The sequence below is a fragment of the Pecten maximus genome, chromosome 6 (assembly GCF_902652985.1).
Source record: "Pecten maximus chromosome 6, xPecMax1.1, whole genome shotgun sequence".
NCBI lineage: Eukaryota > Metazoa > Mollusca > Bivalvia > Pectinida > Pectinidae > Pecten > Pecten maximus.
The window spans coordinates 4,908,572-4,969,519 of NC_047020.1; the positions used below are offsets into that span (position 1 = coordinate 4,908,572).

Here is a 60,948-nt window from a genome sequence, read left to right on the forward strand (position 1 = left end):
CAAAATACCAGAGGAAGAGTATAAAATATGTACCAAGGTATTAACGTAGCATTTCTTGATGACAAGACAGTATTTAAACAATACTAGACCCCTTTTCAATTATCGAGATATACCTCCCGAAACGCTTATACCCTACTCCTACACCTGTAATGATCATAGCCGTACTCTTGGTAGGGATACGGACACGGATATATACAATTCATTACAATAAATACATTTATGTTATAGAAAGAAATATTTGTTTTGTGTATAAATCAAATGTGCTTAGACATGTGGAGCCAAAAGTAACAGAGTCACGCGGTAGAAGGTGAACCAAGTACACCCGGAAAATCCGAACAAGGCTAACAGCCATTCAGATGGTCGGATTCATATCACGTGTCAAAACAGAAAAAAATACAAGGTGGAAATCTGGTGATCGGAATTTCGTTGTACCACCATCCCACATTTTAATTTATTTCAATTTATTTCTGTGGTTTTGTGCTGGCGTATTTTTGTGCTCCACCTTTTTGGCTATATATATAATCAAAATATTGTTTATGTTGTAAATATGTTTATGCAACATGGCTGACATTATGGTTGCCATGTCCGCTATGTTATTCGTCATTTAATAAAATAACATTTACTGGATTAAATTCTTCTTGGTTGTTCTTGAAATATATATATGTAATAAAAAAAACAGCTTATGTCGCGATCTGTTTGTCGTCATGGAGATGTATAACAAAGATACATATATACACCCCGCCAGAAATATTCAATACAGATGTAGTTAATATACATATATCACTGAATGTCGGCTATATCATACCACAATATAATAATTCTGCTAATAGCTTTCTGAGGCGAAATGAGTTCAAATTCTTATATAGTACAATGGGCTCTAGACATTCAAAATTTACATTGAACACGATGTTGACCTGGAGCCTATAATTGTTTATGTTCTGTCTAAATCCGGAATAATATAAATTAAACAGAAACTAAACGGTGTAGAGACTGTTAACAGATGTACCTCTATACTTTACATACCCTGGAAGTCAAGTACAGTATAGCAAGTCTTCAGAGAGGGATTCTTTTTGTGGCCAGACTGGAATCAGGATAAACATCCTCATTAGCTGTAGGTGAGTAAGGTTTGGATAAATCGTATGGAATCAGGATAAATATCCTCACTATCTGTAGATGAGTAAGGTTTGGATAACTCGTATGGAATCAGGAAAGAATATCTGTAGATGTTTAAGGTTTTAAGGTTATATTACTCGTATGGAAATGTTAATTGGCAGCATTTAGTTCTCTGAAGTCATTACATCGAGCAGCGAGGCAAGTCGAAGGTGAGTTGACATGCGTCACATCGCCATTGGTAATCAATTATATTCTTATTTTAGCTGAAGAGCAAAACTTTCCACATCACCATGGTAACAACGAAATTAAGAACCCAGATTGAGGAATAATATCAAAGCTTCAATACTATATGCAAATAGCATTGCAGAATGTATTGATTTAATAAGAAAGATGATACTTTGCTGTTATGTAAGTGTATTGCACAATAGTTTGCAGTTGTGCGAGTCGTGACATTTTCCAGTAGCATAACTATATATTGTCTTTCATTGAATTAACATGGTCATTTGTCAAACATTCATGACGGCGTTCTTTGCTTTGACATGCGTTTTCAAAATTTTCTTAGTTACGATATCATACCTATGTTTCCTAGGTTACAATACCATATGTATGTTTCCTAGGTTACGGTACCATATCTATGTTTCCTAGGTTACAGTACCATATCTATGTTTCCTAGGTTACAGTACCATATGTATGTTTCCTTTGTTAGAGTTCCATATCTATGTTTCCTAGGTTACAGTACCATACCTATGTTTCCTGGCTTACAGTACCATATCTATGTTTCCTAGGTTACAGTACCATACCTATGTTTCCTTGGTTACAGTACCATATCTGTGTTTCCTTGGTTACAGTACCATATCTATGTTTCCTAGGTTACAGTACCATATGTATGTTTCCTAGGTTACAGTACCATACCTATGTTTCCTAGGTTACAGTACCATATCTATGTTTCCTAGGTTACAGTACCATATCTATGTTTCCTTGGTTACAGTACCATATCTATGTTTCCTTGGTTACAGTACCATATGTATGTTTCCTAGGTTACAGTACCATATGTATGTTTCCTTGGTTACAGTACCATATGTATGTTTCCTTTGTTACAGTACCATATCTATGTTTCCTTGGTTACAGTACCATATGTATGTTTCCTAGGTTACAGTACCATATGTATGTTTCCTAGGTTACAGTACCATATCTATGTTTCCTTGGTTACAGTACCATATCTATGTTTCCTAGGTTACAGTACCATACCTATGCTTCCTTGGTTACAGTACCATATGTATGTTTCCTAGGTTACAGTACCATATCTATGTTTCCTTGGTTACAGTACCATATCTATGTTTCCTTGGTTACAGTACCATATCTATGTTTCCTAGGTTACAGTACCATATCTATGTTTCCTAGGTTACAGTATCATATCTATGTTTCCTAGGTTACAGTACCATATCTATGTTTCCCAGGTTACAGTACCATACCTATGTTTCCTAGGTTACAGTACCATATCTATGTTTCCTTTGTTACAGTACCATACCTATGTTTCCTTGGTTACAGTACCATATCTATGTTTCCTAGGTGACAGTACCATATCTATGTTTCCTAGGTGACAGTACAATATCTATGTTTCCTAGGTTACAGTACCATACCTATGTTTCCTTGGTGACAGTACCATATCTATGTTTCCTAGGTGACAGTACAATATCTATGTTTCCTAGGTTACAGTACCATATCTATGTTCCGTAGGTTACAGTACCATATCTATGTTTCCTAGGTTACAGTACCATATCTATGTTTCCTAGGTTACAGTACCATACCTATGTTTCCTAGGTTACGGTACCATATCTATGTTTCCTAGGTTACAGTACCATATGTATGTTTCCTAGGTTACAGTACCATATCTATGTTTCCTAGGTTACAGTACCATATCTATGTTTCCTTTGTTACAGTTCCATATCTATGTTTCCTTTGTTACAGTACCATATGTATGTTTCTTAGGTTACAGTACCATATCTATGTTTCCTTGGTTACAGTACCATATCTATGTTTCCTTGGTTACAGTACCATGTCCCTGTTTCCTTTGTTACAGTACCATATCTTTGTTTCCTTGGTTACAGTACCATATCTATGTTTCCTAGGTTACAGTACCATACCTATGTTTCCTTGGTTACAGTACCATATCTATGTTTCCAAGGTTACAGTACCATATGTATGTTTCCTAGGTTACAGTACCATGTCCCTGTTTCCTTTGTTACAGTACCATATCTATGTTTCGTAGGTTACAGTACCATATATATGTTTCCTAGGTTACAGTACCATACCTATGTTTCCTAGGTTACAGTACCATATGTATGTTTCCTAGGTTACAGTACCATACCTATGTTTCCCAGGTTACAGTACCATACCTATGTTTCCTAGGTTACAGTACCATATGTATGTTTCCTAGGTTACAGTACCATATGTATGTTTCCTAGGTTACAGTACCATACCTATGCTTCCTTGGTTACAGTACCATACCTATGTTTCCTAGGTTACAGTACCATATGTATGTTTCCTAGGTTACAGTACCATACCTATGTTTCCTAGGTTACAGTACCATATCTATGTTTCCTAGGTTACAGTACCATACCTATGTTTCCTAGGTTACAGTACCATATGTATGTTTCCTAGGTTACAGTACCATATGTATGTTTCCCAGGTTACAGTACCATACCTATGTTTCCTAGGTTACAGTACCATATGTATGTTTCCTAGGTTACAGTACCATACCTATGTTTCCTAGGTTACAGTACCATACCTATGTTTCCTTGGTTACAGTACCATATCTATGTTTCCTAGGTTACAGTACCATATCTATGTTTCCTAGGTTACAGTACCATACCTATGTTTCCTAGGTTACAGTACCATATCTATGTTTCCTAGGTTACAGTACCATACCTATGTTCCGTAGGTTACAGTACCATATCTATGTTTCCTTGGTTACAGTACCATACCTATGTTTCCTAGGTTACAGTACCATACCTATGTTTCCTAGGTTACAGTACCATATCTATGTTTCCTAGGTTACAGTACCATACCTATGTTTCCTAGGTTACAGTACCATATCTATGTTTCCTTGGTTACAGTACCATACCTATGTTTCCTAGGTTACAGTACCATACCTATGTTTCCTTTGTTACAGTACCATATCTATGTTTCCTTTGTTACAGTACCATACCTATGTTTCCTAGGTTACAGTACCATACCTATGTTTCCTTTGTTACAGTACCATATCTGTGTTTCCTTGGTTACAGTACCATATCTGTGTTTCCTTTGTTACAGTACCATACCTATGTTTCCTAGGTTACAGTACCATATCTATGTTTCCTATGTTACAGTACCATATCTGTGTTTCCTTTGTTACAGTACCATACCTATGTTTCCTAGGTTACAGTACCATACCTATGTTTCCTTTGTTACAGTACCATATCTATGTTTCCTAGGTTACAGTACCATATCTGTGTTTCCTTTGTTACAGTACCATACCTATGTTTCCTAGGTTACAGTACCATATCTGTGTTTCCTAGGTTACAGTACCATATCTATGTTTCCTATGTTACAGTACCATATCTATGTTTCCTATGTTACAGTACCATACCTATTATATATATAATTGGTGATGTAGTAATAATGATAGTGTAGACAAGTAAATTATCGAATTTTCGAGGCAAACTGTCCCTTTATCAAGACACAAATAATTACGAGCAATCACTTATAGATATAGATTATGGGACAGTTACACAAGTTTGTTAGATAAAACAACAAACAATATCATATTATGGTGAAGATGATCCCCTCGGTCGATAATTCATTCGCCCAAGAAATATTGTAATTAATTAGAAAGCATCTTAGGTGGTATACATATGGTAAAAATAGAATAAAATGAAATAGAAAAAATAAATAAGCTCATTAAAACTAAAAGGTTTAACAAAATAACAGCGCAAGTTGAATTGATGTGATGGCAGCGCGTGAAAGCATTTTGTTTTTATATTTGATATATACAGCGGGGAGCAGTGACAATTTCGGGTGGCAAATACCGTATTACTGACTAAAATTAGTTTTTTGTAACGTACAATGAATAAATATTTAAAGAATGCAAGGGTATTTATTTAGAAAAGCATAATTTAAACATTAAATATCAATAAAAAGGGTAGTCGAAAAGTCTTATGTGGGTAACGATACCAGGACGGTTATATCAGGACGACTCGTCACAATCCGATTACTTGTACTCACACAACTTATTCAACCAATCAGCTGTTTCGTACGAACCAAGTTTCAAAAGAAAGAGTGTTTCTGAGGTTTGTAGGGATTGGTCTGATTAATAAACATATGAAGTAGGTACTTTCATATGTAAGAGGATAGAGAAAAGTGTTTTAAAAACATATGTACCCCCACTAAAGGTAGGAAGGCGCAGGACTACAGGTGGAAATCTCCCCCTCCGTTCACTGTAAGGCCTTATGGATACATATATGTCCTTATATGCTATAAACCTGTGCAAAACATCAATTTATGTGTGGCGAGAACTCCAGACTATAATTTGGAATAAATATTCCATCATTTGAACTAAAAATAAATGATAGAAACGACTTAATCTCTAGTTATGACATATAGTGGGATGTTCTGTTGTATGAGTCCTTCAACTACGTAACATGTGGAGGATTATCTTTCATTCATACCGAGTGGGTAGTCGGTTTGGAGTTTGTTGATCCAATGTCGTTCCTTATTCAGCCGTTGCTAATCATCCCGACTCCTGCAGTGGTCAATGGGCACCACCTGCATTTCATGCCATGTATGGCTCGGCATGTTGGAATGTCTCGCCACTGGTAGGTCCTGGCGTTTCTGCTTGATGGAACAACAGTAGAAGTGATAAGGTATATTACTGAGCGATGTGGAGGAAACCAACTGGAGGATTCGGACAGAGTTTACACCTCTTACTGTTAAATGTTTTGAAACTGCCAGTCGCAGTAGCATGAGAGGGTGAAGGTAGCTTACCGCTGACTACCATATCTTGGATTCTTGTTTTGGGGTCTGCGGTAAGCTAGTACAAGCGGTTCCGGGAAAATACCCTCGAGTTAACTCAACAACAGCACGATGTGTCAGTTTTTCTGGAAGATTGTTGACAATGCTGGCATGCCAGGATGAAAGGTAACCACACAAGGTACTCTTCAAGTTTTCGGTCTGAGTTTGTTTTCCGGTGTACTCGTCGTGTCTGAGTTTGTTTTCCAGTGTACTCGTCGTGTCTGAGTTTGTTTTCCAGTGTACTCGTCGTGTCTGAGTTTGTTTTCCGGTGTACTCGTCGTGTCTGAGTTTGTTTTCCAGTGTACTCGTCGTGTCCAATGCTTTCACCCTATCCTCTAACGATCAGTCAGGGCTGCTCCATACCCTTACTGAGAAGATTGGATCTAAGTTTTTCACAACGACGTCTGAAGTCATCGTCGTCGGAGATGATACGCCCGATTATCAAAACTTCAAACTTGAGAATATGGAATGCTCCTTGTAGTATAGGGTTGGTGACAACTGGACGGGTGCAGGTACTGATGAGTGTCCGTGTGTTAACTGTATCAATCCGTGTGTATTTCTCCGTTCACGAGTGTGAAACAGGTGTCCAATTTTTTTTTGAGATGTCGGCAGTAAACTTTATGTCCGATGGTCCTCATTCGCGATACGAATGAATTCCTCAGAGGACTGTTTACCGATGTCCACTTTATCTCGATGTCATCAGTGAATCTAAGCCAGCTGAGTGGTTTTGATGGAGCTGCTCTAAATAGCCTTGTTTCGAGATGGCCAATAAACACATTCGCGTATGATGGTGCAATTTTGGTGCCCATTGCCGTACCACTAACTTGAAGATAGTGCTCTCCGTTGAATGTGAAGTTGTTCAGCGTGAGTACTAACTTAAGAAGTTCCACTAAGCTATCTGTTGAAGGATGCTTATTCCCCCGAGTGTCCTACGCTGCAGGGCAGGCTATGATTCCGTCCTCGTGTGGGATGTTGGTGAAGAGGGAGACTACATCCATGATGACCAGGAGTGTATCATTAGGTAGACGACTACATGGTGTCTTTTTTAGATAGTCCGTGGTGTCTTTCAAGTAAGATGGTAAACTCTCTACGTGAGGTATCAAGTGGAAGTCGACGAACTTCGGTAGGGTGATCAGTCGAATTTATGATGGTGGATTTTTGGAAGGAGATGGAAATTATCTGCTCGTGAGGAATCGCAGCGCAATAGTTCAGCTGTATTCTTGTCAATATCTCCTTTGAATTGTATCCTGCTGATGGCGGATTGACCTTTTGAGCATGTTTCGCCGTCAAATCGTTATCGACTTCATGATAGAACGTCTCATTTCACAATTAGCAATTGGCCTCCTGAATGTAGTCCTTTGTGTTTATGACAACTACTGCAGAATCTTTGTCAGCTGGTTTGATGATAATATCAGTGTTCTGTTTCAGAGCCGGAAGTGCCTTACCCTCACCCACCCCTTGGTTGTTTACTAGGTGGAGAGTTCCATATTTTTGTCTTAAATGGATAAACAGGGCAATCTGTGTTAGAGTCATCATAGTATTCGACTTTGGCAAAGTGTATGCAAAAGCGGAGTCGGTTGTAGCAGCTCTCCATATCCTGCACCAGTTCCGCATTGTTGGGATTCCCTGGGATTTGGCAGAAGTTTAAGACTCTAGAGTAACTAAATTGTCTTGGGCACTCAGGGTGTGGTCAGAGAGATTGACTACTGTGTTAATCGTTTTCGTGGTTCGCTTATGTTAACAGTTTGGGGCGTAGTCTTCGTCACTGGTGGAGCGATGATCATCTCCGGTGGCTGGCCTATACCCTCACGTTGGAATTTATTTATTTGTATTTGACGAGGGGGTGCACGTGTTAAGCTCTCAAAATGGTGTATTTTTTGGAATAGCGGGTTCGTGTCGTGACCCGGTGTTGCTTTCAAATTGCTGAGACTATGGGCCAACCCTTTGTGGTCAGTGACCAGTATGGGCCAACCCTTTGTGGGCAGTGACCAGTATGGGCCAACCCTTTGTGGGCAGTGACCAGTATGGGCCAACCCTTTGTGGTCAGTGACTAGTATGGGCCAACCCTTTGTGGTCAGTGACCAGTATGGGCCAACCCTTTGTGGGCAGTGACCAGTATGGGCCAACCCTTTGTGGGCAGTGACCAGTATGGGCCAACCCTTTGTGGTCAGTGACCAGTATGGGCCAACCCTTTGTGGGCAGTGACCAGTATGGGCCAACCCTTTGTGAGCAGTTACCAGTATGGGCCAACCCTTTGTGGGCAGTGACCAGTATGGGCCAACCCTTTGTGGGCAGTGACCAGTATGGGCCAACCCTTTGTGGTCAGTGACCAGTATGGGCCAACCCTTTGTGGTCAGTGACCAGTATGGGCCAACCGTTTGTGGGCAGTGACCAGTATGGGCCAACCCTTTGTGGGCAGTGACCAGTATGGGCCAACCCTTTGTGGGCAGTGACCAGTATGGGCCAACCCTTTGTGGGCAGTGACCAGTATGGGTCAACCCTTTGTGGGCAGTGACCAGTATGGGCCAACCCTTTGTGGGCAGTGACCAGTATGGGCCAACCCTTTGTGGTCAGTGACCAGAATGGGCCAACCCTTTGTGGGCAGTGACCAGTATGGGCCAACCCTTTGTGGGCAGTGACCAGTATGGGCCAACCCTTTGTGGGCAGTGACCAGTATGGGTCAACCCTTTGTGGGCAGTGACCAGTATGGGTCAACCCTTTGTGGGCAGTGACCAGTTTTTTGCTACACACTCCCTGTAAGAGTAGCAAAAGTTTCATTTGGTAGAAATGTAGGATCCTTTCGAATCGTGCTATAGCTGTATTGGACAAAGTGCCAATGTTTAGTGAGCACTTGAAGCGAGGGGCCGACAAGTTATAGTTAAGGTAGTGTTGTAAAGTATCTACTCGTACAGCCTCTTTGTTAGTGGGTTAATACATGGTTATAGGTTTTTTGTTGTTGACGTGACAGTTGATCAATGTAAACTAATGTGAACTAAACAAAGTCCGGTTATATTGGAACGATACGGGTACACAGACAGAGACAACAAACTATACAAAAACAAAAACAACAGATTGGATATATTTATCTATTATTTTCTCCCGTGTGTGTCAGTAGTGTAATCCGTTTACGTTCTAAACATGATATGACGGACCGGTAATAAATGGAGCCAAAAGATGACAAAAGCATGTAATGTGTACTGTAACATGTCTGATATGATTTGTATAGGTGATTGAAGTCTTTGTGATAAGCTCTTGAACCTATTGTGAACCGCTTTCTGAGAAAGGTTATACAACGTAATACAGTGACATCAGGTTGTGGTCTGGTATCGAATCAGGATGTATTAAAGGATGAAATCCATTAAAATCTGCGTCTAGATCGGTATGCTTGTCACTTACTTTTCATCAGCATTATTTATATAAGCTTAGGGAAATAAATATTACCGCTGGGACCTATATATAACAAGTATCGTGTAGCTATGTCTGTCATTAGCCTAGCGATCATTCTTCTGAACGACAATCTGAGTTATCGATGCAGATATATATGGGTTTTCAGTAAAGTGCGGAAGAAAGGGAGAACTATACATTGTTTATGGATGAGAATTCTGATGATTTACAATGACGTTTCATATTGATTTCTTAGAAAACATAAAGGGATAAATCTGGAAATATAGAATGGAAACACATGTTGTATCTGATTTATATAGTGATCAATATAGAATGGTGATTTATATAGTGATGAATATATAAAGGTGATTTATATAGTGATGAATATAGAATGGTGATTTACATCGTGATGAATATAGAATGGTGATTTATATAGTGATGAATATAGAATGGTGATTTATATAGTGATGAATATATAATGGTGATTTACATAGTGATCAATATAGAATGGTGATTTACATAGTGATGAATATAGAATGGTGATTTATATAGTGATGAATATAGAATGGTGATTTATAGTGATAAATATATAATGGTGATTTATATAGTGATCAATATAGAATGGTGATTTATATAGTGATGAATATAGAATGGTGATTTATATAGTGATGGATATAGAATGGTGATTTATATAGTGATGAATATAGAATGGTGATTTATATAGTGATGAATATAGAATGGTGATTTATATAGTGATGAATATAGAATGGTGATTTATATAGTGATCAATATAGAATGGTGATTTATATAGTGATGAATATAGAATGGTGATTTATATAGTGATGAATATAGAATGGTGATTTATATAGTGATGAATATAGAATGGTGATTTATATAGTGATGAATATAGAATGGTGATTTATATAGTGATGAATATAGAATGGTGATTTATATAGTGATGAATATAGAATGGCGATTTACATAGTGATGAATATAGAATGGTGATTTATATAGTGATGAATATAGAATGGTGATTTATATAGTGATGAATATAGAATAGTGATTTATATAGTGATGAATATAGAATGGTGATTTATATAGTGATGAATATAGAATGGTGATTTATATAGTGATGAATATAGAATGGTGATTTATATAGTGATGAATATAGAATGGTGATTTATATAGTGATAAATATAGAATGGTGATTTATGTAGTGTTACTCATGAGAAATCTGAACAGAGACACTCTAACACAAAGTGTGAGCTGTTATAAAGTTCCTCTACGAAACATTCTTTACAGACACAGAGATGATCACAGACCAAAGTAAAACAGATGATTCCGACCATTGTCTACCGATCACAGCGATGTTGCCGTGTGGACATATTATATAATATACAATACAGCCGAATAACCAAACGTTTTAACATTAGATACAGAAACGTACCCACTTAATAGTTAAATGAGGAAACATTACAATTGATATGAAAACAAAATTTATCGGTTCTTGCTGTCAAGATACATCACCATGTAGGCAATACCCACGGACATCTGTTAACACCGTATAAGGCGTTATTGATACAGAAACCGGAAGTAAATTATATAACCGGTTAACCTTTGACCAAGCGGAAAGCGGAAGATTTCCCCCTTATATAATACCATTGAAACGGAACGAGGAGTCAATGAAAAGGAAGAAATACAGCGACTTAGACACTACAACCAAACCGCGAAATAATAGGTAAGTAATTACGAAGAAGTCCCGACTTTTTGAATTGTTCTCAAATCGTACACTTGAACCGACCAAAAATCATTTGTGTTTGGTCGTCTTTCGTGTATGAGAAATATGTTTTCCTTAATTTCAATGTGATATGTAAGAAACAGTTTGTAACATATTAACATTTAGATATATTTTTAACAGAAGACAAAATATCGATACGCAAGACAGTTTGGATAACATTACACGAGAGCCATCCCATTGTAGAGGGAATTCCTGTAACCTGAATCGATTGGCGTACAGACTCATGGATTAACTTCCCGTAGTCTCAAATCCCAAGAAACATTACTTTCCTGTTAATTCAAAGTGGATTTTAGAAACATAAAAACTATTACTTCCCTCCGGACCGAGCAGCGATACACAGGACTGATTTACTGGTTCAGCAGATAGTTTGATATAGGTAATTAATTAATAATGTTATCAATTTCAATTGACCCATAGAAGCACAAACGAACACTAGAGTGACGAAACAGTTGTAAGATGCAATTCAATATTCATAAGGCAGCAGATATTGTGTATACTCAATTCATATTCATAGGTTTTTATTGTTTTGTCCAGTCCTCAATAAGATTCAGGTAAGTCACATATATCGCCGACAGTTTAATAGGTACATCTATCTTACGTGTTTCTAATACATGTAGTTAATTTCCGTATGTTTTATACCAATGTAGTCAGATATAGACGGAGGCGTAGGTTGATCAGTGTACTACCCGGCAAGTCGTATTATTTATTTAAAGGTTTATTCACACCGCCCTACGAGAGGTAGTTTTACCACATACGTAAAATACTTGGGTCAATATTTTATTGTTTCCGTATGCGTATTTAAGATAGTTTCTTTGTTCTTGAGTCTCTGATCTTAATCATTGGAAATATGTCGACACATGCGCTGTGCTCAGACCGTCAGATTCGCTGTGATCAGACCACCACATTCACCGTGCTCAGACCACTACATTCGCCATGCTCAGACCACCACATTCGCCGTGCTCAGATCGACAATTCGCTGTGCTCAGACCACCACATTCGCCGTGCTCAGACCACTACATTCACCGTGATCAGACCTCTACATTCGCCGTGATCAGACCACCACATTCGCCGTGCTCAGACCACCACATTCGCCGTGATCAGACCATCACATTCACCGTGCTCAGACCACCACATTCGCCGTGCTCAGACCACTACATTCGCCGTGCTCAGACCACCACATTCACCGTGCTCAGACCACCACATTCACTGTGCTTAGACCACTACATTCGCCGTGCTCAGACCACCACATTCGCTGTGCTCAGACCACTACATTCGCCGTACTCAGACCACTACATTCGCCGTGCTCAGACCACCACATTCACCGTGCTCAGACCACCACATTCACCGTGCTCAGACCACCACATTCGCCGTGCTCAGACCACTACATTCACCGTGCTCAGACCACCACATTCACCGTGCTCAGATCGACAATTCGCCGTGCTCAGACCACTACATTCGCTGTGCTCAGACCACTACATTCGACGTGCTCAGACCATCACATTCACCGTGCTCAGACCACCACATTCGCCGTGATCAGACCATCACATTCACCGTGCTCAGACCACCACATTCACCGTGCTCAGACCACCACATTCACCGTGATCAGACCTCTACATTCGCCGTGATCAGACCACCACATTCACCGTGCTCAGACCACCACATTCACCGTGCTCAGATCGACAATTCGCTGTGCTCAGACCACTACATTCGCCGTGATCAGACCTCTACATTCGCCGTGCTCAGACCACTACATTCGCCGTGCTCAGATCAACAATTCGCCGTGCTCAGATCGACAATTCGCCGTGCTCAGACCACCACATTCGCCGTGCTCAGACCACCACATTCGCCGTGCTCAGACCACCACATTCGCCGTGCTCAGACCAACACATTCGCCGTGCTCAGACCACTACATTCGCCGTGCTCAGATCAACAATTCGCCGTGCTCAGATCGACAATTCGCCGTGCTCAGACCACTACATTCACCGTGCTCAGACCACTACATTCGCCGTGCTCAGACCACCACATTCACCGTGCTCAGACCACCACATTCGCCGTGCTCAGACCACTATATTCGCTGTGCTCAGATCGACAATTCGCCGTGCTCAGATCGAGAATTCGCCGTGCTCAGACCACTACATTCGCCGTGCTCAGACCACTACATTCGCCGTGATCAGACCACTATATTCGCCGTGCTCAGATCACTACATTCGCTGTGCTCAGACCACTACATTCGCCGTGCTCAGACCACTACATTCGCCGTGCTCAGACCACTACATTCACCGTGCTCAGACCACTACATTCGCCGTGCTCAGACCACTACATTCGCCGTGCTCAGACCACTACATTCGCCGTGCTCAGACCACCACATTCGCCGTGCTCAGACCACTACATTCACCGTACTCAGACCACCACATTCACCGTGCTCAGTTCGACAAATCGCCATGCCCTGCCTGTGACAAATTAATGATGTTAACAACTTTAGATGTAAACTAATATTGTAAAGAAAATGAAAAATATGAAGTAAGCTAATACCTGACGGATGTGGTACATACTGAAGACGTTTTACCTTCGGCAACATCTGATCCCCTATTCTTTAGTTTTCATGAGAAATAGTGCACATGTATATGTTTTGCACTCGGTCATATTTTTTAAGATAGGATTTTATTCACAATTAGCTTTTCTCAATACCTTAATTTAATTTCATTAACAACGTTCTAGCTATAATTCAGCTTGTTAGCCTTACTTTCCCGTATCGTGATGTCGGTGATACATGTAAGTATCATCTGCCGATGGACTACATATTACAGTGTATGTGTATTACGATTTCGAGAAGCTACGGCGGAGTTGAATGGTAGGGAACATACCAATCCTGATTTTCTCCACTAAAGTTGTTCTTTGTTCATGTTTTTATTATCTGAGTTAAATGTATCTTTTTAATCGTACTTGGTAAGACACAAAAAGGTAATATACTAACACACAAAGATAATATACTAACACACAAAGGTAATATACATACACACAAAGGTAATATACTAACACACAAAGGTAATATCTTGACACACAAAGGTAATATACTGACACCCAAAGGTTATATACTAACACACAAATGTAATATCCTAACACACAAAGATAATATAATAACACACAAAGGTAATATACTGACACACAAAGGTAATATCCTAACATACAAAGGTAATATACTAACACACAAAGGTAATATACTAACACACAAGGGTAATATCCTAACACACAGGTAATATCTTAACACACAAAGGTAATATACTAACACACAAAGGTAATATCCCAACACACAAAGGTAATATCCCAACACACAAAGGTAATATCCCAACACACAAAGGTAATATCCCAACACACAAAGGTAATATCCCAACACACAAAGGTAATATCCCAACACACAAAGGTAATATACTAACACACAAAGGTAATATCCCAACACACAAAGGTAATATCCCAACACACAAAGGTAATATACTAACACACAAAGGTAATATACTAACAAACAAAGGTAATATACTAACACACAAAGGTAATATACTAACATACAAAGGTAATATAATAACACACAAAGGTAATATACTAACACACAAAGGTAATATCCCAACACACAAAGGTAATATCCCAACACACAAAGGTAATATCCCAACACACAAAGGTAATATACTAACACACAAAGGTAATATACTAACATACAAAGGTAATATACTAACATACAAAGGTAATATCCTAACACACAAAGGTAATATACTAACACACAAAGGTAATATACTACCACACAAAGGTAATATACTATCACGCAAAGGTAATATACTAGCACACAAAGGTAATATCCTAACACAAAAAGGTAATATCCTAACACACAAAGGTAATATACTAACACACAAAGGTAATATACTAACACACAAAGGTAATATACAAACACACAAAGGTAATATACTAACACACAAAGGTAATATACAAACACACAAAGGTAATATACTAACACACAAAGGTAATATACTAACATACAAAGGTAATATCTTAACACACAAAGGTAATATACTAACACACAAAGGTTATATACTAAAACACAAAGGTAATATACTAACACACAAAGGTTATATACAAACATACAAAGGTAATATCTTAACACACAAAGGTAATATCTTAACACACAAAGGTAATATACTAACACACAAAGGTAATATACTAACACACAAAGGTTATATACTAAAACACAAAGGTAATATACTAACACACAAAGGTAATATACAAACACACAAAGGTAATATACTAACACACAAAGGTAATATACTAACACACAGAGGTAATATACTTACACACAAAGGTAATATACTAACACACAAAGGTAACATACACACAAAGGTAATATCCTAACACACAGAGGTAACATACACACAAAGGTAATATACTAACACACAAAGGTAATATACTAACACACAAAGGTAATATACTGACACACAAAGGTAATATACTGACACACAAAGGTAATATACTGACACACAAAGGTAATATCCTAACACACAAAGGTAATATACTACCACACAAAGGTAATATCCTAACATACAAAGGCAATATCCTAACATACAAAGGTAATATACTAACACACAAAGGTAATATACTTACACACAAAGGTAATATACTAACACACAAAGGTAATATACTAACACACAAAGGTAATATACTAGCACACAAAGGTAATATCCTAACACAAAAAGGTAATATCCTAACACACAAAGGTAATATACTAACACACAAAGGTAATATACTAACACACAAAGGTAATATACAAACACACAAAGGTAATATACTAACACACAAAGGTAATATACAAACACACAAAGGTAATATACTAACACACAAAGGTAATATACTAACATACAAAGGTAATATCTTAACACACAAAGGTAATATACTAACACACAAAGGTTATATACTAAAACACAAAGGTAATATACTAACACACAAAGGTTATATACAAACATACAAAGGTAATATCTTAACACACAAAGGTAATATCTTAACACACAAAGGTAATATACTAACACACAAAGGTAATATACTAACACACAAAGGTTATATACTAAAACACAAAGGTAATATACTAACACACAAAGGTAATATACAAACACACAAAGGTAATATACTAACACACAAAGGTAATATACTAACACACAGAGGTAATATACTTACACACAAAGGTAATATACTAACACACAAAGGTAACATACACACAAAGGTAATATCCTAACACACAGAGGTAACATACACACAAAGGTAATATACTAACACACAAAGGTAATATACTAACACACAAAGGTAATATACTGACACACAAAGGTAATATACTGACACACAAAGGTAATATACTAACACACAAAGGTAATATACTAACACACAAAGGTAATATACTAACACACAAAGGTAATATACTGACACACAAAGGTAATATACTAACACACAAAGGTAATATACTAACACACAAAGGTAATATCCCAACACACAAAGGTAATTTACTAACACACAAAGGTAATATACTGACACACAAAGGTAATATACTAACACACAAAGGTAATATACTGACACACAAAGGTAATATCCTAACACACAAAGGTAATATACTGACACACAAAGGTAATATACAAACACACAAAGGTAATATACTAACACACAAAGGTAATATACTAACACACAAAGGTAATATACTAACACACAAAGGTAATATACTAACACACAAAGGTAATATACTAACACACAAAGGTAATATACTAACACACAAAGGTAATATACTAACACACAAAGGTAATATACAAACACACAAAGGTAATATACTAACACACAAAGGTAATATACTAACACACAAAGGTAATATACTAACATACAAAGATAATATACTAAGACACAGAGGTAATATCCTGAGACACAAAGGGAATATCCAAACAAACAAAGGTAATATCCTAACACACATAGGTAATATACTAACACACAAAGTGTACATCTTAGATAGTTTTAAACTAAAATAACGACGTACCATGCTGGAAAGCGCTGAAACGTGTTGATGTTAACGATTATGGTGTTCTATACATATTTTATTGTTCTTAAGTCTAATAAGCAGTAGCATATATGGAAAGACTGTTCTTTAACGATGCTTTTAGATAAATGTTTCCCCAAAGGGATTGGAGTAAAGAAAAGAAGACATGGGTCGTAGATATTCAATGCCAGTATTCTGCAGCTAGCCTTCCGAGAGTTAAAACAGAGACAGCAATACGACGAACTCTGACAATACACGGCAATTGTTAGAAATACTGCGCCATGGACGTGAAGCATTCTATCTTTGTACACCAAGGACAAACTGCTCTGTAGCTATCGGTAGACATCAAGAACCAAACGTATGTAGCTATCTCTAGACATCCAGAACAAAAGTTGTGTAGCTATCACTTCAAAGAGAAACCCGTCTGTCGTCCGAACAATCCCCATACACATCGTGGAGGACGTGTTTGATATTCTAGAAAGCTCGACCTTCACAGCAACTTCTCTATAAGTCTTCTCGTATCATTCTATTATCTTCTGTTATTATTCATACTGAGGTAACTTTTTTCGTCGTTATCCTAATCGACAATTACGTTAACCTTATTTCCAATAGCGGCATATATATATTAACAGTTGACTAATTTGCTGGGTTTTTTTTTGTGTAAGAATGATAAAAATATCTAATATGCACGAGGCAGTCGTTATCTCCTACTGAATCTATGCTTTAACACCTAGCACCAATAAAAGAGCGTTTCTGAATACGGCATCCGTTGAAACCATCGACAACAGCAATGGTTTTACACAGTGTGAGAATTCCATTATGATAAATATGAACACTGTGCTGTAAATTATGTCCACATTAAACAGGATGGAATACATATGATCTATAATGCCACTCAATATAAAATAGTTCTGTTAGATAAATGGTGTGTGTATAACCATAATGACTAGCGATTCCACCCATTACTTGAATGTGTACAGATTCGTGATTGATTCAGAAGACGCCACGAAACATTAATATCGTATAACTTGGGTGTACATCCTTGGCAATCCCCCAAGACAGAAATAAAGTGACAAACGCTTGTTGACCTCTTGTGTGCATTCTCCTTTTATATGTAAGTAACAGAGGATACGAGAGACGTTCTCTATCAAAGGAACATATTACTGATACAGCCGCCGTACCGTAACGTAATCCCCACCTTAGCCATAGCACTGTGATGGTATTACATCATTAAGGTGGGCTTTGGGTACATGATGTAGATATAAGTGGTAATGCCACGAACGTTTTTCGTCAGTGGTACGATGTGAGGAGCACATACATGTTTTACTCTCATGTAAAACACATGCAGAATATGACCCTAGACCGGGTGTCTTTATTATAGCTTGGAAATAGCAGTTGCCCATATCTATACAGTAATCACGTACCACGACATGCATTGTGGAATGCACCTGATGTTTGTATGATTGTCTGTGTTACCTCAGCAAATTAAACAAGAAGCTAAGCCACAGCTCTAGTCTTGTAAAATCAGAAATACTTTTAAGTATAGATAAAACAAATTTAATAATTCCTTCTCTACTTTCATTTAAGTGACAAGAAAGAAAATAACATGTCACTATGAATCCCGCAGTAAGCGGCGTAATGACCGATGACTCCCACAGTAAGCGGCGTAATAACCTATGGTTCCCGCAGTAAGCGGCGTAATAACCTATGGTTCCCGCAGTAAGCGGCGTAATAACCTATGGTTCCCACAGTATGCGGCGTAATAACCTATGGTTCCCACATTAAGCAGCGTAATAACCTATGGTTCCCGCAGTAAGCGGCGTAATAACCTATGACTCCCACAGTAAGCGGCGTAATAACCTATGACTCCCGCAGTAAGCGGAGTAATAACCTATGGTTCCCGCAGTAAGCGGCGTAATAACCTATGGTTCCCACAGTATGCGGCGTAATAACCTATGGTTCCCACAGTAAGCGGCGTAATAACCTATGACTCCCGCAGTAAGCGGCGTAATAACCTATGGTTCTCGCAGTAAGCGGCGTAATAACCTATGACTCCCGCAGTATGCGGTGTAATAACCTATGGTTCCCGCAGTAAGCGGCGTTATAAGCGATTGTTTTCAAATGATGCGCGTTTGATCAGAAGTATTGAAGTTTATTTCACAATGCTAAAACCAAATTTAAGATTATAAAGTAAAATGTTTATCATATCGATTATTTAGCTTGAGGGTACAGGAAACAATGTGAACGATAATCAGAATGATTGTTATTTATAGATGTATTCTCAGCTGTTGATGAAGCGACCAATCCTTGTGTGGTCTTCAAACGTAAAGAAGTTAGAGACTGTTATTCTTGAATTTTACCATACACACAATTGTAGCCGCCATGTAAGTTGTCTTTCAGACTGTTATGTTATACATATAAATTCCTATTCCGCGATGTTATACCCCCATCACACTAGGTCACGTTCCCACTACGTCCAACCACGTCCTGGAAAAAATTGAAGAACGCAATGCGAACGCAGAAAGAACTTGTACAACGTAGTAAAGACTCAATAGAGACCGATAAGGACGTGTTATGGTCTTCATGGACCTGGAGGACGTGAACAAACTTTGAGCATGTTAAAAAAAAGCGTAGCGAGGACGTGGTCCAATCGGGACGTAGTAAGAACGTAACAGGGACGCAGTACCAGCGGTATTGACGTGGTAATGACGTAACCAAAACCCAATGAGAACTTCATTGACGCAGTGGAAGCGTAGCGCTGATGGAAAGGATTGTATTACGTTCTCATTGCGTTGTCAGTGCGTTCTTGCTACGTCAATGTAGTTCTTATTGCGACCTCTCTACGCTTGTACAATGACCAAGGTACGCCAATACCACGTTGTTGATGACCACGTTAGGTTTCCAGTACGTTCTTACGGTGCTCATTAAGTTTACGACACGTCTGTCACAGGTTACCACCACGTCAAAACCACGTCCAGAGGATCGGCTGTATAAATACTCATTTCAAGTTTAATTCATTATCACTTTCGTTCAAACTACAAAAGAAGATGGTTACAAGTTATCAAGAACTTCTTATGCATCTTGCTCTGATTCAAGGACAACAGGTTTTTATTGATGCACAGGCCGCACTTTTGATGCTGCGAAGAAGGCGAAGAAGGAATAAAAGACAACCTAGGCTTTTTTGGGTTCGTCCTTGGCACGTTCTTAGTAGCCATAGTTGAAGTGTCTGTTTCGTCGCCACTGTCATGGCCCTCTATCTCTGCCCTGCCTGTACCAGTCGAAAAATTCGGTTCTTCGTCATAATCGTTGGTTGCTTCGGATGCAACAACGCTGGCAACTGGTGGTGGATTTTTTAGAATTTTACCTCTGCCTCTCCCACCACGGCCTGTCTTGGACTGTCCGGATTTTCTCGGCGGCATATTGTGAATATTGCAGGGGAATGGAAAAAAGAAACAAGTCAAGTTGTATTTATAGGGAACGGGCAAACGCAGAGAGAACGTAGTAATTACGTAATGCACGCGTAGAAAGATCTTTTTGGACGTAGTAAGAGCGTATTAAGAACACACAGAGCGTGGTGCACGCGCGAACATGCGCGAGATAAGGTCTTAGTGGAAACGTGTAGGACGTAGTAAGAACCCAGCAAGGACGTAATGAGGGCGTAATATGAACGTGACAACTGCAAAATTCTCCATTTTTGCCACGACCCCGCTGCGTTTCTCGAAATTTTAAGGACGCAGTGCGGTCTTCGTGGTCTTTGTCTTAGTGTGATGGGGGCATTATCACTGTACAAATAACACTAAGATTAGTGAGTATTAATATAAACGTAATCAGAAAGATATTTCGCTGGTGGTATGTATAATGAAAAGACGACTTTGAATGCTTGATGCTTGAAAGCTTTACAACTTAACCCTGACGACGGAATCCATATTGGATATCAGATACCTTCACTACTGAGAGACTGGGGGGGGGGGGGGGGGGATGTTCCACTGCTGCCGTCAGTTTACATGGAATAGTGTCTGGTCATGGAAATAGATATGTATCAAGACTATGAGCCAAAGTTCACCGGAACACGGTACCGGGTCAGTGAGGTCGCTATCGTACACAATTGGTATACACGGGGGGGCACAAAGTGTAAGAGTTACCGAACCTGACACCCTGCAGTTTGTTACTGGTGACAGGGGAGCTTGTCTCTGATGTATCATGGCGTTATCGCTGTAATAATGGAATGTCGACAAGTTCAGGACCATACATATCGGTCAGGCTTTAGTAATATAGTGGCTCCCACCACTATGATCGAGTTCTTCTTCACATCGGTAGTTTAAGCATCGAGTCATAACTTAATTTGTCTGAGAAAGTACTGCTAATGCTGAGTTGATTTCAGAACAGACATCGTCATGGAATTGGACTTCTTACTTTCTGTGTCAGGTTTAAATATTATACAATTATAGCCTTATAATAAGGGCGAAACATGGCTTTATTAACCTAAGAAAATATATAACTAAAATTTGAAGGGAATAATACGCCAATGGCTGTTTAAACGAGACTTAAACAATTTAGAGTGGGTGCTAGAACCACGTGATCAGAGAGGGCATTCCAGTGGTCAATTATCCTCCTGGCAAAGGTTTCCTGTGTAATGGAGGTCCTGCTCTGCTTCATGAACAATTTACAAGAGTTTCCTCTAGTTCTATTTGAAACTACAGGTGTAAATAACATATCCTTGTCTAGAATATCTATGTTGTTCATAATTTTATAAGTTTCAACCATGTCGTTCCTTAATCTTCTGTATTCAAGTGTTGGAATGTCAGGTTTGAGTAATCTTTCAGGATAAACTCACGACTTTTTTGGTAGCTCCTCTTGGACATCCTCAACTGCGATTTTATCTTCTTTAAGCACTTGAGATCAAACTTGGGTGGCGTACTCTAACCTTGGCGTAAAAAGGATTTTATATAACCACTTGGACATATTTTCTTCCATATTGGTGAAGCTCCTAAATATAAGGCCTAAATTTCTATTCGCCTTTTTGGACAGACTGATTCACATGTTCACTAAATTTAAGCTTGTTGACAAATATATCTAGAACTTTCTCGTTTTTCAATAACAAATGTTCATGTGTTTGTATTTAGTTATATTCAATTTCATTTTCCAGTTTAAAATCCAATCTACAATTTTGTCAAGATCGTTCTAGAGTTCAGCTAATACTTGACTACCACTCCTAAATAGTTTGGAATCATTCGCCTTCCGAGCAGATTTGTATGTCATCAGATTGTTTTCAGATCTACAGTGTTGACAACTGATCCAAGCTCGTCCGTACCGCCCATCTCAGTAGATGTCCATGCAACTCTGGACAGGTTTATCTTTGTTTTCTGGGATAGTGTCTACTATAGTATTTGATACGTTACTAACCCAGGTATTCCATGTTTGCGAGGTGGAACGTTTTCTTAAGCCTTTATATAGTTTTATATTGGCCTTTGTGATAGTCCTTTTCCCAATATTCGTTTCTTGCTTCTCATGTTTTATGTACAGTTCAAAAGATAAAAGCAGATGATCACGCTTCCCAATACTTAGGAGGTTTTTTTTGTTTTTGTTTTTTTTTTAAATATTCTATCATTGAATACCAAACAATCAAAAGGAAACTAATGCATGATAAGTCATTCATTAAAATTCGTCAATAATGAGTTATTGCTTGTCATATTTTATAACCATATAAAGTATATAGCACCGTTTGGCAATACCTAGGGAAATCACCCAGCCAACCAGCATTTTTACCGGCTTGTCAATGTCGGTATCAAAATGTTTTATGGTAAAATGATATATTTCACATTTTCTGACTGGAAAAAAATATCAGTCACGTGATTTCAGATTAAAAGTCATATTGACTTTTAATCGGAAATCACGTGACTGAATTTTTACCAATCAGAAAATGTGAAAAATATCGTTTTATAATGTAATATTTTGTATTTTATATACAGAAGCAATACAACACATCGCCATATGCTTTTAATATACAGAAAAATACAACACATGGCCATTAGCTCTTTATATAAAGAGAAACGGAAAAGCAAACAACATTATTTAATGTATTAGGAAATAGGTACTTATACAGGTACATAATATATTATAATAGGTACTTATACAGGTACATAATATATCATAATAGGTACTTATACAGGTACATAATATATTATAATAGGTACTTATACAGGTACATAATATATTATACATCAAATGTTAACACTCTAGTACTAACAATTACACATTGTAAACAGGAATCAGTGTTATTTATGTCGACATACACAGACTAGTAACTGTACCCAGTGGTAGGTTAAGTCGACATACACCGACTAGTAACTGTTCCCAGTGGTAGGTTATTTATGTCGACATACACCGACTAGTAACTGTACCCAGTGGTAGGTTAAGTCGACATACACCGACTAGTAACTGTACCCAGTGGTATGTTATATATGTCGACATACACCGACTAGTAACTGTACCCAGTGGTAGGTTATATATGTCGACATACACCGACTAGTAACTGTACCCGGTGGTAGGTTATATATGTCGACATACACCGACTAGTAACTGTACCCAGTGGTAGGTTATATATGTCGACATACACCGACTAGTAACTGTACCCAGTGGTACATTATGTCGACATACACCGACTAGTAACTGTACCAAGTGGTAGGTTATATATGTCGACATACACCGACTAGTAACTGTACCCAGTGGTAGGTTATATATGTCGACATACACCGACTAGTAACTTTACCCAGTGGTAGGTTATATATGTCGACATACACCGACTAGTAACTGTACCCAGTGGTAGGTTAAGTCGACATACACCGACTAGTAACTGTACCCAGTGGTATGTTATATATGTCGACATACACCGACTAGTAACTGTACCCAGTGGTACATTATGTCGACATACACCGACTAGTAACTGTACCCAGTGGTAGGTTAAGTCGACATACACCGACTAGTAACTGTACCCAGTGGTATGTTATATATGTCGACAAACACAGACTAGTAACTATACCCAGTGGTAGGTTATATATGTCGACATACACCGACTAGTTACTGTACCCAGTGGTAGGTTATATATGTCGACATACACCGACTAGTAACTGTACCCGGTGGTAGGTTATATATGTCGACATACACCGACTAGTAACTGTACCCAGTGGTAGGTTATATATGTCGACATACACCGACTAGTTACTGTACCCAGTGGTAGGTTATATATGTCGACATACACCGACTAGTAACTTTACCCAGTGGTAGGTTATATATGTCGACATACACCGACTAGTAACTGTACCCAGTGGTAGGTTATTTATGTCGACATACACCGACTAGTAACTGTACCCAGTGGTAGGTTATTTATGTCGACATACACCGACTAGTAACTGTACCCAGTGGTAGGTTATATATGTCGACATACACCGACTAGTAACTTTACCCAGTGGTAGGTTATATATGTCGACATACACCGACTAGTAACTGTACCCAGTGGTAGGTTATTTATGTCGACATACACCGACTAGTAACTGTACCCAGTGGTAGGTTATATATGTCGACATACACCGACTAGTAACTGTACCCAGTGGTAGGTTATATATGTCGACATACACTGACTAGTAACTGTACCCAGTGGTACATTATGTCGACATACACCGACTAGTAACTGTACCCAGTGGTAGGTTATATATGTCGACATACACCGACTAGTAACTGTACCCAGTGGTAGGTTATATATGTCGACATACACCGACTAGTAACTGTACCCAGTGGTATGTTATATATGTCGACATACACCGACTAGTAACTGTACCCAGTGGTATGTTATATATGTCGACATACACCGACTAGTAACTGTACCCAGTGGTATGTTATATATGTCGACATACACCGACTAGTAACTGTACCCAGTGGTATGTTATATATGTCGACATACACCGACTAGTAACTGTACCCGGTGGTAGGTTATATATGTCGACATACACTGACTAGTAACTGTACCCAGTGGTAGGTTATATATGTCGACATACACAGACTAGTAACTGTACCCAGTGGTAGGTTATATATGTCAACATACACTGACTAGTAACTGTACCCAGTGGTAGGTTATATATGTCGACATACACCGACTAGTTACTGTACCCAGTGGTAGGTTATATATGTCGACATACACCGACTAGTAACTGTACCCAGTGGTAGGTTATATATGTCGACATACACCGACTAGTTACTGTACCCAGTGGTAGGTTATATATGTCGACATACACCGACTAGTTACTGTACCCAGTGGTAGGTTATATATGTCGACATATACCGACTAGTTACTGTACCCAGTGGTAGGTTATATATGTCGACATACACTGACTAGTAACTGTACCCAGTGGTAGGTTATATATGTCGACATACACCGACTAGTTACTGTACCCAGTGGTAGGTTATATATGTCGACATACACCGACTAGTAACTGTACCCAGTGGTAGGTTATATATGTCGACATACACCGACTAGTTACTGTACCCAGTGGTAGGTTATATATGTCGACATACACTGACTAGTAACTGTACCCAGTGGTAGGTTATTTATGTCGACATACACCGACTAGTAACTGTACCCAGTGGTAGGTTAAGTCGACATACACCGACTAGTAACTGTACCCGGTGGTAGGTTATATATGTCGACATACACCGACTAGTAACTGTACCCAGTGGTAGGTTATATATGTCGACATACACCGACTAGTAACTATACCCAGTGGTAGGTTATATATGTCGACATACACCGACTAGTAACTGTACCCAGTGGTAGGTTATATATGTCGACATACACCGACTAGTAACTATACCCAGTGGTAGGTTATATATGTCGACATACACCGACTAGTAACTGTACCCAGTGGTAGGTTATATATGTCGACATACACCGACTAGTAACTGTACCCAGAGGTAGGTTATATATGTCGACATACACCGACTAGTAACTGTACCCAGTGGTAGGTTATATATGTCGACATACACCGACTAGTAACTGTACCCAGTGGTAGGTTATTTATGTCGACATACACCGACTAGTAACTTTACCCAGTGGTAGGTTATATATGTCGACATACACCGACTAGTAACTGTACCCAGTGGTAGGTTATATATGTCGACATACACCGACTAGTAACTGTACCCAGTGGTAGGTTATATATGTCGACATACACCGACTAGTAACTGTACCCAGTGGTAGGTTATATATGTCGACATACACCGACTAGTAACTGTACCCAGTGGTAGGTTATATATGTCGACATACACCGACTAGTAACTGTACCCAGTGGTAGGTTATATATGTCGACATACACCGACTAGTAACTGTACCCAGTGGTAGGTTATATATGTCGACATACACCGACTAGTAACTGTACCCAGTGGTAGGTTATATATGTCGACATACACCGACTAGTAACTGTACCCAGTGGTAGGTTATATATGTCGACATACACCGACTAGTAACTGTACCCAGTGGTAGGTTATTATATGTCGACATACACCGACTAGTAACTGTACCCAGTGGTAGGTTATATATGTCGACATACACCGACTAGTAACTGTACCCAGTGGTAGGTTATATATGTCGACATACACCGACTAGTAACTGTACCCAGTGGTAGGTTATATATGTCGACATACACCGACTAGTAACTGTACCCAGTGGTAGGTTATATATGTCGACATACACCGACTAGTAACTGTACCCAGTGGTAGGTTATATATGTCGACATACACCGACTAGTAACTGTACCCAGTGGTAGGTTATATATGTCGACATACACCGACTAGTAACTGTACCCAGTGGTAGGTTATATATGTCGACATACACCGACTAGTAACTGTACAAGTGGTAGGTTATATATGTCGACATACACCGACTAGTAACTGTACCCAGTGGTAGGTTATATATGTCGACATACACCGACTAGTAACTGTACCCAGTGGTAGGTTATATATGTCGACATACACCGACTAGTAACTGTACCCAGTGGTAGGTTATATATGTCGACATACACCGACTAGTAACTGTACCCAGTGGTAGGTTATATATGTCGACATACACCGACTAGTAACTGTACCCAGTGGTAGGTTATATATGTCGACATACACCGACTAGTAACTGTACCCAGTGGTAGGTTATATATGTCGACATACACCGACTAGTTACTGTACCCAGTGGTAGGTTATATATGTCGACATACACCGACTAGTAACTGTACCCAGTGGTAGGTTATTTATGTCGACATACACCGACTAGTAACTGTACCCAGTGGTAGGTATTTTTATGTCGACATACACCGACTAGTAACTGTACCCAGTGGTAGGTTATATATGTCGACATACACCGACTAGTAACTGTACCCAGTGGTAGGTTAAGTCGACATACACCGACTAGTAACTGTACCCAGTGGTAGGTTATATATGTCGACATACACCGACTAGTTACTGTACCCAGTGGTAGGTTATTTATGTCGACATACACCGACTAGTAACTGTACCCAGTGGTAGGTTAAGTCGACATACACCGACTAGTAACTGTACCCAGTGGTAGGTTATATATGTCGACATACACCGACTAGTAACTGTACCCAGTGGTAGGTTATATATGTCGACATACACCGACTAGTTACTGTACCCAGTGGTAGGTTATTTATGTCGACATACACCGACTAGTAACTGTACCCAGTGGTAGGTTAAGTCGACATACACCGACTAGTAACTGTACCCAGTGGTAGGTTATATATGTCGACATACACCGACTAGTAACTGTACCCAGTGGTAGGTTATATATGTCGACATACACCGACTAGTAACTGTACCCAGTGGTAGGTTATATATGTCGACATACACCGACTAGTAACTGTACCAAGTGGTAGGTTATATATGTCGACATACACCGACTAGTAACTGTACCCAGTGGTAGGTTATATATGTCGACATACACCGACTAGTAACTGTACCAAGTGGTAGGTTATATATGTCGACATACACCGACTAGTAACTGTACCCAGTGGTAGGTTATATATGTCGACATACACCGACTAGTAACTGTACCCAGTGGTAGGTTATATATGTCGACATACACCGACTAGTAACTGTACCAAGTGGTAGGTTATATATGTCGACATACACCGACTAGTAACTGTACCAAGTGGTAGGTTATATATGTCGACATACACCGACTAGTAACTGTACCAAGTGGTAGGTTATATATGTCGACATACACCGACTAGTAACTGTACCCAGAGGTAGGTTATATATGTCGACATACACCGACTAGTAACTTTACCCAGTGGTAGGTTATATATGTCGACATACACCGACTAGTTACTGTACCCAGTGGTAGGTTATATATGTCGACATACACCGACTAGTAACTTTACCCAGTGGTAGGTTATTTATGTCGACATACACCGACTAGTAACTGTACCCAGTGGTAGGTTATACATGTCGACATACACCGACTAGTAACTGTACCCAGTGGTAGGTTATATATGTCGACATACACCGACTAGTAACTGTACCAAGTGGTAGGTTATATATGTCGACATACACCGACTAGTAACTGTACCCAGAGGTAGGTTATATATGTCGACATACACCGACTAGTAACTGTACCTTAATGACGGGTTATTTATATCGACATACATCCACCAGTAAATATACCGACTTGCACGCTATTTACATACTAAGTAGTTTTGATGCATTGTTGTCGTAGCCTGAGATATAACGAAGCAACAAGCCTTGTGTAGACAGCATTAATGATACATTGTAAATGTAAATTCAGTGATAACTTTGAAGTGATAATGGAAAGGTTATAATTTATTAACAGAATTTTAACCTTAGAATTCAACCTTTCACTGACTATCTACTTTACCCTGTTCTTTCACCTGATTGAACGTGGAACAGGTGTAAAGGTATTTCTATAGTTAGATTATTATTCATCCCCTGACGCTGTGTATTCCCTCAGAGCTATGGGTAATTGTTTTTTGTTATACCTCTGCATCCGATTTATCGATCACTCTCACACTCCCGTAGGGAAGTACGAGGGAAGGATTCGTTATGCTGTAAGCAGGAAGCTTGTCTCCAGACACTTAAAACTGTGCTTGCTTCAGTGGCTGACGAGACAGAATTGTGTTCTAGGTAGGGGTGTGTAGTTACTCCACGTGTTACAAACAAGATGAATATAGCCCTATCACGTGACGAGTCGTTTGCACAAAGATGTTATGGTATGCACATGCATATTGTAATTCGGAAGCCATGAACACTATCCCTGCAGTGTGTGATACTGAGTGTTGATCTATTATCTCACATGCTGGAAACAATTGTTAAATCTCTCGTAGGCCGATATCCTGCATGTGCTGGGAAATGTTGCCATTGACCGTTAATTAGATGGTATTTTGTTTACTACGTAGGTGAACTCGTGCCAAGGTTAGTACAACTAGTAACTGACCATACCCTCCCCGCTACACGTGCACGGTGTTGATGAATGGGTCAGTAAGTGATACAGGACAATGCAGTGGACATATCTGAGAGTACTGACCATTTTGGTGGCTACAGAGTCACTGGTACTTGCGGATCGCTCACTGTCGAGGTAAGTCTCCAACAGAGCTTTAACGTATTCCTTAATGTTGTATATATAATATGTTTAATAATTGTAAAACTGTGACAAATATTTACCTTGATTCCTATTTATACATCCGATAGTAAAGCGAACATCGGAGGGACCAATTTGACTGTTCCTAAGAATATAAATGAAGTATATTAGAGTTATTATGATATGGAGATGAGTGCAGTATTACTTGGTTTGAGATGTATCATTTACCTTCTATTCCTGTTGTCCGAGAGAGGGAAGTGACGGAATGCATAGCTTATACTCGTCATTAGTAAGGTACGGAAATACTCGAGGGTCGTACGAGGACAGTAAACATGTCAGACAGGTTGAGACGGACTAGAAAGGTTATCGCTGCCAGGTGTTGCAATAGATCAGCAGATCGATCGGGTCACTCCAACGTAGAGGTAATCCCCGATCACTTCACAGTAGCAAGATTAGATATACTATATTGACCAATCCCCGATCACTTTACAATAGCAAGATTACATACTTCACAGTAGCAAGGTTACATATACTATATTGACCAATCCCCGATCACTTCACAATAGCAATATTACATATACTATATTGACCACAACGTAGAGGTAATCCCCGATCACTTCACAGTAGCAATGTTAAATGTACTGTATTGACCACAGAAAGATAAGTTACGATCGATTGAAAACAAGACTATTCTGTTGTTTTATTACGTAGTGTAGGCGATTACATATATCATCCTCCAAAACATTGAGCGTTTTTAATAATTACTTGCATATTGAAGAAATCGTTCTCGGTATTTGGTAGGTATCTTCCGGTCTCTTAAGCGATCATTTTAGGACGTTTTTTTGTCATTTGGTCTGGTTGGATATATTTCAATACTATGGGTGCCATTTAAAGTATTTTTTGACTATCAGTGTGTACGCTGGCGCTATAGCGCCTTGAAGTATATAAGGCATACCCAACCTGGAGTATATATTACATCAGCATGTTATTATAGTGGTATACATACACATATTACTAGTCTCTACACGGAACATGGACACTTTCCACCTCCCTGATTAGTGCCGACATATAAAACATCAATACAAAACCTCTGCGCGTCTACGGGGTTGCTTGATGCAAGTAGTAAACAGAGCTAAGCAATGACTGTGATGAAAAATATCTTCCTGAAAAAAAAAAAATCATTTGTCGTGGAAAACAAAAAAGTACTAATGCATAATTCATAACATCGAAGTGCCTCCCTGGACACCCCCTCTATGTTTTAGACGGCCACAATCCTATAGGATCAAGCATTTTAGTGTAATTTGAGGGTTAGTGGGTGTTTTTTATTCTTAAACACCTATCAATCCGATGAATTGAGATCTGTATCTTCTTGTGTTGGGCCAACATACCAAACCTTCCTCTAAAAGGCTTTCCTTACGTAGGTACAAAGTACCACTTGACATTTATCTGTCAGAGGTAAAAACCAAACCTTCCTTTTATCTAACAAAGTACAATTTGACATTTATCTGTCTGGGGTAAAGGCACAACCTTACTAACATAGGTACAAAGTACAATTTGACATTTGTCTGTCTGGGGTAAAGACCAAATCTAACATTGGTGAATACTCCATTACAAGGCCAGAGGAAGAGCAGTGTCAAGGGAGACAAAGATTAGAAAGAAAAGAGTATAACCGATTAGTTATCTCTTACAAATCATACATTGAGGACAGCACGTACAATTCGTACACTTAAAATTACCTGTAGGTAACAGAGGGGCTCTACCAATTACAAATGGTCCATAGAGATTGTCATGAATACTTATTGGTACAGGACGTGGCATTACGAAGTATGGAATATTACCAGTGTATCTGCACAAGTCAGTATTTACCTCTCACTTAATTGAATTTGTCATAACGCCTGGTTTGTGATTTTGCAACTATAGCATGTGCACTGTAATGACCCAAGATGATGTGACCAATAGGATAACAGTGTAGTAGCCATACTATCCACATCAGGTTAATGTAAATCAAGACAACCACAGTTACCATAGCAACCCTAGTTAATGTAAATTACGACGACCACAGTAACCATAGTAACTCTAGAAAATGAATATCACGCCGACTGCAGTTACCATGGTAACCCTAATTAATATAAATCAAGACAACCACAGTTACCATAGTAAAACTAGTTAATGTAAATTACGACGACCACAGTAACCACAGTAACCCTAGAAAATGAATATCACGCCGACTGCAGTTACCATGGTAACCCTAATTAATATAAATCAAGACAACCACAGTTACCATTGTAACCCTAGTTAATGTAAATTACGACGACCACAGTAACCACAGTAACCCTAGTTATTGAATATCACGCCGACTGCAGGTACCACAGTAACCCTAGATATTGAATATAGTGTCGACTACAGTTACCTTACTAACCCCGGTAAATGAATATCGCGTCAACTACAGTTACCATAGTATCCCTAGATATTGAATATCACGTCGGCTTCGGTTACATGTACCATAATAACCCTAGATATTGAATATCATGTCGGCTTCAGTTACATGTACCATAGTATCCCTAGATATCGAATATCAGGTCGGCTTCAGTTACATGTACCATAGTAACCCTAGATATTGAATATCACGTCAGCTTCAGTTACATGTACCATAGTAACCCTAGTTATTGAATATCACGTCGGCTTCAGTTACCATAGTAACCCTAGATATTGAATATCACGTCGGCTTCAGTTACATGTACCATAGTAACCCTAGATATTGAATATCACGTCGGCTTCAGTTACATGTACCATAGTAACCCTAGTTATTGAATATCACGTCGGCTTCAGTTACCATAGTAACCCTAGATATTGAATATCACGTCGGCTTCAGTTACACGTACCATAGTAACCCTAGTTATTGAATATCACGTCGATTACAGTTACTGTACCATACTAACCTTAGATATTGAATATCACGTCGGTTACAGTTACACGTACCATAGTAACCCTAGATATTGAATATCACGTCGGCTTCAGTTACATGTACCATAGTAACCCTAGATATTGAATATCACGTCGGCTTCAGTTACATGTACCATAGTAACCCTAGATATTGAATATCACGTCGGCTTCAGTTACCATAGTAACTCTAGATATTGAATATCACGTCGGTTACAGTTACCATAATAACCTTAGATATCGAATATCAGGTCGGCTTCAGTTACATGTACATGTACCATAGTAACCCTAGATATTGAATATCGCGTCGGCTTCAGTTACATGTACCATAGTAACCCTAGTTATTGAATATCACGTTGACAGTTGCCAGAGTAACCCTAGATATTTATTATCTCGTCGGCTACAGTTACCATAGTAACCATTGGTATTATATATCACGTCGGCTACAGTTAGCAGAGTTACTCTAGATAATGAATATCACAGCAACTACAGTTACCATAGTAACCCTATATAATATATAACACGTCGACTACACTTAGCAGAACATTTGATCATAAAATTATACTTTTGCTGTAATTTACGAAATCTGTGGAATTTCTACATTGTATGTATGCGGGTGTCATGTGGGGCGGTCTGGACAGCTAGCCTTTTAACCTACAAACGTGAAAGAAACTTATCGATATCAAAACTTTATAAAGTTCCTCGATGTTTCTGGTATATCGATTACTGAAAATTGCTTACATCGAAAATAATCGACGAATTAGCTATAAAATCATGGATGAGATAACAGGGCTGAAATCAACGGACACCTCTAAAATCATAAAACTATTATTAAATAAAATAACACGTGTTGTCTTCATTACCTGACATGTGTTATTAATAATATATTAAATGTATTCCCGTAAGTCACTAATCCTAAGGAAAATGTAGGTGTTAATTACTGTATCTGATTATTATATTGATTACTCTAAGAATGTACTCAATTAACACATCAATTGGTATGGGGAACTCCTTGATCACGGGGTGATCCCTTTACGTAGGCCTAACATAATATGTCCATCTCTCATTCATCGACAGTACAACCGTTCAGTAACCATGCTTTATCAGACAGTACAACCGTTCAGTAACCGTGATTTATCAGACAGTATAACCGTTCAGTAACTGTGATTTATCAGACAGTACAACCGTTCAGTAACCATGATTTATCAGACAGTACAACCGTTCAGTAACTGTGATTTATCAGACAGTACAACCGTTCAGTAACTGTTATTTATCAGACAGTACAACCGTTCAGTAACCATGATTTATCAGACAGTACAACCGTTCAGTAACCATGATTTATCAGACAGTACAACCGTTCAGTAACTGTGATTTATCAGACAGTACAACCGTTCAGTAACTGTTATTTATCAGACAGTACAACCGTTCAGTAACTGTGATTTATCAGACAGTACAACCGTTCGGTAACTGTTATTTATCAGACAGTACAACCGTTCAGTAACCATGGTTTATCAGACAGTACAACCGTTCAGTAACCATGATTTATCAGACAGTACAACTTTTCAGTAACTGTGATTTATCAGACAGTACAACCGTTCGGTAACTGTTATTTATCAGACAGTACAACCGTTCAGTAACCATGGTTTATCAGACAGTACAACCGTTCAGTAACCATGATTTATCAGACAGTACAACTTTTCAGTAACTGTGATTTATCAGACAGTACAACCGTTCAGTAACTGTGATTTATCAGACAGTACAACCGTTCAGTAACCATGATTTATCAGACAGTACAACTTTTCAGTAACTGTGATTTACAGACAGTACAACCGTCCAGTAACTGTGATTTATCGGATAGTACAACCGTTCAGTAACTGTGATTTATCAGACAGTACAACCGTTCAGTAACCATGGTTTATCAGACAGTACAACCGTTCAGTAACCATGATTCATCAGACAGTACAAGCGTTCAGTAACCATGATTTATCAGACAGTACAACCGTTCAGTAACCATGGTTTATCAGACTGTACAACCGTTCAGTAACCATGATTTATCAGACAGTACAACCGTTCAGTAACCATGATTTATCAGACAGTACAACCGTTCAGTAACCATGGTTTATCAGACAGTACAACCGTTCAGTAACCATGATTTATCAGACAGTACAACCGTTCAGTAACCATGGTTTATCAGACAGTACAACCGTTCAGTAACCATGATTTATCAGACAGTACAACCGTTCAGTAACCATGATTTATCAGACAGTACAACCGTTCAGTAACCATGGTTTATCAGACAGTACAACCGTTCAGTAACCATGATTTATCAGACAGTACAACTTTTCAGTAACTGTGATTTATCAGACAGTACAACCGTTCAGTAACTGTGATTTATCAGACAGTACAACCGTTCAGTAACTGTTATTTATCGGACAGTACAACCGTTCAGTAACTGTGATTTATCAGACAGTACAACCGTTCAGTAACCATGATTTATCAGACAGTACAACCGTTCAGTAACTGTGATTTATCAAACAGTACAACTCTTCAGTAACCATGATTTATCAGACAGTACAACCGTTCAGTAACTGTGATTTATCAGCCAGTTCAACCGTTCAGTAACTGTGATTTATCAGACAGTACAACTGTTCAGTAACCATGGTTTATCAGACAGTACAACCGTTCAGTAACCATGATTCATCAGACAGTACAAGCGTTCAGTAACCATGATTTATCAGACAGTACAACTCTTCAGTAACCATGGTTTATCAGACAGTACAACCGTTCAGTAACCATGATTTATCAGACAGTACAACCGTTCAGTAACCATGATTTATCAGACAGTACAACCGTTCAGTAACCATGGTTTATCAGACAGTACAACCGTTCAGTAACCATGATTTATCAGACAGTACAACCGTTCAGTAACCATGGTTTATCAGACAGTACAACCGTTCAGTAACCATGATTTATCAGACAGTACAACCGTTCAGTAACCATGATTTATCAGACAGTACAACCGTTCAGTAACTGTGATTTATCAGACAGTACAACCGTTCAGTAACTGTGATTTATCAGACAGTACAACCGTTCAGTAACTGTTATTTATCGGACAGTACAACCGTTCAGTAACTGTGATTTATCAGACAGTACAACCGTTCAGTAACCATGATTTATCAGACAGTACAACCGTTCAGTAACTGTGATTGATCAAACAGTACAACTCTTCAGTAACCATGATTTATCAGACAGTACAACCGTTCAGTAACTGTGATTTATCAGCCAGTTCAACCGTTCAGTAACTGTGATTTATCAGACAGTACAACTGTTCAGTAACCATGATTTATCAGACAGTACAACCGTTCAGTAACTGTGATTTATCGGACAGTACAACCGTTCAGTAACTGTGATTTATCAAACAGTACAACTCTTCAGTAACCATGATTTATCAGACAGTACAACCGTTCAGTAACTGTGATTTATCAGCCAGTTCAACCGTTCAGTAACTGTGATTTATCAGACAGTACAACTGTTCAGTAACCATGATTTATCAGACAGTACAACCGTTCAGTAACTGTGATTTATCGGACAGTACAACCGTTCAGTAACTGTGATTTATCAGACAGTACAACCGTTCAGTAACTGTGATTTATCAGACAGTACAACCGTTCAGTAACCATGATTTATCAGACTGTACAACCGTTCAGTAAATGTGATTTATCAGACAGTACAACCGTTCGGTAACTGTGATTTATAAGACAGTACAACCGTTCAGTAACCATGATTTATCAGACAGTACAACCGTTCAGTAACCATGATTTATCAGACAGTACAACCGTTCAGTAACCATGATTTATCAGACAGTACAACCATTCAGTAACTGTTATTTATCAGACAGTACAACCGTTCAGTAACTGTTATTTATCAGACAGTACAACCTTTCAGTAACCATGGTTTATCAGACAGTACAACCGTTCAGTAACTGTTATTTATCGGACAGTACAACCGTTCAGTAACCATGATTTATCAGACAGTACAACTTTTCAGTAACTGTGATTTATCAGACAGTACAACCGTTCAGTAACTGTGATTTATCAGACAGTACAACCGTTCAGTAACTGTTATTTATCAGACAGTACAACCGTTCAGTAACCATGATTTATCGGACAGTACAACTGTTCAGTAACCATGATTTATCAGACAGTACAACTTTTCAGTAACTGTGATTTATCAGACAGTACAACCGTTCAGTAACCATGGCTTATCAGACAGTACAACCGCTCAGTAACCATGATTTATCAGACAGTACAACTTTTCAGTAACTGTGATTTATCAGACAGTACAACCGTTCAGTAACTGTGATTTATCAGACAGTACAACCGTTCAGTAACTGTGATTTATCAGACAGTACAACCGTTCAGTAACTGTTATTTATCGGACAGTACAACCGTTCAGTAACCATGATTTATCGGACAGTACAACTGTTCAGTAACTGTGATTTATCAGACAGTACAACCATTCAGTAACCATGATTTATCAGACAGTACAACCGTTCAGTAACTGTTATTTATCAGACAGTACAACCATTCAGTAACTGTGATTTATCAGACAGTACAACCGTTCAGTAACTGTGATTTATCAGACAGTACAACCGTTCAGTAACTGTGATTTATCAGACAGTACAACCGTTCAGTAACTGTGATTTATCAGACAGTACAACCGTTCAGTAACTATGATTTATCAGACAGTACAACCGTTCAGTAACCATGATTTATCGGACAGTACAACCGTTCAGTAACTGTTATTTATCAGACAGTACAACCGTTCAGTAACTGTGATTTATCGGACAGTACAACCGTTCAGTAACCATGATTTATCGGACAGTACAACCGTTCAGTAACTGTGATTTATCAGACAGTACAACCGTTCAGTAACTGTGATTTATCAGACAGTACAACCGTTCAGTAACCATGATTTATCGGACAGTACAACTGTTCAGTAACTGTGATTTATCAGACAGTACAACCGTTCAGTAACTGTGATTTATCAGACAGTACAACCGTTCAGTAACTGTTATTTATCAGACAGTACAACCGTTCAGTAACTGTGATTTATCAGACAGTACAACCGTTCAGTAACTGTGATTGATCAGACAGTACAACCGTTCAGTAACCATGATTTATCAGACAGTACAACCGTTCAGTAACTGTTGTTTATCAGACTGTACAACCGTTCAGTAACGGTGCCTGGATTTATTAGATTAGGGTTATCATTCTTGTCATCGACCTTATCCCACAGAAAATGATGAATTATATATGATGTTCTACTGATAATACATAAAATATCCTCTAATTTGTATCATAAATACATGTTGCATGAATATTAATGAAAAAATTATTGGTTCCATCATAAAAAACTAAATTGTCATGCAATACTTATTATTATGGAAGTATATGCTGAATGTGTCATAGACTAAACGGTTGTTTTCAACTACAAGACAGTGATCATATTTGATGGTTGTCTGCAGTGTAACATCGATATTGAAGACGTTTCTGGCGCTTAAATATTTACATGTATTGTTAAGAGAGATATGTATTGTCAAGAGCGGCATGTATTGTCAAGAGCTGCTTGTCAAGTGATACATGTATTGTCAATTGATACATGTACTGTCAATTGATACATGTATTGTCAATTGATACATGTACTGTCAAGTGATACATGTATTGTCAAGTGATACATGTACTGTCAAGTGATACATGTATTGTCAAGTGATACATGTACTGTCAAGTGATACACGTATTATCAATTGATACATGTACTGTCAAGTGATACACGTATTATCAATTGATACATGTGCTGTCAAGTGATACACGTATTATCAATTGATACATGTACTGTCAATTGATACATGTATTGTCAATTGATACATGTACTGTCAAGTGATACATGTATTGTGAAATGGTGATACATGTATTGTCAAGTGATACATGTATTGTCAATCGATACGTGTACTGTTAAGAGATACACGTATTATCTAGTGGTGGGAGGATGTGGGGGAGTCAGTCCTCATGGACGATATAGCCTTCGATGTTACGCCGATATAAAACAACATGTATCACTTGAAATAAATGTGTAGCTCCGCGTTTTCAACGTCTTGACATTGGTTAGATACATATGCCTACTGCAACGTGATGGACGATCTAATAAAATATTATTATGATGGTTTTATACAAAATTGTAATTATTTGAACGGCACGTTATTTTATTATAAAAACTGTTTAGTTTCGTTTCTTTTGGATTGATTTGGATTGATTTGGATCAAATGAATCCGCAGGTTTTGTCTGTAGATCTACAAATTGGCTCCATGTGTTAGAGACTGTTATTGGCGTTGTCAACACGTAAGAATCCGATTACACATCCATATATGTACATGTACTCCCATTGTGTGGAACGTTTAAACCATGCATTATCAATTATCCCAAGTGAGATATTTAAATTATACAAGTCTCTGTGGACAAGTGATATCGTGTTTTGTCGAGAATTGTGTACAATGACATTTGACATGGTATTGTGTGAATTCAATGTGCGTAGTAAAATATTTATAAATATTTGGATGGAGGTTAATATAAAGATTTAAATGTTGGTCGGGACGTTCAGTCTGACACTGTGTTGTGGTAAGAGATGGACAAGTAACTGTTTATAAGGATTTGTGTTGGATATTGGGAATGGACTCCCGTAGTTTGAAGATAGTTTTTAGTGTGGTTGTATATGTGGTACCACTGTCGTCTGGGACATCTAGAGGCGACGTGGCCCAGATCAGGTACGGTACAAATATCACAGGTCTCAGGACAGAGAGTTATTGTGTTGTAGGTGTATAAAATTAGAGCTGTCCGTGATTGAGAGGATATAACTTAGTAGACAATTTATATATTAATATAGCTGTCCTTGATGGAAAGGATGGATGTTTGTGATCAGTTTATATATTACTAGAAATGTCCATAAAAATGATTGGTGTTTGTGATCAGTTTATTTATTACTAGAACTGTCCATAAAAAGGGTGGGTGTTTGTGATCAGTTTATATATTACTAGAACTGTCCATAAAATGGATGGATGTTTGTGATCAGTTTATATATTACTAGAACTGTCCATAAAAAGGATGGGTGTTTGTGATCAGTTTATATATTACTAGAACTGTCCATAAAAAGGATGGGTGTTTGTGATCAGTTTATATATTACCAGAACTGTCCTTAAAAAGGATGGGTGTTTGTGATCAGTTTATATATTACTAGAACTGTCCATAAAAAGGATGGGTGTTTGTGATCAGTTTATATATTACTAGAACTGTCCATAAAAAGGATGGGTGTTTGTGATCAGTTTATATATTACTAGAACTGTCCATAAAAAGGATGGGTGTTTGTGATCAGTTTATATATTACTAGAACTGTCCATAAAAAGGATGGGTGTTTGTGGTCAGTTTATATATTACTAGAACTGTCCATAAAAAGGATGGGTGTTTGTGGTCAGTTTATATATTACTAGAACTGTCCATAAAAAGGATGGGTGTTTGTGATCAGTTTATATATTACTAGAACTGTCCATAAAAAGGATGGGTGTTTGTGGTCAATTTATATAACATCAGAGCTGTCCTTGATGGACCGGAAGTAGTTTTGTTACATTTTAGTCATATGCAATTATATTAACAAATAGTCGTCGTTAGTACTCACATATCTCGTAGGGTTGTAAAGGGTTTATGACAAATGGAAGTTCCCACATCTTATCTGGATAGAGAATAGACGTTCTATGCCTTGAAGAGTAGTTTGCACTCATCTTCTCTCTGCTGATGTTGTGGTATGTGTACAGGGCTTTATAAACCTATGTTGTCAGGAAATTGAGCTGTGGATTGTCGGATAATATAGAGTAGAGATTTATATCATTTTAATTTAATTATTAATATTTAGTTTGACCAATTGGTACAATGTAAACCACTCTAACGTTAGCAGCACAGCTCCACGAGGGGTCGTGATAAACAGTTAGATTAACCACACGTCATCAGTGAGCTGGTGTGCTTCAGTTCATTATAAGCTGTAACACTATATCTATCAAATTATATGTTGCAGCTCTTCTACACGCGCACACACCCTGACAATCAATTAGCGCGCTCTGTATACTTTATAGCAATCAATTAGCGCGCTCTGTATACTTTATAGCAATCATTATGATGCTGGAAGAATTCTGATCCTATTTGATTTAATTTGGTAGCATCACCAAGCGAAATCTCGTTTAAAGGAAGACATGAATAACAATCATTCTATACAGTATTCAATTACTGGGATCTGAAAAGGATTGCAATCCAATGAATCAATTTGCAAAAAATAAATCACAAAATACGAAGATGGATTCGATTAAACTTCAGAAGTAAGTGTTGGTGTCTGATGTTTAATGTCCAAAGGCTGTTTGTAGAAAGCGCTCGTGACATCCTCGCTGTGTACAACCGTTTTAACTATTGATTTCTACAAAACGTTATATTTTCATGATTCAGAAACCAAGTGTCAGCAATTTTCTAAAATGCCTTTGGAAAAAGTGTGAGTGAAGCAAACATTCAATAATTCTGTACACTCCGTCCACGGTAAATATCGTCAACTGTAAGTGAACTGCGAGCTGCCTGGATGGGAGTATTGTATTGAGTGAGGTTTAAGTTTGTTTACCTGTTTTATGTAAGGAGAGGACTTATATAGGCTCTGCCTGATGTCCAATCCTATATTGATATATCATCAGTCAATAAAATATATTGAAATTGAAAGTACAGCATTCATTCTCTTTTTTTACACTCCTCAGAGTTTCAGAAAGAAAGAAAAAAAGGCCGTGAATTACCAGGCTATAGGCAATATCAGTGCGATCATTTTTTAAGAAGCAAATCTGTCTCAATCAACGTTTTGTAACAAGCGCCTTGTACTATCCATCCTAGTGTAGCAGTGTTACATGTATATCTACCTGGATGTTGTATCATCTGTCTAGGTTTATCCTTTATCATATCTATCTATCCTAGTGTAGTAGTGTTACATGTATATCTACCTGAATGTTGTAACATCTGTCTAGGTTTATCCTTTATCATATCTATCTATCCTAGTGTAGCAGTGTTACATGTATATCTACCTGAATGTTGTAACATCTGTCTAGGTTTATCCTTTATCATATCTATCTATCCTAGTGTAGCAGTGTTACATGTATATCTACCTGAATGTTGTAACATCTGTCTAGGTTTATCCTTTATCATATCTATCTATCCAAGTGTAGTAGTGTTACATGTATATCTATCCTAGTGTAGTAGTGTTACATGTATATCTACCTGAATGTTGTAACATCTGTCTAGGTTTATCCTTTATCATATCTATCTATCCTAGTGTAGTAGTGTTACATGTATATCTACCTGAATGTTGTAACATCTGTCTAGGTTTATCCTTTATCATATCTATCTATCCTAGTGTAGTAGTGTTACATGTATATCTACCTGAATGTTGTAACATCTGTCTAGGTTTATCCTTTATCATATCTATCTATCCTAGTGTAGCAGTGTTACATGTATATCTACCTGAATGTTGTAACATCTGTCTAGGTTTATCCTTTATCATATCTATCTATCCAAGTGTAGTAGTGTTACATGTATATCTATCCTAGTGTAGTAGTGTTACATGTATATCTATCTGAATGTTGTAACATCTGTCTAGGTTTATCCTTTATCATATCTATCTATCCTAGTGTAGCAGTGTTACATGTATATCTACCTGAATGTTGTAACATCTGTCTAGGTTTATCCTTTATCATATCTATCTATCCTAGTGTAGCAGTGTTACATGTATATCTACCTGAATGTTGTAACATCTGTCTAGGTTTATCCTTTATCATATCTATCTATCCTAGTGTAGTAGTGTTACATGTATATCTACCTGAATGTTGTATCATCTGTCTAGGTTTATCCTTTATCATATCTATCTATCCTAGTGTAGTAGTGTTACATGTATATCTACCTGAATGTTGTAACATCTGTCTAGGTTTATCCTTTATCATATCTATCTATCCAAGTAAAACCATTATCATATCTATCTGTCAACATCAATAATATATCATATCTATCTATCCAAGTAAAACCATTATTATATCTTTCTGTCAACATCAATGTTTTATCATATCTATTTGTCAACATCAATGTTTTATCATATCTATTTGTCAACATCAATGTTTTATTATATCTATCTGAATGTTGTAACATCTGTCTAGGTTTATCCTTTATCATATATATCTATCCAAGTAAAACCATTATCATATCTATCTGTCAACATCAATGATATATCATATATATCTATCCAAGTAAAACCATTATTATATCTATCTGTCAACATCAATGATATATCATATATATCTATCCAAGTAAAACCATTATTATATCTATATGTCAACATCAATAATATATCATATCTATCTATCCAAGTAAAACCATTATTATATCTTTCTGTCAACATCAATGTATTTGTCAACATCAATGTTTTATCATATCTATCTGTCAACATCAATGTTTTATCATATCTATCTGTCAACATCAATGTTTTATCATATCTATCTGTCAACATCAATGTCTTATCATATCTATCTGTCAACATCAATGTTTTATCATATCTATCTGTCAACATCAATGTTTTATCATGTATATCTGTCAACGTCAATGTTTTATCATATCTATTTGTCAACATCAATGTTTTATCATATCTATCTGTCAACATCAATGTTTTATCATATCTGTCTGTCAACATCAATGTTTTATCATATCTATCTGTCAACATCATGTTTTATAATATCTATCTGACAACGTCAAGGTTTTATAATATCTATCTGACAACGTCAATGTTTTATCATATCTATCTGTCAACGTCAATGTTTTATCATATCTATCTGTCAACATCAGTGTTTTATCATATCTATCTGTCAACATCAATGTTTTATCATATCTATTTGTCAACGTCAATGATTTATTGTTACTTTCTGTCGACATTTATAATTTACTATATGTATATGTGTGTGTGTAAGTTGACGCTTGTTCATATTAAGGCCTGAAGGTTGGACAGTTATGAAATCAAATATCACTGCTTTTCTATTATGGCTTACAGTAGGTTATTATTGATTTGAACAATCGTTACCTGTTTATAAAATGGCGATCTAATACACAATAATATAAACAACGTTTCAGAAGGTGAATAGTGGAGGATTCTGATTATCGAACATTGTTACAGTATGTAAAATCTATCGATTTACTCTTTAGATATTTTATTTGAGAGTAAACAGAAAGGGTAAATGACATGTGAGGATTATAGATTTTTCAGTATATATCAACATAATTACCATTATAATATGAGTGTAAGCCGATCCAGTGGTATTGAACGGTATGTTAATGTTTTGTTACGGAGGATCAGCAAAGTTTGCCGACCACTCGCTCTTTGCGATACAATAGCTGACATTATTTCCTTATCAACATGTAGTTGTTTGGAGGATTAAAGACTCGTGTGTTAGGGACCGTGTTACTGTCACTACTTGTCGAGATCCTAAGACACATGTCATTTCTAAACTAGCTCTGCCATCTGTTTTCAGTAAAACCTACATTACCGCTGTTATGTATTACTTACACATGTCATGTACTGTTTGTATCAACCCCCGGCCATACACTTTGTAAACTATTGTACTGTTTGTATCAACCCCCGGCCATACACTTTGTAAACTATTGTACTGTTTGTATCAACCCCCGGCCATACACTTTATAAACCATTCCCTGTACTGTTTGTATCAACCCCCGGTCATACACTTTATATGATATTCCCTGTACTGTTTATATCATCCCCGGCCATACACTTTATATGATATTCCCTGTACTGTTTATATCATCCCCGGCCATACACTTTATATGATATTCCCTGTACTGTTTATATCATCCCCGGCCATACACTTTATATGATATTCCCTGTACTGTTTATATCATCTCCGGCCATACACTTTATAAACAATTCCCTGTACTGTTTGTATCAACCCCCGGTCATACACTTTATATGATATTCCCTGTACTGTTTATATCATCTCCGGCCATACACTTTATATGATATTCCCTGTACTGTTTGTATCAACCCCCGGCCATACACTTTATATGATATTCCCTGTACTGTTTGTATCAACCCCCGGCCATACACTTTATATGATATTCCCTGTACTGTTTGTATCAACCCCCGGCCATACACTTTATATGATATTCCATGAACTGCTTGTATCAACCCCGGCCATACACTTTATAAACTATTCCATGTACTGTTTGTATCATCCCCGGCCATACACTTTATATATGATATTCCCCTTTTTTATATATATATTTTCCTTGTAATACAGCTAATATGCTTTCATTTCAAACATGTTTGGGGTTCCTTAAACTATCAGTAACACTTTTATTTGATTGAAACTTCATTCTTACCATTGCAAATCGTGAGCAAGTATCAGGTAAATATATCCTTTTTTAAACACATTTTTTTCTTCAGTGAACTATGAGACGATTTTAATTCTCCAATGCAAGCACAGAATGGCCGAACATAATTATTTGTATTTTTTATTTTCTAAAGAATGGTCAGAGGAATTGAAACAAGGGCATAGAAAATTCCGTCTTTTGGACCAATGACGATATGGTTATATTAAACTACACCATGACGTAGTATCGCAAACATATGTTTTAGAAAACATTTGCAAATCGTCCATTATATATACGTTTCTATTGTGGTAGGCATTGGATGTACATGTAGAATATGGCAGTCCCGAAAATTGTAGTTTTTATTTGCAAAAAGTTCAATTTGGCCTACAGCCGGAAAATAATGTTTACTTGGACTGACGTTATTAGAGGTAAAAATTACCGACTGCGAACACATCTGTTTTATCGAGTTGCATTCAGATTTTTTTGTGTATAAATAAAGTCAATGAAAGAAAATCCAAGTGTATTTGTATTCGATGTTTCTGTTCTACTTTCATTTGAAATGATATTTTGATTCCAAGATGTAGCCAATCGGTGATTGTTAAAAAAACACAAGCTATAAGCAGAATTCAATGCAAAGTAAGAGCCAAAATTAATTTAACTGCATCGTAAAGCAGACCCGTCTTTCTAGAAATGGTCACTAAAGCATTAACCAGAGGCACCGTAGGGAACTTAACATAGGCGGAGAGAAACGTCAGATTCTCGATGGCGAGGCGCAATAGCTCATAATTCAATAAAATATAAAATCTTCAAAAAAAAAATTGATTTCCAAAATATGTAAGTACATGTGTGTAATTCAATATGAATTACATTTCTATTAACCAGTTGACTAACTACACACCTGGTCAATGGATACTCTTGAACGATATAAATACATTTGTCTTCCTATTCCAACTAGCACGTTTTTGAGAAAATGTAAAAAATGGCAGAATGTTCTGGCAGTGATCCGAATGATCTGGCATATCTTCTTAAATAATAAGTTATATCAGGCCGTTCTAAGGGGAGACATATGTCTACTTACACAATACACTTCTGCGGCGATAAACTTACTTGGGACCCTTGCGATACAGCTCTTACCTTATGTTCTATACTCGATCCCATACAAACATTCTCATTATCGGTATACTTTTCTGTCATGTTATGCTTTTACGTATGGTCAGACCAAGTGTTTACTTTTCCTTCTGGACTGATTCACTTTACACTTTTAATATCACTGATGAGTATGATGAGGCCAGGATAGATGTATTGTACAGTTAAATTGTCATGCTGACATCAATGACGAGTATGAGGAGGGCGGAATAGATGTATTGTACAGTTATATTGTCCTACTGCTAATATCACTGTCGAGTATGAGGAGGGCGGTATAGATGTATTGTACAGTTATATTGTCATGCTGCAAAGTTCTTATTCAAAAGCCCTACGGTATTCGTGTGCGTGCCTGTGTTGAATCTTTTGTAGGAAATCCCGAATTTGTGGATACAATATATATCATTTTAAAAGTGTTTTTGTAAATTCAACATTACATGCATATAAGTGCATGACAACAATGCATAGCAACATGTTTCCATACTAAACTGTGCTTCCTTTGATGGTATGTTGTTGATAACGTTTCCTATCTATGTGAAACGCCATTGTTAGGTACCATTCCGCCTTTCTGTATAAGTTTCTTGGCTGACGAACAATTCATATGTCTGGCTCTTTCTACTGATGCTCGGGTTAATGTTTATAATCAAAGCACTAAGACGTAGGAGGATGCAAATCATGCTATTAATTTGGTCGACGAGGAAGTTATTTCACTGGGCGTTTGTGGGTTGATTCGATATGAGACCATACACATGATCGTAGATGTATTCTAGTAAGACATCACAGACTTTGGAGACGTGTGTTTGGGGTGAAGTATACAGTCTTTATACATCTGACGTTATGATTGGGGGAGGGGGATGTCTAATTATTCACTTCAGTATATATACTTACCAGTGTATACGTCAGATATGTGTTAGTATTGCCAGCTTCATGATACCTGTATTCTGAAATTCTGTTATCGCCAAACTTTTATCAGTGAATATACTTCGGCATTGATTGCACTGAAGCATTGTGTTCTAAGTATATTGTAAAATGAGATATATGTTGTTGTTGTGTAGCTTTGTAAATCTATCTTATATTTCTCTATGAGAATAAATGCGAATGCGAAAAAATAACTATACTGTACCAATAACCATTTTGTAGGGTACAGGCAACTGTTAGGTGATCATATACTATTACCGTACTCGATGGTCTTGTATATTTCCTGTTCTAAATATTGCAGCCTTGTTAGCCTGTTAGCATGTCAACAGTATTATGATTTACGTACAGTGATGTCGGCATTTGTGCGCACCACGAGTTTTATGATTTATATTAAAGTAGCGTTAGTCCTTTTGCCGCTACATGAATGATAGCTGATGTCGGTATTGTATCTGCTACATTACTATGAATTTGTGACATAATCTTATTCTGACTAGCCATCTTGTCATATTTCAGTATATTATATTACTACTGAGGATCGACACATGTATTGATCCTACTGGTTAAAGGTCTCACCTTTAAACATTGTCATACGTACAATGTGTGCTCTTCCTCAGTACAACCTGCCACATGTCTCACGTTAACAAAGACATTGTATTTGTTATCGAAGTTTCTCTTTGTATGACATATCGGATATCCTATTGAAACGACCATTAATAGTGATGTATGAGTTAAAACTATTGTATAGTTACACATACAATGTACACATAAAATTGAATTATATAAGTATATACTTCCCCCATTCACACTTGCGTGTATAAAACAATAGATCGTTGTAAAACATCGACATGCTTACCACGATGGGTATTATTTGTGGAAGATAACAGATGATGTTTGTTAGACACATGGTGATACGTTAAGCAGGCCATAAATTGACGTAGATTATCGAGTAATTAAAGACCTGATTTTAATCAGATTGATCAGGCAATGACAATTTTGTCGAATCCGTGCCCACTTCCTCCAATGCGGTATTACAGTATAGAGTTTGTTCACTGCCTGCCTTACTGGTCAACTGCGAACTCTGGAAACAGTTCCTCGGGGTGTCTCAACACCTCGGCGAAATAGTGATGACTGATGAGGCACTCAACACATGTTTCGCTACCTAAATAATGAGATTGGCAATTGCAAATAAATATGTATGACAAGAAACAATTTGACTCTATCAATATATCTCAATTGATCTCTATAGTATGTACAGTGCACAGTTTCTCCATTAATGGCAGTTTGCGTGTTGACTGAAGCTCTATTTTCATTCAGATTCAGAAAACGCATATCTTATTTATCCTCAATCTCTTAAGAAGCAACCATAATGTTTGCATCGGCAATCGCGATCAGAAAAACGCTTCATCATAGGCATTTGATTGCTGGTGTGCATTCGAATATTCCACGCAAGTCAAATATGTTGAATGCTGACCGTCTTGTTACGATATTTTTTGCACTTTATTACAAAACTTGTTTTATTTTAACGTTATTTGTTAATCTTTTTCAGACAGGATGTCCTCAACCACCTCCTCAATACTTCCCGGTACGACTCGAGTATAGCCCCGAATTTTGAGCAAGGTAAGCGGTCAAGTAAAGAAAAACACTAATGTGTAAACGAAATCTAATGTTAAGTGCAGTTCAATAAGGCGTGGTTATCATATTTAGGAAACAGAAAAAAAGTATTCAAAGTTCCAAGGCGTTTAAGGAAAGATAATGTTTTTTTATTATTTAAGATCGAGATGAGCAAGTCTCCCTCAACGGACGTTATACAGCTCGGAAATGTGTTCTAGCAAGCTGGTGTATCCACAGTTATTCAAAACTGATTTAGATATCAATGTCAAACTTTTTTTTACACATTTTATAATATGTAACTTATAGCTAAATAATTGAACTGAAATTATTTTATGCTGTGAAAATAACTCTGGATGTATATATCATTATAGATTTAATATATTGTGTCATCAATACTAATTTGACCAATAAAAACAGTCATTACAACAAGCTACATTTTGGAAAAGTTTCCAAGATATTACTGATAAAAGTTAGAAATAATGAAAACTAATAATAAAACAAAAATGAAATAAATATTACAATTGCTAATTCAGGTACAAAATGTATAAAACCGGTTGGGAAATAGCGGTAATATGTTGAAATACATGTATTAATGTTTCGCACCATCTGTTATCGAATTAAAAAGATTATTTTACAAATTCACATGTAGATAATATAAGTTACTTATTTATTTTACTCTACCCATCAATACATAATCTTTCAATCTTTAAGTACACTTTTAGATATTCATATGTAAAAAAAAAAAAAAAAAATGTGAGGCGTTCATTAAAACATATCAATGTTTATTGCAGTCGTTTTCTGTAAATAGGTATGTTGTTTTCTTTATTTTCCTAATGATATTGAATATTATGTCTACCAATGGATCTGTCATGATGCTGAGGCAATCCTGGTTGAAGAGGCTATCTAACAATATCAGCTGAGGGGCTTATACGTCCTCGAATGTTTCCAGATTGTATTATTGGGGTTATTGAACTGATCGTGATACTTCAGTATCTGACAAGGTATTTGTGGAGCGTGTTTCGTCACCCCAACACTTTGTCAAGAGGACGATCACATTACGGTTCCAGTAATAAATTGTATTTCCGACAAGGATATTAGTGTGTCATACCCACGTGGCGGCCTTTTTAACGGTTCCTATGAGACCGATATCAGTGGAGCCTAATAAAAACACATGTCCCGAACTGGCCCTGACTTAGGACCGATAAGTGGCTATCGACTAGTCCCACGTGGTTTGTGTACAGTGCTTATACCGGGAGAGATTTGACAGCGACAAACTGACCGATAGTACAGTCAAAATATACGTTACACAGTAATGTAATTGGAACGTATACCGACGCTCACATTTCATTACGTTAGGTTGATCGAAGGTGTATTAATATCACTTGAACTCATCATAACAATACGAACATTTATAATGAAACCAGAATTAGCTCTGACCTTATTTTGGGATATATTTCTTTCTAGGATTCTACAGGGCGTTTGTGTGTTCCAATTATGAAATCTTGATTTGTACGTTGAATGATTCTTTAGTTTCTAGACTGACCTAGTTTTCACGTTGATAATACAATCAGGAACATTCGTGCTGATTGAAATATGACCCAGAAACTTAATAGACAATCTGTAAGGAGACAATGTTGTTTCCAGGACTCGAGCATCTCTTATTCCCAGGGCTAGGTCACCATGATTGATAAGCTATTTCGGTCAATATGACTCTAGCGTGACGCTCTCATCAAATGTCGTACTCTTGTGTGAAGGAGACTGATAACGTACGTAGGTCACGTGTTGATGATCTCCTCCATTTTACAGATAATTCCAACTACCACGAGACAAATCATCCTTGACGACAATGTCATAATATAACATCATACTTCACTATGCTAGTATAATACATAAAAAAGAACTAATTATCATACAGACAGATTTATATGTAACGATATGATTTGAGTTTTCATGTTATTACAATTTCAGAGTCACGCCTGGTAGAAGATATAAATAGGCCTTTTTTGAATTCATGGCCTCTCCAATTAACATTAAATAAACAATTTACTTTGCAAACGATTTTCTGTTGACGTTTTCTAAAGTATGCCGGTGATATATCTTCAGAAATCAACATCATATATCTGTAACTAATTTCCGGACAGCCAGGCCTTTGATCTAGGCTACTGTTGTTTTAAATGTCTGTCATTAGAAACATTTAACAGAGCAGTAGAGGGATAGCATATGTATCAATTGTTTTGTTACGATTCAGTATCATTACTGTTAATCATAACAGACAGGTTCTATTTACGATAATGAAGTTTCGGGTTTAGTACGAGATTTGAGTGAGCCGTTATGATTGTTTAAGTTTCAGCTTCACGTAAAATTGTATATTTTCCAACTGACAATTACATTTTGTAGCGTATTGATAAATTTAAAAAGAGAAAGTTTTAAAATCAATAGAGTCCACATGTTATCAGACATCAGCGAAACATTTTCTCTGACAACGTTATATCGATATTAAACTGATGTTTGTGTACAGTCTGGTAAGTTTATATAGTGACAATGATATGTGGATGTAGGCAGAATGAAAGAAGTGATAACTTGTAAACAAGGAAGCCTACCATGACATCAGATGCATGTTTTAAAAATATGACGTTGCGTCTTAAAATGTGATGAACTATGTTATTCATAAAGATATCATTCCTCTATTTTGGCATTCATGTCTAGTATATTCAATTGTTAAAAACGCTGTTTCGATTTCACTCTGAAAAGCACTAGGATAAACTGCTGCATCATGATAATATACATTGACGTACAAAATGTATGTGAAAAGCACTAGGATAAACTGCTGCATCATGATAACATTATGCCTATGTTTGTGTTTTAGACACCGCGACAAATGTAACTATACAATTGTTCGTGCGGAGCATACATTCCATCCGGGAGATATCCATGGTACGTATTGATCTGTAACGGTGAGATCGGCCATAGAGGCCCATTAATCTAGTAACGAGGTCATTACACTCTGACATTGTCCAACAGTTTGATTACACCTAAATGTGATTCCATTGGTAACAGGACATCATGTTACAAATGTATACTCGTTATACTCGTCAAGGGTCAGTGCAGCATTTGGTGACTTTACTACATAGTTACAAAGTATACTGCCACAAGTCTTTTCTGGATAATCGCATCTCTTATAGTCTGTTTCTTATTATCAGTCATATTAATACTGGGAACACAAGCCCTCGACATAATAATATAATAGCGGAATGTTTTATTACATTATTCGATATTATCATATCATTAGGTTATACCTGTTCGTTGATGTACATGTGGTTCTGATCTCAACAACTCGCTTCTCACTTTGAGAGCGTGACATAACATACATATTGTCAATGATTGCATTGTGGTTGTCGTCCATCGAGTCAAAGACGTTTATCCTTCCGGAACACCCATTCTGATATTTGCTCATTGTTCATATTTCACTCCATTCTAACAATCCTTAGGTAACTTCGTTAACGCGTCGATTTTGTCACAATCCACTCATGTACATTAGATCCAAGTTGTAGTTCAAGATCTTTACTAAAACAGATAAACATATTTGTATATTATTGCCAATATCACAATAAATATCACTTAGTCAATGGGACAAGACACCAATTAAAATAAGAGACCGATGCATTTGTCGCTGCACAGAAAATATTCCTGTTAAAAGGACGACATTTATGAGACCTGAATTAAACGAAAAATCCCTACGATTGGGGATATTGCGTGTGCACTTCAAGAATACAGTTTTTTTTCTATTCAGCGTAAAACACTGGCTTAATTTTGTAACACTCTCTGTTGAAAATCACGAAATAAATAATACAAAGAAACAATCAGGCTTTAAAACACTCAGAATTAAAATGAAACTATGACATTTAATATTAGATATATTTACTGTATTGTAATTTTGTATCTTACGTTTCTTCAAATGTAACAAATGTTAAAACATGTTGCTAACAATGTCCAACTTTTGTTTTTCTTTTCTTTTTAAAAACGATTATAATACAAAAACAAAAGTACAAAAACAACCCCCAGACCTCTATAGTAATGTAACACGGTCCCAACAATCGAACACTTGAAAAGTTTGGGGTTGGAGGTTTGATCAATTAAGTTTCAAATATACCCATCCATTTCAGGATTTTTCCGTGGACATCTTCCTTCGTCAGAAATGGACTGACCCCCGTCTTGTGTTTACCAATATGACTGATATTACAAGACTCGAGCTCGATCAGAAACTCATCAACAAGGTCTGGGTACCTGATACCATCTTCACTAACGAAAAAGAGGCTACAGTCCATTCCATCACCGTCCCTAACAAACTGATGCATCTGTACCAGAACGGTACCGTATTCTACAGCGCCAGGTAATTATTACACCTGTACCGTGTGCTACAGAGTCAGGTAGTTATTGCACCTGTACCGTGTGCTACAGTGTCAGGTAGTTATTACACCTGTACCGTGTTCTACAGTGTCAGGTAGTTACTGCACTTGTACGGTGTTCTACAGCGCCAGGTAATTATTACACCTGTACCGTGTGCTACAGAGTCAGGTAGTTATTGCACCTGTACCGTGTGCTACAGTGTCAGGCAGTTATTACACCTGTACCGATTTCTTCAGTGTCAGGTAGTTATTACACCTGTACCGTGTGCTTCAGAGTCAGGTAGTTGTTACACCTGTATCGTGCGCTACAGCGTCAGGTAGTTATTTCACCTGTATCGTGTGCTACAGCGTCAGGTAGTTATTACACCTGTATCGTGTGCTACAGCGCCAGGTAGTTATTACACATGTATCGTGTGCTACAGCGCCAGGTAGTAATAACACCTGTACCATATTCTACAACGCCAGGTAAGCATTTTACCTTTAACGTGTTCTATAGCGTCCGGCGATTATTACACCAGTGACAGATTTTTACAAGGTTATACATAATATACTAGATACAACGAACAGGGAGGTATTATGAAGGGACTTGATGTCCTTTATAAAGAGTTTGATACCTAAAAATATTCCCTGTGATATTCTTTTATAACCAGACAATGACATTCCATTTCAGTGACAGATATGATATACTTTTAAATACCAGCAACTGTCACCATTGACAAGCTTAGTCGGTCCTACGTAGGGGGAAGAACTCGTGTTGGATGTTATATCTACTTACAGTATATACTCGATGTGCGTGTGATTGTGGCCTATCAAACGTTGCTAAAGCATATATTGTCTTATTCTTATTACGACACTGCTATTAACCTGTATAATCTGTTATTCGTATGATATGTTTTGATATTTCTGTATATTATTCTTTGTTATCGTATTATTGTTATTCAAATCGTATCATTGTAATGTAGCTTTATTACTTACATTGCATATTATCTCTTGGTATAGTTTAGTCTGACGCAGTGTTCTATTTCTAGACTAGATAATATCATAACAATACCAAAAAGTATCCAGTTATGTAAGTAACACCTATAAATGTTATGATAAAGACGGAATTGTGAAGCATTTGTAAATATCTAATTATATTTTTAAACACTACACAATCAAAAGTAAACTAAAAATGCTAGGTATGAATTACATTATACTAATTCTTAGAAAAATCAATAAGTGACCATTCATTCAGTTATTGCTTGCCATGTTTCACTAGTTTAAGATACTTGACACTGTTGGACAATACCAATTCATAATTATTCTATTTTTAGAAACACCTAGTCAACAAGCATTTTTACCAGCTTCTTCTGCACAGCCAGTCAATATAACTTTTTATCGGGAATCACGTGAAACTTTGTTAGCCAATCAGAACGTGTGAACAATATAATGTTATAATAACAAAATAACAAAGACACAATATGAACAATGAATGATACAGTCAATCAGCAAAAAATAAAACTTAAAGAAGAATTTAATAAAATCTCCTAAAAATCATTGAATAATATATGGACAATTAAAAATATTCTTCATCACATAATTCACAAAACTTACAGTTCTACAGGTTTAATAGTCAAAATGTGGAGATGTTATTCAAGTGATTGAATGTATCGGTGCGAACACGTTATGTTAAGTTTAATTTACGTGTCTTACGCCGAATGTTAAGCTGTCAGTGGACAGCCACCATCTGTATGAATCAACACCTTTTTCTTTCGACCATCGCTCGTTCTTATGTATTTGTTTTTTGACGAGTCTGAGCGAGTGAGAGAGTTGCCCTGTATATGAATCCTTCTGCAACTTCTTTTTCTTTTCTTTTCTTTCCCTTATGTAAGATCAGTGAACTATCTGTGTATGTTCGTGATGTTACTTAGTCGATTTGGCCTATTAAAAGGGGGGTATTTCATGTTATGTCTGTACAACTGAACAGAAACGTTTGACTCTTGAGTAAGAAATAAACATGAAAAATGGAATATAGATAACAAATTATATAGTATAAACAACAGGAATATAATAAGAATAAAACAGTATAACTATAAACGTTTTAGCATGTCACATTTGATTGTGAACTATTTAGAATCATTCACCTCCAAAACAAACCATTTACGGACTTACATTTTAGACTGTACCACTTATATCAAATCGTCTTGAATTGTAATGTAAACAAGCTGTATATTAAGGGATAACATTGTTTTATGTTTAATATTGAGTCCATACGTTTTCAGATGTGAAAAACTTACATTGTTGTACATACAGACGATAAAGTGTTTATCTAACCTTTTATCAGGATTGGTATGACATTGAGTTGTCACATGGAGCTGCAGAAATATCCTCTGGACTCGCAGTTCTGTCCGTTCTACATGGAGAGCTGTAAGTTAACTTCATACATCAGTATATACTTGTCTGTTCGTAATGTTTTGTTGTGGTACTACAAGAAACCTTATATTGATCTGATCGCTGCACTATCATTTACCTCTGTTGTCACAATACAGAATAGGATGATCCGTTCTTACTTTACTATAGTTTATTAGTATTTTTTATTGACTTACCGTATGGAAACTTATTTATTCTCACATTCGTTTACAAATATCCCTTTCCCGGCCGTAAATTAACAGATATTCAGTAATACACTTTTTCATGTTTGCTGGAATTGTCCACGCAATAGCTAGTGCGGATATTAGAATAATAATAATAATAACCATAATATGCTTTATTGCATTTTTGCCAGTGAAATATAGAAATTTATATAACTAATAAAACTTATATTTTCACTGCAGCGATGAGCAGTGAAAGATGAGCAGTGAAAATATAAGATTTTGCAGTGAAAATATAAGATGTTGCAGTGAAAATAGAAGTTTTTCGTTTTTGACCAATCAGAGCAAACCCTTGTATTCACCTCATTAAAACTTACCGATTTTTTCCAGTCGAAGCGAAGATAGATAAATTAGTTATTTCTGCTGTATTTCTGAAATATTCAGACTAGTTTTGGGTGAAGTACTCACTTGACGTTAGCTATTCATGCACATTATTCTCCGATAACAGCAGAAAACGTTTAAATTGCGTTGATCAGTCCTTTCAAAATGGCGCCGTCAAGTTGACGTGGAGTAACGTCACAAAGAGTTGACGTCATGAATTATGTTACTGATTCCCGCACTTGTTGACACTATTAACTTTTCAATGTTTTTATTTTTGTTTTTAAGTAAATAAAATGCAATAAAAACAAAATTGAATGGTTTCCCGTCTGATATAACATATATTTCACTTGCATTACAGAATATATCGAAAAAATTTTCTCGTGCTTCGCACTCGTGAAAATATCGATATTCTGTCATACTCGTGAAATGTTTGTTATATTAAACGAGGAACCATTCAATATTCTCTTTTATTTAAACTTGATAATATATTGAGTCTACGACTCGTCTTACATATGGTCAAGTCATATAAAATGTACATTATAATACAGAATATAGTTATGTAATACACATCGTTATACAATTGTTAGTTGTATGATGACAGTATACAAATATCTCAGTACTATAATCATTGTATGAGCATTACATATTGTGCTAATGTTTCAGTTTCCTGGTAACCTGATCAGTCGTGCCAAGGGCTCAGCTTCTGTGTTGGTCATATCAACTATTGACACGTTAACTGAGTCATCGACACGATTGACCATGATCCAAATCATATATAGTTTGAATAATCTGCAGGAAATACAACCTTTTGAGCAAATCAGGACTGTGTAATAGATAAAAAGTGAGACATTTTCTTCTGAGATGCGATAAAGATGTTGATTTAGTATACACTAAGCATTATAACTTTCACCAGCACCATAGTAAAAAACAGTATTGCAGGGTACAATTGTATCGAGGAATTGAATTTTACAGACGGCTACACGACAGAAAATTTGATTTTTCACTGGGATCAGACGAATGCTATGGAAATAACCGAGGTTGAACTCCCTCAGTTCTTTATTGAATCTGACCCTTACTTCGACCGCTGTGATAAAGACTATGGGGAAGGTAAGGGATATGTTTTAAACTGTGTTTGGCCAGCACATGTAAGATAAAGAGTAAAGAGAGAAATACATCAAGCTTTTAACAGTTTTATAATATAAGTTTGATAAAGCAGGGCATATCAGTTTGATAATGCATGAGCTTAATTCATGATAATCCTGTTAATCGGTATTAATTTCATTCGTAGTTGTTGTTCTTAATATATATGATATTGTTTCCGTTTTTTAATTAGCTGGCATTTTCACTTGTTTGGAGGCTGGGGTACGACTTAAAAGGAACACCGGATATTACGTAATACAGGTATTCGTACCTAGCATCCTCATCGTCATTCTTTCGTGGGTCTCGTTTTGGATTGACATTGATTCGACACCAGCGAGGATTTCATTGGGTGTTCTCACGGTGCTCACTATGACTACACAGAGTTCCGGTGCACGTTCTCAGCTTCCACGTGTCTCGTACGTCAAGGCTATTGATGTTTGGATGGCGACGTGTCTTTTCTTTGTTTTTGGAGCATTAATAGAATTTGCATATGCAAATGTGACATTCAGAGGAAAAAAGAAGGAGAAAGGCCTCCAAACAACAATTCAAGCGAATACTGTAAGTTTTGATTTCATTATCGTATATGATGTTTTCTTTTGTTTCTAATCTCCAAGCAGAGTTGTCCATTTTCCGACATATACATCGACTAGTTTATATTTTCTTAGTATCAGTGAAAAAAATGTACCAGCTTCTCCAAGTGAAACACTTTGAACCTGTTGTTATGATAATGCTTTGTGTATCTTGAATACACTGAATGGCTGAACTAGGCACTTTTTAATAGCCAAGTGTACGTAATACATTTTATCGAACCTAATAATGGTTTAAGATTGAAAATTGGAATGCTAGTACGTTTTCAGGTTTAAGAAAGAAAATAAATACATTATAAAAGAAAGGATGGAGTAAGATCATTATGGTCAAACCAAACAAAATTTTATCATAAACAGAGGTTTTATGAATTGGCTCATAAGAGGTACGTTGTATATACTCTTTATTAAGTTTAATTATTTCTCTTTTCAGGACTGTGTACCAAATAAAAAGTCATTCCGATTTTTTAAGAAATGTGATGATCCAAAAAGAAGAGCTAGATACATCGACAAGACATCACGCGTTTTGTTTCCGGCCTCTTTTATAATTTTCAACATAGTATTTTGGATTTACTATTCGTTTGCACCCGACAACAACCCACATATTACGTAAACGTTGGACTACCTACTGTGGCTTCCAGGTGTTTGGACAGTGTTATATGAACGCTTGTAACTCTTCTGTGCCATTCCGATTATTAAGTAAACATTCATTTAATCTTTGACAAACGATTTGACGAACGCATCCAACGCTGTTTTATGTTCGTAGATGCGTACAACTACGAATTATTTGTTTAAGAACATATTTTCATACTTTTCATATGTTGCTGCTGTAGTAATGCGTATGTATATGCAGGAAGACAAAAAATGTCTTGGTGCTTCCCATGTAGCTACAGTGCAATTTAGCAAATTTCATGGAATCTCTCAAGCAGTATGGATATGCTTTTTCCACTTTTAAAGTATTTTTTGAACAACATGCTTTCTCGTTCGTTAATGTAGAACTTCATACCGACATGTACGCAAATATTTATGATCTCTGGTTTTGAATATATAACTTATTGTGACTATTTAATCCGCTTTGATGATATCAATGCGATGTGATCCATAGTTTGTTCTAAACAATTATCCTCGATGTTATATTTGCGATTCTCATTAATTTCTGAACAATCATCTTCCCTGCCTAATATTTGCACTGCCTTTTTTGAGATTTAGCACGTTTTTATATATTGGACCCAAATGGTTTATAACCATTGTAATGATAAGAAATGAGAAAGTATCATCTTTTAAAAGCGATGCTGTAGTTTGTAGTTGCGTAACATTTATGAGTTCAGTACATTCAAAGTATAAATGTAAATCACACGTTTCCAGTATGTTTTGCCTTGCTGTTTGACAGCCTATACGACTGCGCAGTCCTTGGGGTTACCTGTATGTTTATTGACTTATCTGTTTGACAACCTATACGACTGTGCGGTCCTTGGTGTTATCTGTATGCTTATTGACTTATCTGTTTGACAGCCTGTACGACTGGGGACCTTAGTGTTACCTGTATGTTCATTGACTTACCTGTTTGACAGCCTATACGACTGTGCGATCCTTGGTGTTACCTGTATGTTTATTGACACATGTTTGACAGCCTATACGACTGTGTGGTCCTTGGTGTTACCTGTTTGTTTATTGACACCTGTTTGACAGCCTATACGACTGTGCGGTCCTTGGTGTTACCTGTTTGTTTATTGACACCTGTTTGACAGCCTATACGACTGTGCGGCTTCAGTGTTACCTGTATGTTCATTGACATACCTGAGTATTCCTGATGTACAGCGCCTATTCCGGTTTACCTGATAGGTTTGATGTATCATTCGGATTATACTTGTTGTTATAGGGATATCTTATTCAATAAGATGTGATATATCCATAAACTGAGGTGAGAGAAGTCTTTTGCATAATGATCGAATCTTAATTAATAAATCTTACTTTGTTCCATCACTTTTGATACATCATTAACAAATGTTTGTTATTAAAGCTTTTCAATTTGATCATGTTGTCATTGCGTTCAATAAACTCTATTCAACGTTAATAGAGGACTCGGTAAGTGTTTCATTAACTCAAACATGTCATACCCATTTTCTAGATTTACATTGCCGTCTTTAAAAAAACGGCAACCTATCGCATCAAAATCAAAGTACGGACATCGTAAATGTGTTTGTGGCTTGGGAAGGGAAAGGGCTAAATGGCAACCCGAATTGCAGTTTGAGAATTAAGCAGCGGTTTGACAAGGACATATTTTACCAGGAAATGGCAGTTAACCAATGTTGATACTTACATGTACGTATACATACTTAATGCTGGTTCAATATGATGAGATTCGATATAGATTACCTTCGTTAATTTAACCGAGATGACTCAGCGTGTGTAATGCAATTAGGTAGGTTAATTATACATTAACTTGCTTCCAAATCAACCAAACCTCTGTGAGGAATCAATACCATGTGAAGAGGAATGATATCCAGATCAAAGTAATTATTATCCTCTAATTACTTAGAATCATCATATCACATCCCTATTTAAATTTTGAGAACTCTGTTAACTTAAAGGTTTTTTTTGTCGCCTCTTAGGTATCGACGCTTTAAGTTCTTAACATCACTGACGAGTCCTAGGTGGATGAAATAGATGTATGATGTCCTTAACATCACTGACGAGTCATAGGAGGATGAAATAG

General features: G+C 37.2%; 1 protein-coding gene across 2 annotated transcripts; it reads left to right on the forward strand.

The window, feature by feature from the left end:
- The first annotated feature begins 11,231 nt into the window (after positions 1-11,231).
- LOC117328800 (glycine receptor subunit alpha-3-like) lies at positions 11,232-60,265 on the forward strand. 2 transcript variants are annotated; one of them, XM_033886356.1, is made up of 9 exons: positions 11,232-11,284; positions 29,864-30,042; positions 49,087-49,157; positions 52,018-52,085; positions 53,315-53,541; positions 55,881-55,963; positions 57,481-57,615; positions 57,842-58,206; positions 58,666-60,265. In XM_033886356.1, the coding sequence occupies exons 2-9, from the start codon at positions 29,963-29,965 to the stop codon at positions 58,843-58,845; spliced, it is 1,209 nt and encodes a 402-aa protein (XP_033742247.1). In that variant the 5' UTR covers positions 11,232-11,284; positions 29,864-29,962; the 3' UTR covers positions 58,846-60,265. The 2 variants fall into 2 exon arrangements, with proteins under 2 accessions (XP_033742247.1, XP_033742246.1); XM_033886355.1 differs by lacking the exon at positions 11,232-11,284 and having other exon boundaries at positions 29,494-30,042.
- Positions 60,266-60,948: the final 683 nt, after the last annotated feature.

Excerpts from the sequence above, each read along its gene's own strand:
- LOC117328800 (XM_033886356.1), top strand. The coding sequence starts at position 29,963 with ATGCAGTGGACATATCTGAGAGTACTGACCATTTTGGTGGCTACAGAG. Across the intron at positions 55,964-57,480 it reads TCCGTTCTACATGGAGAGCT|ACGGCTACACGACAGAAAAT; the intron begins GTAAGTTAACTT and ends TGAATTTTACAG. Across the intron at positions 58,207-58,665 it reads CAACAATTCAAGCGAATACT|GACTGTGTACCAAATAAAAA; the intron begins GTAAGTTTTGAT and ends TTCTCTTTTCAG.